Source organism: Gadus morhua, chromosome 18, assembly GCF_902167405.1.
Source record: "Gadus morhua chromosome 18, gadMor3.0, whole genome shotgun sequence".
Classification (NCBI taxonomy): domain Eukaryota; kingdom Metazoa; phylum Chordata; class Actinopteri; order Gadiformes; family Gadidae; genus Gadus; species Gadus morhua.
Window position 1 is genome coordinate 10884723 of NC_044065.1, and position 72089 is coordinate 10956811.

Consider the following 72089-nt stretch of genomic DNA (forward strand, 5'->3'; position numbering starts at 1 on the left):
CTCTCGTATTTAACTTGTTCTGCAGCTTTACGGACGATGCAGACTGTACCGCACACACCCAGCGACTATCGAGGGGAAGGAGAGACCACGGGAGGCGAAAGAAGAGGAGAAGACAAAGTGAGAGATGAGAGGGACGGGGGGAAGACTAATGGTGATGTGGCAGAGCTGTATGGGACACAAGGCAGCCCTAATGGAACGCTTTCAGTGTTGTTTGGGGAGACCTTCACATCTTGTTGGGGCGCCGTGTCTCTCTGGGTTGGAGTTTTTCCCATCTGCATGCAACATCCTAAGATCCTTCGTAATTGGCCGGGTGACAAACCAGAACTCTCTAGTGTAACACAAGGTGAATTTTAGGAAAATAGGAAAAACAAACTGTTGTCTTAATGGCACCAACAGCCATGTCTAAAGGCTATCAAATGAAATTTGACGGGCCAAAAAAAGAGGCGATCAAGACCAAATCAGCTTTAAGGAGAGAGTTTTGTTGGAGTTGAGGAAATATGGATTTTTTATTTTTTATTTTGATTTGCTTTGACAACATTTTGTTTGTGCGAGTGTGTGTACGTGTGTGTGTGTGTGTTGGGTTTGAGCGTCTTTGCGTCTCTGTGCCTGCAGAAACGTGCATTTCATTGGTACACAAACATAAATGTTTGGTTCAGACCATCATCATCATTACCATATATTCCTGCATATTTCAAGCATACCTACATGTGTGCCATATGTGAGCGTGCGTTTGTGTGTGTGAGCGTGTGTGTGTGCGTGTGTGTGCACATGCACGCCTACACGTGTGCATAAGTGTGTGTATGTCTCCTGTGTGTCTAAGGCCAGGACTAGACAGGAATTCATCCCGTCAGACAGGGGGGCTTATCTTCGGACCGCCTGTCACCTAATGAGATATACGCAGCCTTACATTTTAAATCTGGAAGGCAGGGATCTCTGACTCACAATAACCCATGATTAGTCTCACCCATAACAGTGTTTTAGCTACAGCCGTCTCGCGTTGCTTTTTTGTTGACTCGCAGAAGCGCTCTATAGACTAAATAGACGCTACCCCAAAGCGCTTTGCAGACAGGGGTTTTTATTCTCCCCTGCCATCCCTGCCATTATGCTCTGCATCAATGCCTAGCGGGGAGATCAAATGTTGATTTATTTACCATACCCGGTAGTAGAATGCTTGGAACAACATTGGCTGGTCTCGGAGACGACCGCTCCGTTGATCCGTTACCAAAGGAGTCAAGCGGGTCTACGAATAACGTGAATAATTCCAATGAGCCGTGTCTACACACAGTGACCCCCTAACGCGAGCCCCCTGTACGCGGCCGTAGCCCCGATGGCGAGGAGCCGCGGTCCACATTCCCGGCCTCATCCCCATTAGCTTCTGGGTCCTTTCTGCAGGGAGAGGTCCCCCCCTGTATCCGTCCTGGGTACGCATTCCGCACGCGGCAGCTAAGGTGTCGCCAGTGGCGATAGCACCGGCCCAAAGTGATGGATGAGGTGCCCGTGAGACCCGCAGATTATCAGCTATCGGGACATGATATTAGCAAACGACACAATACGAACCAAGCCCTGTGCTGTGGTGGGGGAGAGGACGGGTCTAAATAAAGCAGGGAAAGCTTGTTTTTAATACGTGTGCTCGCTTACCCTGGATCAGTGGGGTTACTCGGAGAGGAATTCTTTCCAGAGGGAGAAGAAAGGAAGTGGCATACTGTCAACAGTGGTTCATTCTCAGTAAATACATGGTGCCCTAACAAGTCACAAGGGCCTAATGGGCATTTGTTTAAGGAATGTAAGCGTGTGTTTGTGTGATTGTGACCATGCATGTGCATGCATGGGGCTGTGTGCCTGTGTATGTGCTTCTGTATGTCTGTGCGCCTGTGCATGTGTCTTCCTGTGTGTGTCTGTGTGCCTGTGTATGTGTGCCTCTGTGTGTTTTGGGGTGATTCTGTCAGTGTGTGTGTGTGTCTGTGTGTGTGTGTGTGTGTGTGTGTGTGTGTGTGTGTGTGTGTGTGTGTGTGTGTGTGTGTGTGTGTGTGTGTGTGTGTGTGTGTATACACAGGTGTTCTTGCAGCTTGTGTTTTTCCAGCCAATCCGGAGCCGTCGCAGTCCCCCTTCTGTCTATAGCCGTGACAGCAGCAGCAGCAGCAGCGCGGGTGGCTGTGCAGCGGCGGCCTGTGTGTGTGTTTGTGTGTGTGTGTGTGTGTGTGTGTGTGTGTGTGTGTGTGTGTGTGTGTGTGTGTGTGTGTGTGTGTGTGTGTGTGTGTGTGTGTGTGTGTGTGTGTGTGGGAGACGCCGACGGCAGCCATTACTGTTGTTTGAAAAGGTGGAGTGGAACCAGGTTACAGAAGCAGACATGTTGGATCGCTCAGCTCTTGGCTGCTGCTGCCGCCGCCGTCGCCACGGCCGCGGCTCGACAACGTCTTGGTTGATTGTCTTGAGGTGAGGTCATGTTACACCAAACACACAAATACAGAAGTTACGTTCACCCAGGGCCTACCTTCGGTCTAAATATATCTCCGGGGGCAGGGGGGAGGGGGGGGGGGGGGGGGGTTGGGGTGTGACATCATTCATTGCGTCATTGGTAAACCGCGGCGGTGATACAATCAACCTTCTCGGTTCATTAAGTCCTTTGATTAAATCGGTGGCGTCACTGTTCGCGTCATATTTTTAAGTCGTACACCAACATCAGTTCCCCAAACACATATACACATCCACACACACACACGCACATCCCCACACAGAAGCACACATACACACACATACACACACATGCACATCTCCACACACACACACACACACACACACACACACACACGCATATACACACACACACACACACACACACGCGCATATACACACACATCCACACACGCACACGCACACAACGATAAAGCCTCCTTCCAAAGCAGCTCTGACATAAGCTCCAGGATTTCCCAGGTGTCTGGGTGACAGTGACGTCTCCCCCCATCCCCTCCTCCACCCCACTCTAGCTCAACACAGCGGGCCACTTTAGGAGAGGTGCCGGTGGCGCGAATATTCAGCATTACCCGGGGCGGAATTATACATCAACAAAACAAAAATGACCCCCCCCCCCCCTCCCCCTATCCCTTCCCTTTCTAAATAGTGTGGAAAAGCAGGGTAGGCAGCCAGAGACATTTTTGCAAGCAGCTGAATCCAGTTTTTACGTCTGGAAAAACTTAGGGCACCGCAGCAAGGGGACACCGGCGGCGGAGCGTTTAGAGACGCTGGGGCACGTGTGACGCTGGCTAGCGGGCTGGAGGAGGGTGGGGGACGAGTGTACACATATAACGCCCCCCCCTCTCTACACACACACACACACGCCAAAAAAAACAACATTCTTTTCCACAACTGCGTAAAAGACATGCCAACCCACGCCGCCCTGTCTCTCTGTTTCAGACTGGGGTGGTGCTGGGGTGGGGTGAGGGTGGGGATGGGGGGAGGGATGGGGGGAGGGATGGGGGGAGGGATGGGGATTGGGGGTTGGGGGTTGGGGGTTGGGGGTAGGGGGGGCAAGCAGAAGGGTGGGGGAACCACTGGAAAACAACTGGGTGTTTGTTGCGTGTGAGCCGGCAGAGCTGTCAGCTTTGTGTTATTTAAATGTCGTTTAGGGCCTTAAACTGCGTATTTATGCCCCGCTAACCATCGCCTGATGGCAGCCGTCGCCGGTGCGCGGGTCTCTCCGGCGGGGGGATGGGGGGGAGGCTGGGTGAGTCAGACGGGGTGCTGGTGTCAGCAGGAGATAAGCCTTTATTACACAATGTGTGCGTAAGGCCTCCCTGATTGATGTGTATGCATTATTATTGTGCTCCGTCGAGGTAATGTATTCCCAGGTGTCATAAAAGGCCCATTTTAAATTAGTCAACCCGTCAAACCCTGGTGGCAGAGGTGTTGCCTCGCCTATCTGCACATTTAAAATGAGGTTTTAACGTGCGTGGGTGTGTGTGTGTGCGGGTGCATGTTTGTGTATGTGTGTGTGCACGCATTCATGTATATGCGTGTGCATGCGCGTGTATGTGCTTGAGTATGTGCATGTGGTTGTGTGTGTGTGTGTGTGTGTGTGTGTGTGTGTGTGTAAGTCTGTAAATGTGTAAGTGTGTGCAAGTGTGTGCATGTGTATGTGTCTGACGCAACGAAGTGGGCTCTCCCTGCAGTGTGGTCATGGCAGAACAGGATTGTGGGAGGCAGAGGGAGAGCTTGGGACAAGCCGAGCCCATTAAATGATAGCTCCCTCCCGCTCCCTCTGTGGGAAATAAAAAGGCTTCAGTGAGGTCAATTAAAAAAAGCGGACGGCCAAAAATGTTGCTCAGGCCTCCTTTTAGGAATCCCACCTGCACAGCGGGCTGATAGGAGCAGACAGCAGGACAGAAGGGAGGTGGGTAAAAAGGCACGCGGCAAAAAAATAAGACATCCTGGAGATGGGTTCACTCCGAGTCCCTTGGACAGAAACATCAATTTCTCCGTCATCAGGATAATTAGCACTTTGAAGAGCAGTTTCAGCCCAGTCTTCCTCTCACACATATCTGTACGCAGTCCTCCTTCGCGTTACATATACCGGGGGAGTGGACACAACCTTGGCATTCTTTCATCACTGAGCGTTGACTGGCCGCTGGTAAACGTGATAACGTCATATGCTCCTCTGCTCGACTCCATTAACCTCGCTTGGCAGCTCCTCACAGACTGCATGAGTGTGTTCTTTATGTAGACAGTCCAGGTGCATTGTGGTTAAGTCTTTTTTTTATGGTCTGTAGGACACAGTTCACCTGGAAGGGAGGGGAGGAGGACAAGAATTGAAAAAGCAGGTGAGAATGGGCCATGGAGTCCAAGGCGGACCTAATTTGTGAATGGATAAGTTGTGGAAGTCCTTCACATGCTTAACTGCCAAGCCTGGTTGTGGAGTTTAAAGGGGGTCAGTACAGGTCCATACATGAACATGTTTTTATCCATTTTGGCTGTATTGTGCTGTATGTTTTATGTCCACAGCATAGTGGATTATTTTCTGTGTGTGTAGCGAATGTCCCTCTCTAACTTCATGTTTCACAGCCAAGGCGACTTTCTCATGCCATAATGGCTTGAGCGGTCCACCTTCTGGTGCCTTGGCTTGTTATACCTCCATACCGGTTAGCTCCAGTTGTGCAACATTTAGTTTGATTGCCACTATGAAAACCGCAGTGATTACTTTTAAGTGGCTTTGAAAGAATTTACTTTTTTCTTTTTGAATGCCTCTTGCTATGCTAAATGATTGGTCCCAAAGCCATATTAAGATAACTATAGGAGAGGGATTAAATGTTTAGCCTTATTATTGATTTATTCATTGTGATTCAAAGTTGTTGATTATCTCTGGACAGTTTTTTAAGTATACCCCAATCATTTTCAAATGCCCATTATGTTTAGTGTTTTTCCATGGAATTTATATATGTACTTGAATCCACATGTATGTAACCAAAATGTGTGATTAATAAAGTTTTATATTGAAAAGTACTAAAGATAATTTATGATTAATTTAATATCATCTTATTCAAGCTTATTCACACAGAATACAAGTAGAATGATTGTTTTGGATTGATGTGGTTTTAAATACGTTTACGTGTTGTGTAAAACACTGAAATGTCTCAATCCATGTCCAAAGTGTCGAAGAATATTTATGACATAAAGGAATGTAAATGATTCTGATGTTCAGTTTATTCCTCCTCGGTCTCCTGTTGCAACATGTAAATCCTATCTTTGCAGTAGCTAATTGCCTTCCGCTGAGCGTGAATTACAGTAGCTAACCTGTCTTTGAGACCGCCGCACATGGAGTCAGTAGATCTGAGGCTTTGCAAGAATTACCCCTATTTAAAGTATGAGAAGAATGACCGAGAACGTAGCATTATGCGTAGCATAACTGACAGTTTGGTACGATACCAACTATGCTACTGTCTGGAAAGCAATACTTTGGAAACCACACCTGAGTCACAATAAGCACCTTATCTTCCCTCTCAGGTCACCCGAGGAAGGGTTGACCAAGGCAGAAGTGTCCACCGCCATCCTTTGATGATTAACTGTGGCTAACAAGGCATCTTTCACGCTCCAACTCTTAACAAGGAGTCGCTGAAGGCAGAAATTTAATTAGACTTTCAGCGTCCAGTAAAAAAACAAAAACAAAAAACTGTAAGCAAGTGGTTCAGGGCTCCACTTTATCTTTTTCACGAGGCACAGCCAGGCCAAAACGCTGACATTTACAAATAGTATTCATTACATATTTTCCAAGTGACCGAGCCAGATCGTCTGTGATGTAAATATTTTGAGCCTGGGGTGGGGGGAGGTGGAAAAGGGGGCACAAAGCTAGCTAAATTTCCCCCTTAACTTAACATGAACGATGGCATTGGCAGCTTTATCAGCATTATCTTGAGAGTTGAGTTTATCATCAAAATGACAATGAAAGATTACTCCTAAACATAATTTCCTTTTCATCAGTCCTATGCACAGACCGTAATCTGGAAAAGGTAGAGGCAATTCAAAAGCACTGTTCCCTCTCACACACACACACAAACACACACACCACTCCCCTGCCCCCAATGTGTTATTTAATTAGGTGATGCAAATTCCCCTTAATTAGCTTGTTGTAATCAGAACCCAGCCAACACACAACGTTAGACGTCTGTTGGGGTGAGTCTAGGTTGGAGGAGCCGTCAGTTTGTCAAATATCTGCCGTGCACTGAGCGCAAGCTCTGAACCCCGCAAAGCAAACAACTCCCGCGGTGCGTCTCATGCCCTTCAACATGTCCAGCGTTGACTCAATGTAAATATTTCAGACGTCATGGCAAACACACACACCTCAGCTTTCATGACCTCATTGTACCTTTTGGCAGGGAGGTCCCGGTTCAGGTGTTTTCACAGTGAACAGTTTGTAGTCCCGCTAGCGTGTAGAGGTAGTTCATTATGGAGAAGGTAGTGTGTGTGGGTGTGTGTGTATGTGTGTGTGTGTCTTTGTGTCTGCGTGTGTGAGAGTGTGTGTGTGCGTGTGTGTCTGTGTGTGTGTGTGTGTGTGTCTGGGTGAGTGTGTGTGAGTGTGTGTATGTCTAGGGTACAAATATATTGCTATGCTCTCTATGTATGTTGCCATGTACAGCTTGTATTTATGAAATTATGCTTGAATATGTAGGCCTATGTATGTACGTATAAATATATATATAATTAAATATGTGTGTATGTAGGTATTTCATGCATGTGAATTTATGTATACTATGTATATCTGTATACACAGTATCTTTGCATGTTTGTAATTGTATAGCAACCAAATAATTAGCAATTGCCACTGGGACTCCTAAGGACACGCCAACAAGTGAACAATTACATAAATCACCTCTCCATCTTATTAATCTCAACGCTTTTCCAAGTAATGCCGATGATTGCTGCCCGTTGGGAGCTCTAGCTAACAAAGGTCCACGGTAAGGTCAAGCTGTTTCTCACATAGCGACTGAAAGGCTGTGATTGCTTTAACTGATCCTCAGCATCACCATCATGACCAAAGGGGACCCAAGAAAAACAACCCACGTCAACATTTGTGTATCTTTGCCAGATCTCAACATCCCCCCCCGAAAAACGTCAATCCCAGAAGCATTAGTGCCGCCAGTGTCACAGCAGATCCAAACTCCTCAGGTTTGGTTGCTGTGTGTATGCCTGCCTTGGGTGATTAAGCCGCCTGAGGTAAGCGGAAAAAAAATAAAAACACACACGAGCTGTCTTCTTCAGGGATGTGTGAGCAGATCCGTATCAGTGGGAAGTGGCGGATAACACCTCCACATATTGCTTTTTAATGAACTCAGCTGTCCAGCTGCAGCATCCCCTCTAATGGACTCACACGAAACGTATCATTGGGAGCGGTCATTTGGACAACACCGGTGATAATCTACCCCATAACGTCCCGCCGGCCATTGTCCACATTCTGGCCCCGGTCCCAGGCAATGCATTTGAGGGGGGTGGGGTCAAAGGTCAGGATGACATGCTTTCATTTACAAGACTGTCTGTCATCATCATCTGTCTCTTTGGTTCAATTAAAGATACCGATTGGGGGCAGAATCTTTTTTTATCACACGTGTGCACAAGCAGACACACACACACACAGACACACACACACACACACACACACACACACACACACACACACAGAAACACACACACACACAGTGACCTTATAAAAGTACAGTATGTACAGATATTTGGATACTACAGTAATATGTAAATCAAGCCCACTTCTCAATGTGTTTGAAAGGCTTCACGGTTGTGTTTACATTTCACTAGACAGTAGACCTTACATCACCGGGACCTTTGCCTCCTCCTGCCATGTGTATTTAGAGATCGGGTTTTGGGCTCGATTATTCCCCGCTCTAGAGATAACATGGCCGTGACCCATGTGTGTTCTTAACCCTATTGCACTCGCACTCACTCGCCTTCCTTTGAACCACGTCCCACTCGCTGAAACCTAAAAAAAGGAGCCACGCTGATGGAAATGGAGGCACAACACCACCCCCGCCCCCCCTTCCTCCTTGCCAGTAACATCTCCTCCTCTTCTCTCTCTTGCTCTCATCTCTTTCTCTCCCTGTTTCTGGGTCTCTCGGCCGCACATAATCTGCAGCCTCTTGCTGCCTCTTAGAGGAAGGAATGTGGCACCAATTCAAACATGGCTGCCTAGCTCCCATGTGTTTATTTAATTTTTTTTACCATTAGGAGGATTGTTGCGTTGAATCTTCTCCTATAAATTCATTTTCTCACGGGAGGCACGCTGAGCTCGCTCATGAATAATTTGTTCCAGTTTGTGTCTGTTATTTTGTAGCACAGCTAATGGTAACACACGTTATTCAAAGGTCGTATTTGTAAGTTCAGAGCAAAATAGTCAATTTTTAAATATTTATTCTGGCTCCTCCAGGAGTAAATACGGAGTTCAGAAGATCACACCACATGCAAGCCCTCCGCCACATTTTACTTTGTTTTTTCTTTGGTATTGTAGTGGAACGAAACAAGACAAATGAGCCGTGAAGTACCGGAAGAGAATATGATGCCAAGCCCACGGAAGGACGAGCATTCATTATGGGCTCTGTCATTTTCCTCCCATTGCTTACATGTTTTTGGAAAACAACCAATTTAGGGAACACTAAGTTGATTAAGAGGATGATTTATTTGTGTTTCTGTAGTCAACAGAAACCCTTCCTGTTCAGCACAGCTAGAGCTGGTTGACAGGACCGGGGGAAATCACTTCTTCTGTGGACGGTCAACAGCTGTGTATATAGAGCACTTATCTATATTTCCACCCGTAGAAACAGAAAGTCCACGACTGAGTGCAATGCTGCAAAAGCAGATAAAAGCATCTGCTAAATGCCCTAAATGTAAATTTAACATTGGCGAGAATCAGCCAAATGAAGACGTGCAATGAATTCAGAGCTGGTACTGTAGTGGCATGTTCATGCTAAATATTGCATATTTAGGTATTTTTAGGTGGACCTCAATCAACCTGAGAAAAACGTGCCTGAATCAATGCAGGGAATGGAAAACTGCCCTCTACTGAATCTCAGAGCCAACAGAATTTTTTTAGTATTTTCTTTTGTAAATGCCTGATATTGAGTTGGTAAACTGTGAATGTATGAAATATGTTTTAGAAGACAAACGATGGGGTCTGGCAGCTCAACCTGGTGTGGAAAATGAAGGTATTAGTCAAAGTTCACACAATGAACTCGTCATAAAGTGTAGCCATACTGTGTCCACTTGTAAATCGTTTAAAATAGCATCTGTTTCAGACAAAAATGTATCCCAGGGGGCACGGGTTGTAGCAGTTACTTTTTTACAAAAATGTCCACATCGTGCAGAAGACCTTAAAACTTATGAAAGCCATATACTATCCAAAAATCCCAGCTTGTCTGGACACTGAAAAAGATTAGTTTTGTCCAAAATAGCCCCACAATGCAGTTTTATAGCTTTGTATTTCAGGTATAAACCCCCCCTAAAAAGCTAAGCCATATTACTGGCAGTAAAGATGTCTCCTTCAAACTGACAGCAGCTCCCAAACTTCAGTTCATAAACCTGCCTGGAGATTATGTGCACGGTGGAGACAGCATGGAACTACTTGGCCAGCCCGGCAATGAAAACTGTTTCCACACGGACACATTCTCACTGCTGAGAATTTGAGAAATACAGCACAAAAGTATACGCTTTAAACATTCCTTGAGAACAACAGGGAGGGACCATTCAATGGGCTTTTTTTTTCAGTGGTTTGGGCTTGAATCCTGTCGTTTGAATTTCTCAAATATGCAAAGTATAAGACAGACAAAAAAGCCATTGTGGCATAATCAACAGAATTTGTGTGTAATCTTTTTAAGCTTTAACCTTATATAGTGTACAGCCAAGATTGACCAAAAAACTGCGTCAATGGACGAAACCAAAGTGCAGCAATTTGGATAATGGTGAAGATGAAAGGCTGATTTTTTTCTATTACTTGTTTTCAAGACTGCTTGCACATTTTTCTTAAATGACCAACGTCTAGTGTGTAATTACACTAAACTTATTTTTTTTGCTCTTGCAACTTTTTGTCCCCTGCTCGACAAACACCGTCCAACAAGAAAATGCTCCCAAAAATGGCAGCAGCACTCATGGCACCTCACAGAGCGAGATCGCCATGCCCAAAACTCACTCGCTATAGCCACAGTCACCAGCACGTCTTCCATGGCGGTCCGTTCGTACTGCCTGTCCACTTCTGTACCTCCCTGACTGTTGCACCATGTGAAGCTTCACTTTAAAGCTATGCTTGTTTGCCTTTTATTTATTTATGTGTTTATTTAGTGCCCTCTGATATTCATGCCGCTGGATTCAACCAGATTTATTTATTGAATTTATGAAGACATTCCTGTACAACAATTTATGTATTTATATATGTATCCATATATATATAAAGATATACATACACATATATATGTGTGGTTTTATTTAATTATTTATATATATATATATATATATATATATATATATATATACATGTATACTTTTATTATTCAGGGGGGGTGGAGCTGGATCTTCATTGTGAAGCTGTGGAGAAATGTGAGCCCCAGTAAAGCTATGACAGTAATAAGTGTGTGTATGTATGTGTGTGTGTGTGTGTGGGGGGGGGGGGGGGGCTCCGGGGCAGAGATGAGCGAACATCTACTGCCTTTCATTCACCCCCCCCCCCCCCCCCCCCCCCCCCCGAAGATAAGAGAATAAAAGAGATGGAGGGTGTGATTTGTTAAATGTGGTGGCGACCCCGGGGGCATTGTCCCTCAACATGGGGGACATCTGGCGGGGGTGCGGCCACCGATGTCCGGGCTCTGTGTCCTCTTTCTCAGCCGGTGAGCTGTGCAGGATTGAAGCACTGCCCTCACTTTCTCATGCTAATGCCCCAGCAAGGCCTGCAGCAGATGTGAAACATTTGGGGATTGTTCTCGCTCACTTGTAAAGAAGTAATCTGGCCCGTTATCAGTGTGATGCTTCTATTTGTCCGTCCGCGGATCATAAAGAGAGGGAGAGCAGGGTCAACATGGGGCATCTTCCTTGGTGGCCCGAGTCAAACCGTTATTATTAACGTGTGTGTGGTTGGGGGCACGATGTGTGTGTCCACGACTGGGAAATAGTTAGAATTTTCTTAGGGGATTTTTTTCAATTTATTAAGGAGGTAGTGCTAAAAGGTTTAACAATTATATAATGTGTGCGTGTGCGTGTGTGTGTGTGTGTGTGTGTGTGTGTGTGTGTGTGTGTGTGTGTGTGTGTGTGTGTGTGTGTGTGTGTGTTTGTGTTTGTTTCTGGCATTGATCAAATTCAAGTTCTGTGTCATTACTTGTTAAAAAATAATTATTAAAGCCATTAATATGCAGACATTCACACACACAAACACATAAACTTTAGATGATGTTTAAAACACGCACGTACGTAAGTAGACCAGACACACGCACACACACACACACAAACACATACACACACAGTGGATGATGGTTCAAACCCAAATACATGCTTGTATGTGCACACAAGGACACCTTGTGTATATATGTCAAGTTTTAAAACTTTCAGTGAATTCCGTTGGAGTCTTTTAGAGCTTGTGAGAGGATGGTTCTCAGGCCACGCCCCCTGGATTCGTATTGGCTGTTTTAATGTCTAGCTCTCTCTCTCGCCTACCTTTACCAAACGTAAGTGTCATTGGTTGTCGACATAGCAGCGCATAATCTGACAGAAGTTCACAAGCCTGCACACGTGCGCCGGCGACAGAGAGGTGTTTGCCGCGGGGCAAATTAAATATAAAAAATCTTTAGATGAATCAACTGAAGTGATTGACAGCCGTTGTAGATCGATACTATTTGACAGGTAGGGGCGTTGACAGTCAAGCACTACCTTGACATCTGTCCTGCCTGTTTTAGTAGGTTGTTAATTGTCGTCTCTTAAAAAAAGCAAGCTTTGGCGCGAGTGTCATTGCGGAGCAGACACGCGCGTACGTGCGAGGTGAGATCCATTCAGCGTGGATGCAGTCTCGGCAGCACCAGAGCTTCCTAATTTCTTCATGGCAGGAGGACTCCACAATGTCTGCCTAGCATGGCTGGACCTCCTGATAACCCAGCGACCGAGGGACCGTTATGGCTTTTAGCCGCACCTGCAAAGTGGATCCCCTGTCCCGAGGCATCTTTAGGAAGTCAGTGGTCATGTTGTGCTCGCTGCTTACCTCCCTGTTCCTCCTCTACTGTGTCACTGACCGATGCAGCACCCTGCCCGCCACGGTGAAAACCTCCACACAAGTTGGGGGTATATTCTCTGATGAACTGCACGATTTAAGATCGCTGAGGAGAAAAAGACTCCTGCAAAAATGGAACACACTGCCAGAGACGGTGAGTCACATCTCAGCCAAAGGACCATCGCACTTCACTGGCGATGACAACGCGAGTCCGGTGTACTATGGACCTCTAAAGTTGGGTGACGATGGGGAGCCGGTGGAGGCTTTACTCCTGCCGCCTTTGGATGTACTTTCTCCGAGGAGAGTGTCGCCGAGGTTCGCAGGAGCAGGTCAGCTCAGTCCTTTGGGAGAAGGGACCAAGAAACTGCCCCAGGCGCTCATTATAGGTGTCAAGAAAGGAGGCACACGCGCGCTGCTGGAGTTTCTCCGCGTGCACCCGGACATCCGGGCCGTGGGAGCGGAACCGCACTTCTTCGACCGCAACTATGAGAACGGACTCGAGTGGTACAGGTAAAACTGATTTCCCAATTCAACAATGTATTTCATTGATATGCTTATGAGTTGCATGTCGACCATCAAGGCCTAATAGTCCTACCCTAAATTATTCTCTCTCATTTATGAAATAGTAATTGTAAAATGGACCAACATTTAGCAGGCCTGAACTAATAAACACATTTTACAATTGTTTATTTATTTACTTTTTCTTTTTTTTCGTCAGCCAATAAACCTTTTTAGCAATTCATCCAAAATGATGTGCCGGTTGTTGAAGGCTAGTCCTTTAGGCCATATTTCTTTAATTTATTTAATCATAGTCTATTCTCTCTATCCGTCTATTCAACCCATATAAAACAAAGATCCTTCAGTGTATTTAAAAGTTTAAAGTAAGTTTCAATTGTTTCTGAACAATTACAATTTAACAAAATATTGGATGACCTTAGGCCCAAATATGTAATTGATTAAATGAACCCATTGGATCCAAATTAAAATGCAACACACCATCAGCAACTGTCAAGCTAACTTAGTTTTACTATTTGTTTTCTTTTGTTGTTATTCTTTATATCATATATATTTTCTTTCCACCACACAGTTTAGATCATTTACACATTAGGTTTTTTTTACCCTTGATTTCAAGGTTAATGTGCTTGCTCTAAATGTATTTACCGAGGGCCAAGGTCTTTTTCCACAGGTCAAACTTTTAGTGTGAGTAAATCTCTAGTTCCTCTTCAACGTGTATTCACTCTTCCTAGATGTTTTCATCTTCCTCTTGAGTGTGTGTCAACCTTTTATCACAATATCCCGGCAAGAGCCTTCTGATTTGTGATTGATTCTCTGTCACTGTATGCGTCCCTGTGCGCACAAAACTGTTTGTGTGTGTGTGTGTGTGTGTGTGTGTGTGTGTGTGTGTGTGTGTGTGTGTGTGTGTGTGTGTGTGTGTGTGTGTGTGTGTGTGTGTGTGTGTGTCAGTGTGTGTGTGTGTGTGTGTTTGTGTGTGTGTCAGTGTGTGTGTGTGTGTGTGTGCGTGTGTGTGTGTGTGTGTGTGTCAGTGTATGTCTGAATCCTCAAGAGTGTATGTGTGTGTGTGTGTGTGTGTGTGTGTTTGTGTGTATGTGTCACGTTTGTGTACGTGTGTGTTGCTGAGTGTGTGTGTCAGTGGGAGTCTGTCGGTATGTGTGTGCGTGTGTGCACGTATTCCCTTCTCCAAGGGCCTACAGGGAATAATGGCTCCCCTTCTCTCTGCTTCTCTGTCTAATGGGCCATTGCCGACATGGCGGCTCTGTTATTAAGAAGGATTAGGATCATAATGAAAGGTTACCTGAGTGTCTTAGGAGGTATAATTCACCTTTCGATTGAGCTAACACTAACACTGCAGCTTCCTCTTTACTCTTTACCCACGGACACACAACTTTTACTCTCACACTCGGACCCTTTCCACCAAACATACTCTCTCCCCCCCTCTCTCTCTCCCTCTCTCTCTCTCTGCCTCTCTCTCTCTGTGTCTCTGTGTCTCTCTGTCTTCCCACTCACACACCTCCTGCTTTGTGCCCCTCTCAGAGGGAACACTCTCTTTTCCCCATAACTCTTTCACAACCTTCTGTTTACCTATTCATCCATTGTGGGGCTGGGGGAGGCCCGTGTATATCCATGAGGGTCCCATCCATCCCCGGGAGTTGCCAAGATTCTCAGGAATTTGGACCGTGCCTCCAAGGACGGGGCCTCAGCGCGCCGGTTACACTTAATGCTGCCCATTTAAAGCTCTTGAAGGACCCTTGAGTTGAATGAGAGGGGGTAAATAACGGTTAGGGCAGCAGCGCGGGCCCGGGATGAGGGGAAGTGGATCGCCGTTACGGGGGCGTAGGGAAGCGCTCTTGTCGGATTCTGTTCCCCCTCCTATAGGTCGTATGAGAGGGCTCTTATTTCATGCGTGTCTTTTTGTGAGAGCCATGTTCTGTTACAGCCAAGTTTGCCTCAAAGGCCAATGAGTTGTTTTTTTGTCATGGTGAAGGGCCGGTCGTATGACAGCACTCGGCTCATGACAGGGTGGCATTGAAGTGCTTATTTTTTTCGTGGTTATTTGTGATTGATTCAAAATTTGATTTTCTTCTTTTATTTTATTTTTTCTGATTTTCGGCCAATGCTTTCAACCGTGTTTGGTTTCCACCCAACAAACAACAACAATTAAGGTTATTTTGGATAGGAGGGGTCATTTCTTTTTTTCAAAGAAAACACTGTTGGGGGTTGTGTGAAACAAGGCCAATTTTCACTGTGACCAATCACCGTGTCCAATTTGCCGGAAATATGTGATTCTTTTCATTAGCGACTGTGACCACTTAAAATGTAAAAGAGGGAGGGGGGGGACCCCAGCTCTTTGTTTATTGTAATGGCATATATGTGTCCTTACCAGGAATCCCAGAGGCCCATCTTTAAATTGTGGGACATCGTTTTCACACTTCAAACCCGAAACACTAAATTTAAAATGGCAACGTCCACAATCCTCTTTCCCAGAACTATACGTCATTCGTGTGTGGATTCCCAGCAAGGGCCTTAACATTGTTTGCACATCAGAAGCTGTGATGGGAATTATTTATTGCACATTGATTTTTCAGTTGCTATTGTCAGCGTGGCTCTGTCATTTTCAAAACATTCGGTACCTTAAAGCCGTTGGATTTCCATGGTTTGATGTACTTTGGGTCCCTGTTGGCCGGCACACCATTAATGTCTCTGTGGGGATTTATGACTACTTTTTTGGTTTCCAAGTACTGCCAATAGCTGTCTGGAATTCTCTCTTTCACCCCCATCTATTGGCAACGACTTTCTTTATTTTTTATATTGAACTTTCTGGGTGTTCCCAGCCAGTTAAACCGGCACACTGACCTCACCCCGACCAAGTGAAATATACTCAAGCTGAAGTTTTACTTAAAACTTCATACATAAACACTCCTGACTTTTGGGTTTGCCAAATACAATACCTTAATCTTTGTTCAAATATTTTTGGTAGTCCAAGGCCCCCATTTTGTATTCATTGGTCATGTGTGCGTTTGATATAAAAAAAAAGGATAAAAAATCGTCCTGTTCTCCAACAGGAAACCAGCGCCGAAGCGCATTGTTAAGGGCCGGTTGGAGGATCTGTTTGACCGCCTGTCTCGCCGGGGCGTAGTGCAACTGTACCGCACAACGCTGCTGTTGCGGGAAAAAAGGTTATTCGGCGGTAACGTAGGGGAGTCGGGCTACAACACCGTGATGTAAGACGGAGAGATCCCTGCTCGGAGTAGCCAGTATTATGTTTTGGGTGTACTTGGGTTACCTCTAGCCCGAGTTTCACCTGTCTGGACATGGAGGGGGGGGTCCCTGTTTGATTTCCCCAGACTCCTAGGTGGTTTAGGATGAGACCACACCAGATCCATTAAAAAAAACCTGTGACCTGTTAAAATATGTAAAATATACATATATATGTACATCGACACATGCATGTATATTTCAAATATATTTTTACGTGTGTGTATATATATATATATATATATATATATATATATATATACAGTATATAAACATATAGCTTTGTCCAGGTTTGAGTTAATGGCATACGATATGTATATTATATGCCACTAACACATTCCCATAAAAGCGCTTCTTCTGCACGTCCCGTTCCTTGCTAAATTTGAATTCAACTGAAGTCAGATTAATAAAGTTAGGCTCACCACTCTTAAACAAGTGGACTTGCCTTAATCAAACGGATGGTTGTGTTTAGTTGCTAAGACAGAAATGTCTTTCCCCGAAAGCATGAGAATTCAAATGGCATGCAAACACAAAATAAATTGGGGAACTATATTTAATAAAAGGGGTGACGGAGGGGGTAGTGGGGTTCCCTGGTCATGAATCTGGGCTCTGCATAAAAGGGAAATGTGTAATTGCTGTCAAAAGTAGGGCTTTATTAATGAAAGCGCTGACCCATTTGAGAACGGTACAGAGTGCAGCAGTGTTCTGCAGCTCATTCCAGGCTCATGGGTTATACTGTGGCCTGTGTGGGACCCCTTCATTCGCAGATACCCAGAGAACCGATCAAACTACGTCGGTTACTCCGGTGCCATACTCGATCCAGAAGTAAAACGCGTGGAGTAAAAATCACGCATATTGCCCGTGTTTGAATTCCACGCATGCCAATTCGCTCCTCTGTTTTGCCGATTATCATTCTTTCCTACGCAGCGGGTTTCGCCAAATTGGTTTGTTGACATGGTTGTGTTTTATTGAGGAGCCCGGTTCAGGAAAAATAAATTCAGGGGATTGTCAAGTGCTGCTCCTGAAAGTGGTCTGAAATGCCAGTTTTCTGCTTGCCGCCATTCCCTGCTTCCAAGTTGTTCAGATGTTGGCTTCGGGTTTTACTGTCAATTTAGTGGATGGTTGCATTTGAAGTGCTGCCTTGAATGTCTGACAAGTCAAGACACCGGAGGATTTTGGTGTAACTTTGGACAACGTTATAGTAGCCTTAGGAAAAAGGCAGGATGCCCTTTGTGGACAAACATATCAGTTATCTTTTTGGTGCCTTGTGAAATGTCTTTACATTTTAATGTAGAGAAATCATGTTATCACTGGTGTCTACAAAAATGTTTATTTTCTTCTAGTTTTTCTTAAATGGATCTCTGGTTGTATAATGATACAAAGACTCACAATAACATTAGTGTCTTTGTTGTCGGTGTAAAATGTAATTCTATTTTGAACGTTATTTTGTTAAAAGCATCAGACAAGCTTTTCTTTAGAGGGCTTCTTTCATGGTGTCATTGTCCTGGACATAGCTCATGTAAGATCTAAAGAGCAGCTGGAAAACGAGACCATAGTTAACAAAGAAACCCCTTTGACTTGATTTGTGTGTCTGTGCCTGTGTAATTTACTTTTTGTCTTTTTGAACATTTGATCTGTAAGCCCCTCTATTATACCTTGTTATTTGTGTTCATTTTGCTGGCCCACATTGCTAACCTAGCCAAGAATATACTTTCATATATTTATTGCCAGGGGCAATGAGTTAATGGCTTGGCATATAATAATATCACAACATATTCAATATTATACAATATAGCTTTTCCTGCAACTTACTATCTATGTATATATATATATATATATATATATATATATATATATATATATATATACAGTATGTGTTTACATATGTATGTGTTTATATATATATATATATATATATATAGAGCAAGAGAGCGAGAGAGCGCGAGAGAGACAGATAGACAGACAGACAGACAGACAGACAGACAGACAGAGCATAACATAATTCTTAATATATATGTATTATCTTTTTTTCAGTTCAATTTGTCAGCCCAAAGTCCCAAATTCTTATATCAATAACTATTAAGTCACATTTATGCACCGTAGCGAAGCTGTAGGAAATACATCTTTATCCATCCATTAATCTCTCACATTTTTGTTGTTAATCGCTGCAATAAAAGCGCTTCCTCTGCACGTCCCCTTACTTGATTAATCGGAGTCAACCTGAAGTCAGATTAATAAAGTTAGGCTCACCACTCAGCACTGTGCTGGAGCCTTGTGAGAGCAGCGGGGGAACACCTTCAACCAGAGGCAGACAGGGCCTCTCGTGTCACCATCTTTTGATACGGATCAGCGGTTGGGGCAGATCTCCACCCTCCCTCCCCACCCTCCCACCCTCCCTCCCCACCAGGAGTGAGAGGTGAAGTGGAGAGGGGGGAGAGAGGGAGGGAGGGAAGGAGGGAGGGAGGGAGGGAGGGAGGGAGGGAGGGTGGGTGGCGGTCTGAGCGACACCCAGCCCAGGAAGGCAACGTGATCCCCCAGAGAGACCGCAGAAGGCATGAGCCCTCTCTCCCCGAGTCTGCCTTTGGGTTTGTGAAAGTGATTATCGTGGGGCCATAGCTTGTAAAAGCAGGACACGGGGGTCTCTCTGGCCTCCCGCTGAAGGTATGCCATGCGAACACCCCACCTCTTGGTCGACCTTTGCCAATCCCCCCCCCCACCCCCCCCCCCCCCCCCCCCACTACACACACACACACACACACACACACACACACACACACACACACACACACACACACACACACACACACACACACACACACACACACACACACACACACACATTGACATCTCAGTACAACCCTAGCAGCTGACGATACATGGCCCCTGTTCGAAGGAGGTGGATGTGCACAATTTATGTGCGTGTTTGTGTGTGTGTGTGCGTGTTGGGGGGCGGGGGGGAGGGGGGTATCTAACGTTCAGGGCTGTCAACAGCTGCCCTCTGGCATCCTGGGAATTTGCCCCCCCACCAATGGAAGGGTGAGGACAGGGAGCAGGTGCAGGGGGAATGGCCGACACCACCTGGATGCACGCACCCTGGCCACTCACACCTGATACGTTCACCTGAAGGTACCCGAATGTAAGGGATGTTTGTTTTGTGGGCATCCGACCATGGTAGCGTATCAATAGGCCAAAAATCACCCAAAAAAAGTACTTTGATTTGCTTTGAGGTAGAACGGCTAGGCTAGGCTAGGCTAGGCTAGGGTAGCATGCTAATAATCGTGGGCAATCCACGGGCAGGGCTCTGGGAGAATGTGCCACCCTCAGAGTTCACAGCGCCAACAGATGGTACTGCGACGTTTGGCTTCGGTTACACTTGTTTAAAGGATTCTGTTCTGTTTGTTCACTTTGGGTTTTAGTGTACACTAGCCCGCAACCTTTTCGACCTTGGGATATCTCAAGCCTTCTCAGCTTGGCAGCTGCGCCAGCGATTTATTTACATTTTAGTACTTGTTAGCCGTTACGGTTTTTAGTGATTATTCTGGAATCCATGTTTAAATATAATTCGCACACTTAAAATGGCTAGGACTTAATGCTGACAAAATTGTGTGCCAGTGCTTTCCTTTACCGAGCTGAGATTTATCGGAAAAGAAAATCTATTGCAAAGGTCTTTTAATACAAGAGCTAAGGGTTTGACATTTTACAAGATATTACCTTTTTAGCGTGAAACTCAGTGCAGTGTTTTAAGCAAATATGGGGCCAGACAAACTGTGCTGATTTAGCGCCAGGCAGGCAATAGCCATGAATGTCAGGGATGTATATGTTGCTCGAGCTCCATGGAAACATGGCATGTAATGTTTTACTGCCACAGTAATGATCCCTCCAGGCACTCAATGTCTGACTTAATAGGTAATAGAAAATCGTATCATTTTCTGCATCTTCATCGACTATATTTTCCTCTTTTGCATTTTTTGGTCCTTGAGAACTCCAAGTTGATGGAAGTTATGAGTTACCCTTCCCCAAACAAAGACAAATTGTAACCCCCCCATCGTCTGGCACCAGGAAACTGTGTGCACCATCGAGGGGCTTTAGACTAGACGTGCTTCACATCCCACAGTGGAAGCGGACTAAACCAAACCCACAAAACAAGCAAACCGCCAAGAAATCCAAGCGTATCAAGACTTTCAGAGGTTTTGCCAGGACGCCTCAGGCGATTTTCAAAACGCCACGCCAAAATAAGACAAAAATCCGGTGGGGGGAAAAAACGGTGTTATTTTGGCCCAGAAAAGGCCTGGTAAATGATGCATGGAGGCTACGTGTACGCGTATCAGGTCCTCGCCGCGGCGCATTGGCAGGGTGAACCCACGCCTCGGCATGATGGATCTCTATTTCTCATCTCACCGGCAACAGCTTTATCACAGGACAGGGAGCGCTCTCCCCATATTTCCACCGCAGAGAGAGAGAGAGAGAGAGAGAGAGAGAGAGAGAGAGAGAGAGAGAGAGAGAGAGAGAGAGAGAGAGAGAGAGAGAGAGAGAGAGAGAGAGAGAGAGAGAGAGAGAGAGAGAGAGAGAGCATGGGAACTATTGACAAAAACGAAGGAAACCCTTGACTCAGGGGTGTTCTGCTTTCCCGCTATGATAGTCATTTTATTTCCCTGAGATGATTTTGCCGCATACTTTCCCTATTTTATCTGGCTTACACGTTAGTCCGATAATTCAAGTGAAAACATCTTTAAGGGGTATGATCTTTGCCACAAAAAAAAAAGATTTACAACCAAAGGATGTCCATGGTCTGCTATTCCTCAAATCAACACTTCCTTCCCCCAAAATCGTCCCGCATTTTTCTTTCCGTTTTTTTTTTTCATTTCCAGATTTACGGGTGAAAACATGAAATGGTTTAAACTTAGTGTCCCTCTGCCTCGGCGGTGCTGGGAAGGACCTGGGCAGCGGCACACAGAGACGCCACCGTGCCATGTGTGTGTTATCGCCAGCTGCCTGTGTGGTGATAGCGTGGCACCGCTCCGCTCTGTCCTGCTGCCTCACTCAGCCGAGGCTGCTGCCAGTCGGCCTGTTGGCAGGGCCGCTTTGCTCCAGACACTGGGTCCGGGGCCACGGTCGCTGGTGGTGCGATGGACCGACGACAGCCCCGGGCGCAACCCCTTTGGACCAACAGCAGCCTCCGTTTTTTTCTTTACGACGCAGAACAAAGAACCACACTGTATGTGTGCATGTGTGTGTGTGTGTGTGTGTGTGTGTGTGTGTGCATGTGTGAGTGCATTTGTGAGTGTGTGTGTGTGTGAGAGAGAGAGAGAGAGAGAGAGAGAGAGAGAGAGAGAGAGAGAGAGAGAGAGAGAGAGAGAGAGAGAGAGAGAGAGAGAGAGAGAGAGAGAGAGAGAGAGAGAGAGAGAGAGAGAGAGAGAGTGCAGCGGCCCAACACTTTTTGTAGTGCCATGTAAAATCTTTGGTTTGGCAGTTTGCTCGCCAACACATTATTTTCATCAGACGTTTTTTTTTTTTACAACCTTTCTTGCCCCGGAGGCAAAAAGACCCACAAAACATTTGGTTTATTTTGTATGACCCAGCCTGATATGAACAGAGGGTTATAGTAGCTAAGTGAAATAGAACATGTGGGGAATTAGGGTTTGGCAGAGGTGGCACACCTGACCACTAGAAACACTGCCCTGTTTTGAAAGAGGCAAATAATAATAGAGGTGGTTAACGAAGAGCGAGAACCGACAGAAAATGGGGCACTAAGATCCCCTTTTTTTTCTCCAATAGAAGCTCACCAGATCCATTACGTGCAGGCTTGTGTAGAGCTACCTGCCCGTCTAAGTGCCCTAGCAGCTGCTGCACACATTGTCTATTGTGCTCCCAATATGAAACATTGCATCACACAATAAAGCCATTCGCAGGCTCCAATTACAGGATTTCTTAAATGATGAATCAGGAGCCGTCGAAAAATGTGACACCAAACATCCCATTGTCGGTGGCGGAGAGCACTTTCCCCCCCGTAATATTTCATATTGAGCCATTGCAATAGCAGCCCTAGCAGCCTCTCTGTTTTGCACCTTATGATTCCTTCTTTGATTCCCCCTTGAAGGAATGATGGCGGCTGTTTCCACTAACTCCCTACTCCCCCCTCTCTCTCCAAGTGCCATGTGGCATGATTAAAGAGAAGAGCGTGGGAGAAAATGAGTTTGCCACCCCGTACCCGTGTCTTGATAGATGGAGTGCAACAAGCCACACCGCGCCTCTGTTTTTGCATGAAGACGAAGGAGGGTGATGAAGAGGTTTGTGTAAATGCCCGCCCGGCGCCTCGTGATGGATCAACCCCCCTCCCTCCATCGCTGGGTTGGGGAGTGCCGAGAGAAGCCACCCGGTGGTTCCATTCATCTTAACCTGAGCCGCTAGTGATTGCTAATGTAACCAGCCCTGACGGTACATTAGACAGGAGGAGGTGGAGACCTTTAAGCTTCAAACTTTTGCTGTCTCCTTGCTCCTTCCCCCTTGCATTTGGAAGACAGTGTAGGGGGGAGTGACAGACTACACTGTCCGGGGCCCGGGCTTTGCTGTATTTCACCTAGTGGGTGCTGCCCCAGCTTGAATTAAATTTGTGTAGCCGTCCGTGAAACAAAAAGGCGGACTTGGAAGGCGAACAAAGGGCTCTTGCGGGGTGGCTCTCACAGGTGTAGTCTCTTTGTGTTCACCGATTGGAACAGGTGGTTGGGTACTGCTGCTTCCATTGTATTCTGCGGTGTTGGTGTTGTTTCTCTGCCGCGATGGACTTCTGCATCGTGTAGCCACCTTTAGCCACAGGAATCCCTTTGAAACGCCCTGAGTTATTGATCCTATTGATCAGGGCATGGGTACAACACTAATTTGCAGGGGTTGACCAGAACAGACGGCGCAGGCAAGGCTTTTTGTCTTTTTTTATGGGCTTGTGTAATGCGTCCTCTGGAAACCTGACACCTTGAGAACGGACAGTTAAATCTTGTTTGTGGTAAAATCTATTTTTCTCACCCTCCGGTGTCTCGTTCAGTCCCGCCACACCTATGTTCCCTCTGATCAACTCAAATTCTAACGAGGCCCCCGAAGGAATGAGGCAAACATTAGTTCCCATCACTGAGTTTGAGGTGGATCACTGAGCTATTGATTGTCATTACAGAAATATTACCCTTTGACTTCAGCCTTTCTTTTTTGCCTTATAGCATACAGTTATCGGTGGTTGACATGGCTCCTGGCTAGCATTTGGGTTAGCTAAGTTCATTTTTCGTCTTTCACAGTAAGGGCGTAACAGCTTCTTTTTTTTCAAGAAACCAGGCCATTTGAACTGTCAAACAAGTGGTGAAGCGCAGGCTTATTATGTCATTATGCTGTCAGGACAATTGTTTATCCTGACATTCATGTCTCGCAACTAGACATCCTCTCTCTCTCTCTCTCTCTCTCTCTCTCTCTCTCTCTCTCTCTCTCTCTCTCTCTCTCTCTCTCTCTCTCTCTCTCTCTCTCTCTCTCTCTCTCTCTCTCTCTCTTTATCTCTACAGACTTATCCATTATGATCAAGAGAAGGAAGTGGAGCTATTTAACTAACAGAATCCGTCTAGACAAATCTTAAGCAAACTGACATAGTGCTCTCCCAAGATGGCTGCTTTAGCCAGCGCTGCACCGTCTGTTTCTTTGAGGACACACTCAAACAAGCGGGCAGGCGGTGCGTCTCCGTTCATTATTAATCTACACAATTTAGCAGAACTGCATTTATTACCGTGGTGGAGGCATGATTACATCCATTACCAGATATGGTCACTGATTGATTGCTTCATTTGGGGTTCATACAGTTCATATTTATTTTTGCATGTATTTGACGGCATTATGCAAAAATATGCATTGTGACTGAATTATTGGGCTTTAGGTGTGGGTATATTGTTGTGGATTGTAGCTTTAGAGTTGATTATTAATTGATGAATTTTGACAAAAAACGTTTTTATGATGAGGAACATAAAGAGACATCAGTTTTTGAAAAGGCGCTCATGCGTATTGCAGGCTTCACAATAAACAAATATTGTTTTGGTCTGATTCTTTTCATATTTTTAACCACATTCCTCTTTCATATATGGGGTCGCCAAGATTTTAAACACATTGCATTTGCTGTATTGTTTGTGTCTTTGGGTATTTACAAAATCTAGGCATTCCTTCAAATCTCTCTTGCATTGTTTTCCTTCTCCATTGTTTTTCCCAAGCCTTTGTAGGCATTCCAATACAGGGCAACTGTTTTCTGAGACAGTAAACGGACAGGATTGTTTTATTATTGTGGATACACGATAATAGCAAAATGATCATGATAAAAGCGGTGAAGTACGTGTGCTATGTTCCCCTGGGGCTGTGTTTAGTTTGAACAGTCAAGGCTAGGCAGATAAGGAGTTTGAAGGGGAGAAACTACATCTGATCTGAATCTGCCTCTTCCTCTGAAGTTTGAAAAATCATGTTTCCAATATATTTGTTGGTGCCATGGTATCCAAGATAAACTATTTTGCAAACATCCTGAATGGAACTGATTAAAAACTGAATCGGGGCATTGCCCACTATCTGAACGCAGCCAATGTGCTCTGCATTACAATAACGATAATATAAAAACCTTTCGCTGTTGGCAATGAAAATAAACGAAAATGGGGGGAATGTGATGCTATTAAATAATGTTGCAGTAATAAGATGTAATCCATTTGAAACACTTCCTTATCCAAGTCATCGCTCCTGTGGAATAGTTTTGTTACCGTACGGCGTACACACATACTCAACTTGTTTGCGCCTTAATCGTCAAATGAGATACACATTTATTGAGCCTCCTGCGATTGGCCGTCGTTAACGAGTTAGCGCTCATTTCCTGCGCGCTGGGACCCGGGGCAGACTCAGGGCGGCTGTCGCTGGGATTTATAGTCTCTCAAATAGTAGAACAAAATCACTTCCTGTTTCCTGCGCGTGTTGTTTACTGGGCAAACAAAGTGCGCTGCCGTGTGTCGAATCAAGCGTGATTTATTTTCATTTGCTTATCTGCTTAATTGATGTCCCCCAGGCCTGCCTGACTACTCTAATTCCATTACACAAACAATTTAGCGAAGTTTTATTAACATAAATGAGAGTTCAGCCCCTCCTTTCTCCCTCCCTCTTCCTCCCCTAGTTGGTTTCTGTTGTTCCCACATGGGGAGGACATTGCTCATGGGGTCTGTAAGAGTTGAGCCCTTATCCCATGGTCATTAATAACCACTCCTTATCGTCAATATAAACTAACACGGATGGAACTATTCATTATCCGTCCCACTTATCATCTCACACGAAATGGACATATTTCTGTGAGCACGTCATATTCTCATTTTAGATTGATGCCTTTTTTCTAAAGAATGGTTCTAAAGATCAAAGCTTGCATAATGTTATTTTTTCCTTATCGACATTTGACATTAAAATGAAACGTCCTACATTTACAATGTTGCTTTATCTTGTGCTCTGCAAAATATTGTTTTCCAACTCAACAGTGCACATAACATTATCATCAAAGCCTCATACTTCCATTGTGGTACAAAACACATAAAAACCACACTGACAGAAGTGTCTGTCGCTTTGAGCATCAGAACGTTGTGGATCACTTGATGTACAGAGGGTCTTCACGTAAAGACGACATAGGCAAAGGCTACAAAGACTGCCGCACCTAAAACTGTTTCTGGCTGCCTGTCCACTGACAGACAATTATATGTTGCATTTTGTTGTTCCACATCGCCGGACATTGGCCCGGATTTGGAAATCAAACCTTTAAACCATTATTCTGTAGTGCTTCATGCTTAACATGAAAATACACATCAACCTCTCAAGGATACTTTTTACATTTCCCTTGTAATCTCACGGAAAAAGTGAAAAAAAAAATCAAAGTAATTCATAGCCACGCCTAGAAACGGTATCTAAAGATGCTTTCTCTTTTTTCCCTCGGTCTGAACGCTCAGGGTGCTGTACTTAACACTTTAGTGAGCTCTTACTCACTGTAATGAACCAATTGCTGGCTGATTTAGAGGCGGCCCCCTCCCTCCCGTCAGCCCGCCCTCAGTCGGGCTCCATGAGAAGCACTTGTATTGATTATGCCGTTCAGGATCCACCAGAGGCATCGACTTGTTTGCCTGACGCGGTGGCATCTGTTTGTAATTAGGTTCATATCATCGAAGCGTGTGTGTGTGTGTTTGTTTGTGTGGGGGAGAGAGAGAGAGAGAGAGAGAGAGAGAGAGAGAGAGAGAGAGAGAGAGAGAGAGAGAGAGAGAGTGTAGGGGGGTGGTCATGAAAATGTCATCTCAATGGGCAAGACAACGTGTAGGTAACCTTGCATACACGCACAAGGACAAATATACATATATAAAGTATAGGCATACATACATACATACATACATACATACATACATACATACATACATACATACATACATACATTTTATATACACGAATACAGACATACATTATAAGCATGGTATTGCACACAAGAAGAAATACATGACACAAGCATATGCACACAAACACACACACACGCATATGGCACACGAATAGACACACATATGACAAACATAATATTGCATTCATGCAAACCATACGCACGCACACTCACACACACACACACAAACACACACAAACACACAGCGCCTCAGACACATGCATAAACTCAATAGGCAGACCGGTCTCTGACATGCCATTCCTTACATCATATTATTTTCCACTCAGCCCAGCAGCAAGAGTGAATCATTTATTTCAGCGCCTTATTTTCTCTCTCTGTCTCTCTTTCTCCCTCTGTCTCTCTCTCTCTGTCTCTCTCTATCTCTCTCTCTCTCGCGCATTGTCTCACACGCTCTGTGTCTCTCTCTCCCTGACTCTCTCTTTTTGTCTCTCTCGTCTCTCTCTGTCTCTGTCAAACTTGTGTGGGAGAGACGTGTGTGTGTGTGTGTGTGTGTGTGTGTGTGTGTCTCTCTCTCTCTCTCTCTCTCTCTCTCTCTCTCTCTCTCTCTCTCTCTCTCTCTCTCTCTCTCTCTCTCCCACTCTCTCTCTCCCACTCTCTCTCGCCGGTCTCCAACTGTCTTTTAACAGTCTTGGCCCTGACAAGGCGTAAATCCAGCAGGAGGGATTTCCCGAACACAGAAAGCGCTCATTTCTTGGCATGAGATGTCCCCGCTCGTTTGGTCGTGGCTCTGCCCGCGGAGCTCTTGGATGCGCTTTACGAGAAAAGTGCCCTTTTTATAAGCACCCCTTTGTGTCTAGGTGCACGTGCGCGACGTTGACGATGGTGCGAGCGCGCGGAACCGCGGCGTGACGAAACCGCGTGCAAACTCACCCAACATGTGCACAGTACCATATGCATAGTATACATTCATATACTATTTCAGTCCTCTGGGAAGCACAACCCACACGCATACATCCATCCTTTGCCGTACCATTCAACATGTGAGTGAGCAGAGTTTTTTATCAGATATAACAGTGAGCTGTGAGTTACCATACCCTCAAGCATACACACGATGGTCGCAGTGTCATTAGAGCCCAGTGATGTAAATGCAAATATAATTGAACGCGGTTCATGAAACCGTCATTTTCAATTGTCTGGAATTATGAATAGCATTTGTATCTAGTTGGTGCCTCGCCTGCTACTTTGCCCGACAGACGGCTTCCTATCGAATGATTGCCTGACCTCCCCCCCTCTCCGTCTGTGCTTGTGATTCTCTTTAGATTATTTATTTGTTTTGTGATTGTGATGTGATTCCCCTACATTAATCCACGCCCAGGCTTCTGTCCACAAGCATTCTTCATGCATTCAAGCATGGTAGAGATTGACATTGTCTCTCTGTCTCTAACTCTCTAACTCTCTAACTCTCTGTCTTTAACTCTCTCTCTCTCTCTCTCTCTCTCTCTCTCTCTCTCTCTCTCTCTCTCTCTCTCTCTCTCTCTCTCTCTCTCTCTCTGCCTCACTCTCCCTCTCTCTCTCTCTCTCTCTCTCTCTCTCTCTCTCTCTCTCTCTCTCTCTGCCTCACTCTCCCTCCCTCTCTCTGGGGCCCTCCCTCAGTGGTAATCTAATGTATTATTTGGGGAGGGATAGCATCAACGTGAAAAAAATCCTGCAGTGATTTATAACATGAATCGTCAGCCCTAACCCCCTCCCCTGCCTCCATCACCACCCTAAACACCCCATTTGCCATCTCCTTGGCAACAGGCTCAGAAGTCTGCCTGGCCGTGGAATCACCTGCACCTACATGATATTCAGTTATGGCGGCGGTATGGTAATGAGGGGCGGGACGTGTTGAAGATCAGGACGTTACTGGCCGATGTGGGCGAACGTTTGCTAATGTCGCACATAAATATGCCGCGGAGCAAATTAAGGGAGAACAGGGGTTTGAGTGCCATCACATCACTCCTGCCAATCGCTTCTCATCAATCTGTGGCTGTTCCTACGATAATACTTTCCAATCATCTGGTTGGCTGGGATACAGGGTGACATCACAGGTGTCATCATGAATGGAAAGTGGGAAAAGGGGAGCGGCAGGCAAGACGGAGACGAGGCAGGGAGATTTATTATTATGATAACCAAGTTATTGCTTCTGGTTGCAAGATAAAACAATGTAAAAACTGCTTGTCAGATCCGATCGCTTCCATTTTTTAATAGACCGAGGCTGTGCAGCACTTTCGTCATCCCAAGCTGGTTTTTAAATATTCTCTATAAACACACCATCTTCACTTAATAATAATCCTTCATAACACAAAACGATGATGCCACATAAAGACGCCCCACCTTTCCCGTACGACTGGCGTTCATAACCGCTCCTGATTGTCCAACTGACGTTTTTGGAGGACGTCTATTTCCTTTCGTCCTCTAAGCCTGCGGTCCGAAGCCAGCAGCCTGCTGCGTCCCGGGGAGGAGGGCCGGAGCAGAGAGCAGGCAGCCCTGGTGTCCAGACCCTGACAATGAGCCTCTGCCCTGTAATTATCTTCTGTTTGGGAGGCCATCCGTCTTTGGTGCCGGCGAGCTGACAGGCTAAAACATTAGCACGTCGTCAGCAGCAGCAGGAGCCTCTCTCAGTGCTGCCGCAGTGCTCCGTTACACGTCACATGATCGCTCCCTACCCTGCTTATCCCCCCAACTCCCCCACATGGGGGTACACATATTCTGTCAGGAGGGTGGGGGTGGGGGGGGGGGGGGGATCCGTCTGTCTTTCTATCTATGTAGCTATCTCTCCATCTATCCATTTCTTCTACCTATCTATGTTTGTTTGTTAGTCTGTCTGTCTATCTGTCCGTCGCTCTGTCTGTCTACCCGTCTATCTATTTATATCTACCTATCTCTGTCTGTCTGTCTGTTAATCTGTCTATCTGTCCGTATCTCTCCGTCTATCTTTCTGTCTATCTGTCTGTCTGTCTGTCATCTTTGTCCATTCATCGATGTATCATATCCTAAAAATGTTGTTTATCTTTCTCTACACGGTCTATCTATTTGGCTGCCTGCTTATCTATCTATCTATTATCTATGTATTTGTCCATCTTTCTATTATCTGTCTATCCATCCATTCAGCCATCAACCCGTCTATCTGCCACTGGTTCTAGAAAATATATTCTGTGTTTTGGTTTTCAGGTGATTCTTCATTGGGATCATTTAGCACCCTATTTTTCCCCCCTTTCTCATAGACATAGTCGTTACCCATCATGCTCCACCTGAGTGGAACAGCTTAGCGTTGGCGTCAGCAGGCAAAACCGGTGCAGGTAGCATCGCGCGACCGCTAGCTCGTCGAGAGGAGTCACTTTCTTCATACCCTGCTGCCTTCGACAGAGAAACAAACTGCGGGGAGGAAAAATATAAAGTAGAATTTTTTTCCCTCTGCTATTTATCTAATGGTTAATGCAAAGGGGAAATAGCGCCAAATGGAAATGGCGCGTTGGACTGCCCGTGGTTCAACCCGCCCTCCATCCTGCCTTCTTCTCCTCCTCCACATTTTATTGTAATCCTTGGTGAGCATTCAATCATGTTAGTGACTTGTTATAGGCGCCATCGGTTCTCCATAATGTTAGGAATAAATGAAAAGTAAGATCCTATCAAATATACACACTAAAGAGTGTGAGTAAAAGGGGGCAGAATGTATTAAAGCCAGAGTTACTGAGACTGTAATGTACTTGTCCACGTAAAAGAGAGGCGATAAAAAGATGATTTTATTCATGGTATGCACCACACACACACACACATATAAAAACATATACACACAAACATATACACACATACACACACCTACACACACACACACACACACACACACACACACACACACACACACACACACAGACTTTGATACTTGTCCTGTGGCAGGACAGCAGAGGGGGTGCTCTGTCAGGCCCACCATGGGGAAGTGTGTGGGGCTGGGGGGGCTGGGGGGGCTGGGGGGGCTGGGGGGCTTAGCATTGAGATGATGCCAGCTGCTTTATATTCTGCACCCAGCAGGACCTTGAGAGGTAGGGAGGGAGAGAGGGAGGGAGGGAGGGAAGGAAAATAAAGGACATCTTTAAAGAAGGATATGAGACAAACCAATGAAATGTAGAAGGAGAAGGAGCAGAGAAATCAAATAAATGCACGAGAAGGTGAGGGAGAGAGGATGAGGAGGGAGAGGGGCATGCTCGTCCCAGGTATGGAGCGAGTGAGGAAGAGGCATGGAGTCGATGTAATCACTTTGAGACCCTTGACACTGCTCTCCTCCTGAGGCTAGGCTCATGACAACCAGCTCCTCCTCTTGCCTAATCCATCTCTTTCAGTGACTCTGTTTCTCTCTCTCTCTCTCTCTCTCTCTCTCTCTCTCTCTCTCTCTCTCTCTCTCTCTCTCTCTCTCTCTCTCTCTCTCTCTCTCTCTCTCTCTCTCTCTCTCTCTCTCTCTCTCTCTCTCTCTCTCTCTGTGTGTGTGTGTGTGTGTGTGTGTGTGTGTGTGTGTGTGTGTGTGTGTGTGTGTGTGTGTGTGTGTGTGTGTGTGTGTGTGTGTGTGTGTGTGTGTGTGTGTGTGTCTTTGATCTGAAACAGACACCAGAGTTCATCTTCCATTGTCGTCTGTATGTTATCATGTTAACTTTTCTGCCCAGCTGAATTGCAAGTCCCCTGCTGGTCATGACATTGGAAACTTCTTGACTACTCAAACATAGAAACTTATTTTACATGGGAATATAATTTTACAAATAGCTGTTGGTCTGGCAAAACTGATCAAACCCCATGAATCTAGACGGTTAATAATAATAATACATTTATTTTAGCTTTACCCCACATTAACAAGAGCATGAAGCTAGCTATACAGCGATGCAGCCCTTAAGAAATTTTTGGCCAATGACTCTGATTTTATTTTTCTATTCTATACCTCTGTATTATGCATTCTTCACACAAGCTTTCAAGCCCAACTATGGACAGTTTTCACTTCAGTTCTATTTTTGAAAAGCCCCTGGTGGTTTGCATTCAGAGTGCTTCAAAAGCTAAGCTGAAATCAACTTTCGCCTTTTTTAACTTCAAACTGACAAAGTATTTATTTTCTTTCTTTGGTGGGAATGTAATTTGGATGTATTTTTATCACTGTATAGGATTATACTTACCTTCATTTTCGAAGGATTTGTGGATTACTATAGGATGCTTTTTAATGCTCCCGGTAACTCTGCTCTAAAAAACGCTGTTTTATGTCTGGTTAATTGTCAATCTACAGTCATATAGCATTCTTACACCAACATTACACCAACAGACATAAACTAGTGTAAAATTGAACAATCAATATTATTTTAATTTGCCATAGAAACAAGCATTTTCAACACACACATAACTCTCTTTTTTAACATACATTGATATCCTACTTGAAGTTCTTTATGAACTCCTAACACACAATACAAGGCTGTAACGGAGTTAATGTTCACTAGGGCAGAGAACTATTAAAACATATTAATAACGTGTGGAAAGGACTCATTTGGAGCACTATATGGATGACCTGCAACACAATTCAACGCTCTGAAATTGATCCTCAGACCGATCAACCCGTCAAGCCTGAGCTGTTTTGAGATTGAAATCACAAAAGTAAGAGATAAGAGGTAAAAAGCAGAAAACCGACTATAGCAGGGACATTTTTAAATTGGATATTCAAAGCAAAATCAATAATCACCATGAACACTTACATTCCGCACAAAGTGTGTGTGTGCCTGCCTGCATGTGTGTGTCTGTAGTGTGCGGGCTCAAGCAGTTTGGGATTGTCTTTTTTGCCAGCCGGTCGGTTTTTGGATTTGTACTTAAGAAATTCTCTTCCGAGTCTTTGAAACTGTTAGTTATAGACGAGGCTAATCTCTCACCCTGCGTTAGCCCCGATATTTAGGAAGCCGTTTCTGTGTCTTTTTTTCAGAGTTATCCCTTCTTCAGCTCCAGAGAATTGTTGGAAACCATGCTGGCAGAAATTTGGCTTGAATCAGATTTTCTTTTAAGTGACAGTTTACGACGTGGTGAATTCGAGACGATAATGTATGTATAGAATATTTTAGCAGCTCTACAATCACCATGGCACTGGTCCAAAACACACCCCACCCAAGCCCTTCCTGGCAGAACAGCCTCCCCCCACTAAATCATCCATATTACTGCTGACTTTATATCTAACACTTAATATTATAGGCTTATGCGTTTTTTTTATTATATTTTTTCTAAATCAGATTTCAATCCCATATAAGGTGGAACTTAAACATTTTTTTAATACCAGAACCTTGAGAGCCAAGATAAAGAGCCACTTAAGCCTCGGTGAATGTTCTTAATGAAGCCCCCCCCCAACACATTTAAGCTGACGATGAGGAAACACAATACCTTGAAAATGAGCTGGGGGGTATTAAGCCAAGAGTTTTAGGTGTCTTATCTCCCCGAGGCTGTTTAGTCCTCACAGAAAACTGAGTTGGCAGAAAGAAAAATAGCAGAGTTCCAACTGAGCCAAATGCCCAGCCAACTGAAGTGGCATTCCCCACTCATTTCTGCCTGAAACCTCCCCTTTAACCAAGAACAAGTGGGTCAGAGAAATATAAAAAAGTAATGTGTGCAGCCGTGTCTGAGAGCACACTTATGTGCCGAATGTGCACAAAGATCCCAGGTGCTGACACACAGACACACACACACGGACGCATGCACGCATGCACACAGACACATTAGGTTTATTTGCTGAGGTTGTAGTCACCATGGCCTTTGAAAGAATTGAAAATGCAAGACCATGTGGTAGCCTTTTTCTTTATGCGTTACTCTGTCTTTCGATATTTTGACCACTGCCCTCTATATCCCGTTTCATATCCTCTTATCTTCCCGTCCCTTACTCGCTCTACCCTTCTCTCCTTCTCTCCCTCTCCCTTTTTCTCCGCCTGTCATTTTTCACCCCTTCCTCCTCTATCCTTCTCTCTCCTCTCCACCCCCACTCCTCTCCTCTTCATCTCCTCTGCTCTCCTCTTCCTCTCCTCTTCTCTCCGCTCCTCTCCTCTCCTCCCCTCTCCTCTCCTCCCCTTTCCTCTTCATCTCCTCTTCTCTCCTCTTCCTCTCCTCTTCTCTCCACTCCTCTCCTCTCCTCCCCTCTCCTCTCCTCCCCTTTCCTCTCCATCTCCTCTCCTCCCCTCCCCTCTCCTCTCCTCTCCATCTCCACTCCCACTCCTCTCCTCTCGAACTCCTCTCGGCTCCACATCCCTTCTCCGCACTCTCTCATCTGGTATGTGGACATGCCCTGTAAGTAAGGTGACTACAAGTCCAGGGTTAAAGTGGTGTTGGGCTTCCTATGGCAGCTCGCGTGTGTCCCACATCTCTCTCTCTCTCTCTCTCTCTCTCTCTCTCTCTCTCTCTCTCTCTCTCTCTCTCTCTCTCTCTCTCTCTCTCTCTCTCTCTCTCTCTCTCTCTCTCTCTCTCTCTCTCTCTCGACACTGTTAGCGAGGTTGAATAATTCACCAGCAGGTTGCCACAAAGATAAGTCTTATCCCCCCTTATCCCCCCCCCCCCTCCCCCTTATGCAATAACGACTCGGTGCTTCGAGAGAAAAGATAAAAGTCTACTTAAAATACTGCTGATATATTTATAAGAACATACTGCAAAGCTCACTCTATAAATGTTTCACTGAAGTTGCATTATGGTTGTTCTATGGGAAGTGTGTGTGTGTGTGTGTGTGTGTGTGTGTGTGTGTGTGTGTGTGTGTGTGTGTGTGTGTGTGTGTGTGTGTGTGTGTGTGTGTGTGTGTGTGTGTGTGTGTGTGTGTGTGTGAAAGGACATTGGTTAATTTACATTTGAATTGATCACATGTTATTTGTGGCGTTTAAAGAACATGACATTTTTCCGAAAAAGATGAATAAATGAAGAGCATACAATAGTATTAAGGAATTTACAACTTGGAATGTTTATGATTTACAAGTGATGGATACAAATCATGACATGATTCCCTGCAGCAACATGTCGCATCGCAAAACGTAAAACTCAAATTACTTATTTATTTAATGTTGTAAATGTGTTCATGCACTTTGGGTCACGGGTTTATAAAAACCCATCAACACCACATTGTTTAAATATGCTTCACCCTCCTCATTCTCAGGAAGCCTTTTTCTTTCTTTGGTCCGTACTCCCCCTCTCCAAATTGACACTCATTCATAGTTCTTGTCACTCTTGACAGCAACGGCACTGTAAATCTGAGTTATCTCCGCTCTCCCCCTTCCTCTTCTGCCTCCTCCTCCTCCTCTTCCTCCTCCCCCATCCCTGTGAACCACAGGGCTCCTGTCTGGCCCTACTTACTCCTTATCAAACCCTCGTCGTTCCCAAGAGGAAGACCCGGGCTCCGGCCGGCGTCTTTCCATGGGAGTCCTGCGGATGACAGCCTCTTATCTCCTAATTGTGTCCCTTTCCAAATTGCTTCCTATCCCAGAACGGTTCCCATGCATCCCTCCCACCACGGACGCCGCAAATACACACTGGAATAGTGGATTCCCGTTGAGACCCTCAAAACGGTTCCGGCTCCTTGTTTCTGTAAACTCGTCAGCGGCCCAATATCTAGTTTGATGTAAAGTATGGCTTATGTTAGACAGGATTATGAAATCGCCGTTCCTCCTCCACTCAAGCGTTCCGCTGTCCTATATTCCTATATTACAGCATGCCTGTCCTATATGAAAGCATTCCAGCCCGGTTCAAAAGCAGTCTATCGCAGATGATTCTCAACCCTGCCGTCCAAACCTATTGTACGTGATCAAAGCCATAACAACCGACATAGCGTTCATCCACGATTGACTCGCTGTCCAGAGTAGTGGGGTGCGGGTGAGGAGGGGGAATAGTGTTCCAGATGAAGAGCGCGGACCAAAGTAAGTGCCGCTGGATGAGATGGGGGTGTGGGGGGGGGGGGGGGGGGGAGGGACAGCAGGCAAGGCGTAATACACTGGAGGTCTGAGCCGGTGAGGACTTAATGCTGAGGTGGCGGCGGTCGGGGGGGTCACCGGGGGGACACGGGTGCACGTAAGTGAGAGCATATTGCATGACCACTGGAAGCTCTCACCTGCAATCTATGAGCTCCAGCGAACCAGACCTCTCACCAGCGACCGTGTCAGCCTGGAGCGGTTCTCCGCTCCTACTAAGACCTGCTTTTCTACTCCTTTGCACATTAAAGCCGGGGTGATTAAAACGAGGGTAATCTCGGTTCCAGCCGTCCTAAGATGTTATAGCAGAACTTCTGGGGGGAGGAAAACGAAAAAGTGTTACGCCTTGATTCCTGTTTCATTGCGCCAGGATTCTCCTTCAGAGGATTCATCTAGAGTCTGATTTGTGAGACCAAAAGGGATGTGACGTTAAATGTGGAATACATCACACACATATTTTGTCATTCATTAGCACCAAACACAAAAATGTTAGTTCAGGTCATGTATCGCATCCCATAGTGCAATCCATCGCCCCTGGCAATTGCAGCCCGCAGGGCAGTTGTTTGAAGAAAAAAGGTGGAGGTTGTTGTTCCAAGTTGGAGCGACAGGGGCCGTAAACCCCCAGAGGATTAGTCCTTCCCTTTACCATACAGAAGCCATTCCTCTAAATTTCTCTCTCTCTCTCTCTCTCTCTCTCTCTCTCTCTCTCTCTCTCTCTCTCTCTCTCTCTCTCTCTCTCTCTCTCTCCCTCCCCCCCCTTGTCTCTCTCTCTGTGACCTCCGCCCTTGTCCACTGACCTGGAAAATGTCTGCTGAGCCAGGGCCAACGAGAGCCGTGCCGGTCCACGCGTTCCTCTCGCCAGCAGCAGAAACATCGAGTCAATTACAAGATTATTATCTAGTGTCCGCGGCGGGGGAGAACACAGTGGGAGCGTATTTATATCCGGCCCGCCTCCCCACCGGACGGCTTCCAATGAATCAAAGGCTCGCCGGGTGGGGCTGGTGGGGTGGGGAGTGTGCAGGCACCGGTCAGCCCTCATGCCCACTTGCCTCTGAATTTGAACAATTCCCTGTCCGTTGGCAGGCTGTGGCCCTCTGCCAAGCCTCTAGTTAGGCTAACAGGCAGGACGCGGCCTGGGTTGGGAGCCGGTCGCTTGTAAGTCTTTCGGTTTGTTTTCTTTCCTCGTGCCGTAATTCATGTTTCATGGCCCTTCAAATTGGCCATCAGTCCTATGCCATCCCTGTGGAAGGGGAACTTACAGTAGGTTTCCATATAAAAACGTTGAGAGTGAGAGGCACGCGCGCCCGTGCTCCCGGCATGTGACAGGGGAAAGGCCGTGGAATATGAGTTGTTTTTTAGGTTTTTATTTCGAGTCAGAAACGTATGCAGTTGGCAAGCGAGATGCAGTGATGCATCATGGTCTTAAAGTGGTCACTTTATAGGCTGGCACACAAAGGACATATTGAGTCGGTACAGCCACTCCACTGCCATGTCCCTTAGGATGTGTGTGTTTACGGGGAATAGAGTCACTCCTATAAGGCCCTGGCACGCTGGGATAGGACCACGGGAGTGTTGCCCAAGCCCTGATGGATTCGCCATCTCCTGTCGGATACACGTAGATCATCGTCTCATCCGTTGGCTGGTTTCTTTGCTGTGTCATACATTCTCCTGTCACCTTATTTCATTCGTTTTTTCCATTTTATGCAAAATTTAGGGCAAACATTTTATTTTATTTTTATTTTCGTCGTTGATTAAAAAGTAGGTCTAGAGTGTATGTGCTGTGGGTCTTTGGTTACGTACATCTGATTTGAATCTGAGTGCAGTTCCTTCGACTCGAGCCCTGGTGCTCTCTAGTCCTCGCATCTGCTGCCTCCCGAGAGTCATATTTTACCATCCCAGAGACGCCATCAAAGCCGGCCGCTGGGAACCGGCAGTAAATCTTGAGGCACTTGGAAAGACTTTGTCGTCTCTTACATCACCTATTCTGCCGATAAAGTTTAATTTGAGAGCACACCACATGCTGTTTTGCGGGAGAACGGGAAAAAAAACGTTGAATGTTTACAGCGAAAACCTCCCTAGTTTTGCTTCCCCTCGATCCGTTGCCAGGTCCGACCTGGCATTAGCCAATAGGAGAGCTGTACTGCAATGAGGTCACGGTTTAACCCTAGCATCTCATCCCCTCCCTGTAGTGTGCTTGTCTTAAGCATTCAATATTGTTATAAGTATACTTTTTTGTCTTGAAAAGCTATACAAACAGTAGGTTCAATCAATATACAGACAAAACTAATTTTTCTTGCCAATTTTTCTTTCTTTGCGAACGCTGTGTAAATTTAATATCAAAACATCGACCGGGACTAATGCTGCACATGTGCAAAGTACTAAGGGTCATGAAAATATTTTTTGAAAAGTAATTAAAGTTTCCTTTACCAACATCATGGCTCAGTTACTTCCTCAATGTATCCAAACAGTGATAGGTTCATTCTGGCCACCAGGCCCCTCCTACGTAAACACACACACACTCACACGCACACACATACATTCTCTCTCTCTCTCACCGTCGCTCACACAAACACAAACACACACACACACAATTTAACCTCTATTGCAGTTCATAGTGAAAGTGCCTTAGCAACACCAAACCAGTGTGGTGCATTGACACACCACAAGCAAGATGCAGCTTATTAAATATTAATGTTACCTTTAGAAACAAACTCATGTTTCTTTCATGACAAAGAGAAAGCCCACCTTATTTCTTTCATCCTACAGCAGCATCTGCTGTCCTTGCTCTGCATTCCCCCTGTGGTTAGCGTTTGGCATGTCGTCGACAGGCAGCGAGACACGCGAAAGACAGCTACCACCGTCGGTGATCCATCAGCGATCAATGATCTGTCTCCTGACTCCCAGCCTTTTGTTTTAATTGACCAATCGGCTTAGTTTCTCTAATCCAATAATGCACTCTCCTAGTCTCCTACACATGGCCTTGGATTGAATGCAGCTTGACACCACTTGTTTATTTTCTCATGTTCGCAGGTGACCTCATAGGTTTAAAGTACATGGCATTATGTAACTAATAGTGTTAATTCTGCTTGTCCCAGTGAAACAACTGAAATTCACATATTCTTCCACAGTGCATTGAGCATATTGTTTTTGCGGTGTCAAGGAAACATGTGGTCGATAGCCGTGTTTGACTGTAGGTTTTGATGTTAGATTGGTCGAACATTGATTTGGTCAAGGTTTTCCGTGGTTGAAAAAGAATATGTACCCTTGGAACGTAACTAACCAATCAGAATCAAGCGTTCAACAATGACGTGGTCTAATAAGAGAGAAGCGGGTGGCAGTGGACCTTGCCGGAGTCCCTTGGGCTAGAGTTTTCTGAGTGGATGGGGAGGTCAATGATGTATCGACTAGCCAATGTTGCAGGAGGAAGGAAGGGAGTGCGCCTGTGTTGCTCGTTTCCTCCTCATCGAAACACTTCCTTCCTTGCTGTGTCGCCATCCTCGGAGGTGACCTTGTGGTCTACAGTGGGATGGGAACACTTCACAATAAGGGTAAAATAATGAACTATTAAATAGCTTTAGTTAATTAAGTGATAAACCTTAACTAGCAATTATCTAGACAGTTAATGAACGGTTAACCGATGTTCTATGATTTACTAATGGGGTTAATTTTGACTAAGCAATTAATGTATACATTATTTACCAGTTTATTATTAGTTATTATTAGTTTATAATTTTAAATTTTTTTACTAAAAGGGTGAGGGTTAACCTTAACCCTTTTTGTTATTTCTAATCACTGAACTTTGTCTTATTTTATTTAGTAAGGTCTGGCTTAAGGTTAGCCCTAACCCTCACTATTACGTACTAAAATGAACAACATTACCTAAGGTTCCAAACCTATCAATCTGATACTATATGTCTCTTTTTTTGTGTTTTATGTCTCTTTTCAAATTTGTTCTGCAGGACATTGTGTGTTTGTGTCTTTGTTTTCTGTTGAAGTTGATTCGAGCGAGTGTTAGCGCTCTGGGTGAGACCAGCCATTACATGGAGAGTGACAGCTGGTGTAGTTCACTGTGTGTGTGTGTGTGTGTGTGTGTGTGTGTGTGTGTGTGTGTGTGTGTGTGTGTGTGTGTGTGTGTGTGTGTGTGTGTGTGTGTGTGTGTGTGTCTGTGTGTGTTTGTGTGTAAACTCTGGGATCGGCAACATATCTCCATTGTGTCTGTCTCATCCAGCTGTGTGCATGCTAAGCGGAGCATGGTCCTTTACCAGTCTGGATGCAGAAATGCAGAAAAACGGTGGCCCAAACCAAAAAGAAAGGAAGGAAAGATTCCGGTCGTGAGATTTCTTTCGTTTTTGATATATTCTTTAAACTACTCTAAAATTAAGTGTTAAACCCTTTGCCCTACACTTTTGGAAAAAGCAGTTCAAGGCCCTGTAGACCGGGGAGTAGACCGACCCGGAGTCTACCCAGGGAGTAGCCCGGGCCACTTTGTCTCCGCCACTTTGGGCTTCGGAGCGCCTCCAGCCGAGTTGAAGATGAATAATTGAGACTTGCATTCTGTACTTTGATGAATTTTAAACTTTTAGTCTGTAGAGGCTCTAAATGGCAGAGAGACAGAGGGAGAGAGAAAGAGAAGGAGTGATTAATCATTCATCACAAGCTTTTACCCACTTTGGTTCAGGTCACTGTCCTGTGACAGCCGGCACCTGTGATGAGCCATAGAGAGTGAGTGGAGGGAGGTGTCATGGCCGACTGGATTCTCTTGCTTCTTGCTGTTATTCAATGACAAAAATAAAATAAGAACAGGGCCGCCCATATTACGGGATTTTTTTCCGAGGTAAATATTTGAGATGGGATTTATGAGCAAGGGATCAATTCCTGCGTTTTCACGTGTTATTTAGCTTTGTCTTGTAAAAGTAGTTATTTTTTATAGATTTTTGCTAATTCTAGCTTGCCATTATGTACCTGGCACTCGGCAAGATCTGCGGGAGCTATTACAGCACAAATACACAGACTTTCTAAATAATATCCTCAACTATAGTTAGTTAGACAATTTGACATTGTCTATTATGTAAGATAATAGGTGTTCAGCTCATGTGTCTTATGTGTGTTTTACAACCGGCGATGGAGGAATGCCTTGCCACTATGGGCATTGAGACAGATTGAAGAGTGAGAAATCCTCACTTTCAATCCCACCCAGGGGACGTCCTTCCCTCCAAGAGCCCTTGGGCTACATTAAGCACCACTTATGGTGGCATCTGGATGGTCCCCTTATGCCCTCAGCAGAAGACAGAGCAGCAAGACTCTACACACATATGACACACAGGAACACAGTGTTGGCTAATATCTGCTAGAACTTCATGGGGTTTCGGAAATTCCGACACCCAATGCATATCATTAATGTTATTCGTGAACGGATGATACATTTCAGGCAGAGTGATGAGAATTCATTGAGCCTAGATTTTTATATTCAAACGAATCAATGAAACAGTACCCTCATGCTCTCCTCCTCCTCTCCGCAGAGAGCTGATGCCCAAGACCCTGGAGGGCCAGATCACCATGGAGAAGACCCCCAGCTACTTTGTGACCCGAGAGGCCCCGGCCCGGATCTCCGCCATGTCCCGGGACACCAAGCTGATCGTGGTGGTGCGGGACCCCGTCACCAGGGCCATCTCCGACTACACCCAGACCCTGTCCAAGAAGCCCGACATCCCGTCCTTCGAGAGCCTCACCTTCAAGAACAGAACCACGGGCCTCATCGACACCTCGTGGAGCGCCATCCAGATAGGGATCTACGCCAAGCACCTGGACAACTGGCTGCAGTACTTCCCCATGGGCCAGATCCTGTTTGTGAGCGGCGAGCGGCTCATCAGCGACCCGGCCGGGGAGCTGGGCCGCGTACAGGACTTCCTGGGACTCAAGAGGATCATCACGGACAAACACTTTTACTTCAACCAGACCAAGGGCTTCCCCTGTCTGAAGAAGGCCGAGGGCAGCAGTAAGCCACACTGCCTGGGGAAAACCAAAGGACGGACCCACCCCAACATTAACCCTGAGGTGGTGCAGAGGCTACGGGACTTCTACCGGCCCTTCAACATGAAGTTCTACCAGATGACCGGCCGGATATTCGGCTGGGATGACTGACTAAAAAGTGCCTCTTTCTTGGGTTCTCAGTGACACTGAGACCGTTACGGCCCGGCCGAAGCCCCAAGCCGAAGCAATATGTATTTGTGAGAAACAAAATGGGGTGTAATCTGCCCCCTTTTTGACACAAAAAGATATGCAATTTCTTTCCATCCTACGATGTAATGATCCATCATCAGTGCTAACGCAAACATAACATTTGAGTCGGTGTTTTACTAGTTTAAAGGTGCAGGATGATACGTCACTGTAATTTCAAAAGGCAAGTGGTTCAGAGCTGTTATACATGGATTACGGTGTGCGGCTCTCGTCTCTATGAAGTTTTTAGTAATTGCATCGTCTGGGACGCCGAGATTAAAAAGGCCTTACTGTGCGATTAAATGCCATATCTGAAGCATAGCAAGCGGTTTTCGAAATGCGTTTGTTTGATTGTATAATAAAATGAAACATTTATTTTTTAAATGTATTTATAGAAGTTACACGATATTTTGACTAACTCACCGATATATATTACCATGTTATAATTAATGTATTCATACGTTTATTTTTGTTGAATAGCGTCCATTCTATGTATTTTCTTCTGTCCAATATACATTTCTTTCCTGCCCATTATAATATACAAACTCGCTACAAGAAACATTTCCCGCCCTTGCCTCCGTCCAGCCCTCTCCATTTCCACCGCTGTCAGAATTCATCAGTTTGAGCGAGGGTTTTTACCCACAATTCACTTCATTACGTGTAAAGGCACAGATAGTGGTCACAGGGATCCAAGCAACCAGCCGCGCTGCTGCTGCTGCTGTACAGTAAAGACTCCCTGAAGGAGGGTCCTCCCGCCAGACTGGGGGACTCACATTTCTCTCCACGCATGCCTCCTTGTGAACTGAATACACTTGATGTCATTGGGCTTCCTCGGCCCCGAGGCAATGTGTATACAGGGGCTCTGTTCGGAGACCACGAGACGGGGGCCAACAATGGCCGTGTTGTGTTTTCCATTTATATCGGCGAGTGCTGCGTGCCGCCTTCTCCCAAAGCAGATGTCCGTCAAAGAGACTCGAAAAACCATCAGTGTTTTGTTTCGGTTTCTTTGGAGTTCTGAACGTTACTGTTTTTCTGGGGGGTTGCCCTCAGTGTTCACCGTTGTTATTACGTTATTTTTCTTTCCGTTGTTGATTGTTGTCGACCTAATTTAAAAACCTGTTGGAATTTCAATGATAGAAAAATATATATAAAGTATACTGTTATGTAAATGTTGTGCACTTTTTACTTGCGTGTTTCTTTGCCTCGTCTCTGTGATGGCGTAATGGAAAAAATATATATAATTTCATGCTATGGTCATTCCATTCACACAGCGTAACAGGATACTGATCTGCAAAGTAAAGGGAGGGTGGGCATCAAAGGCGCTGACAAGCTCATTCTTCTCGCTTGATCGACTTAATACAGATAAATACACTTGCTACTGTCCTGTCTCTCCTAGGACCCCTTCTCATATTCTAACTGCCTGTCTCTGCTCAACCTCAGTGACATCACATCTTAAAACCGTGCTTTCAGCCTGACAGCTTTATTTTTGGACTCATGAAGAGTTAAAAGGGTGTAAGAAAGTGTAAGTGTAAGAAATTTGGCGTGGTTTTGTTATTCGGCTCATGCACTGGATGCTTCAATATGTTGGGAAAAGTATTGTATTGTATTGTAGTGTGCACTTTTAAATTAATATAGTTTTGATGAGGGCGAGGTTGAACTATAATGCTCAGCAGTGGCACTTTCTTGTCCCTTGGCAGTGTAGCACAGTCCATGTTGGGGTGTTTTGCTATAAATGACGATTGACGCAGTACAAGACAACACTTGAACACTGAGGTAGGTAATGCCACCTAATGTGTGGAGACACAAGCGTGTGGTCAACTAACTTGCTACTATAGAACAATTCATATCTCGAAAGCTTATGGTTCTCTCAATACTATGAAAACTACATATTTGATGTCTTAAGTACTTACTTACTAGCAGCGCCCTGCTCGACTGACAACAACATTGTCTATTTATTCCATTTCCACCAACCCATAAAGACTACTGTTTTTCTCTTCCCAAGTCAGCCCGACTGTCATCAGCTAGCACGCGAGTCGAGGGACGTAGCTCAGGAAACGGCTCGGGGCGCTCTAAGTGACTGGCACCCTTTAGTACGAGGACCAGTAATGAGTATGCGGGACATTTGTTAGACACTGGAGTCAAATAAGCCAGACAAGCGTATCTGTGCAGACAGCTTAGACTTCCAGCGAGTAAGGGAGTCTTGAGAAGGGCCCCCAAGGGACCCCAAATACCCCCCAACCCCCCCCACCCCCCCCGCTCGCGTGGATGAGGATGTTGTGTTTGTTGACAAAGTCCATCAGCGTTGAGCCGTTTGTTTGCTGTTCCTCCCCAAACCCCTCCGCCTACACTCGGTGGAGTTGAATGGAGCGCCGTCAGAGTGACAAACGGGGACGGCTCTTTTGCGTCCGTTCTCCCCGTCTGGGACTCTGAAGGGCAGCGGAACGGCAGAGGGGAGGAAGTGAAACGACAACATCTGCTTTGTTGGAACGGCGAAGACACAGGCACCGCGCTGTCAGACGGCATCGGGCTCGATTCAAAGCGGCGTGGACGCGCAGGGAGCGTGAGCTTGGTCTAACCCGCACACGGTTTGTTTCTATGTTTTCTTTCTTTGCTTTCTGCATGTTTTTTTTTTGCTTTAAGCTGTAGGGAGACAGATGGAGTTTTTTTGAAGTCAGTCATCTCGCTTTCATCATTTTTATAATCTGCTCACAAGCTTACTGGCGAACGCATATGCACACACACACACACACACACACACACACACACACACACACACACACACAAACAGACACACTAACTCACAAACCAAATTGTTTATTTTTCATATTTCATCATTGCTCCAGTTTATGCCCATCCAATCGCATTTACATCCCACAGTGGGCCTTTCACTCTGTGTGTGTGCGTCTGTGTGGGGTGTGGTGTGTGTGGAGGCCCTGTGTGTGTCTTTGCGTGTGTCCGCGTCTGTTTTTGGCGGCGGGGGAGGGGGCATGCGTGCCATGGAATCGAAGTACATAAGGTCCCGGGTGAAGTCACCTGTGTACAATTAAGTCCCCTCCGTGCCACCCAACGGACCCCTGACTCTTCTGAGCCCTGACTAAGCCACCAAGCTCTGCCCTGATCTTGGTCTTCAACCTACACACACACACACACACACACACACACACACACACACACACACACACACCTAGCCACAGTAAGTGTCTCTTCAACGTATCCATGGAGGTGTTTCTGCTTGTGCATGTGTGGCCGCATTGTACACCTGTGAAACACACACAAACAGGTACACCCAAACACATGTATTCCAAGTCACAGGAAAACAACACTCAGAGTGCAGCAGGGCTGGGCGTGAGTTGCTGGGTGTGAGTACGCGGGTGTCTGGGTGGGCGTCGGAGCGTGCGTCCGGCGAGGGGGACATGGCGCGGGGATCAGACCTGTGTTTTCCCTGGATCCCACAGGAGAAGCCCTTAATCCCAGGACCTAGTCTGAGCAAATACACCCAGCAGACACGCTCCACTCCGCCACAATCAACCACACAAGAACCCCAAAGGAATGACTTTAATGTGCAGAATGTCTGTAAGTGTTTAAGAGGTTGTTTTTGAGTTTCAAAGGGTTTCTTTTTCTTTTTTACTTTCTCCAAGTGAATAATCAAATACTAATAATGTTGTATCTTAACAGTAGTCATAAGCTTCTAAACAAATGCCAAACAGCAACATGACTAACTCAAGGTTGGTCAGAAAACAAGCAAATGAAACCCAGGTGATAGGAAATATAATGGTAACCTTGAACCTTGACCTTCATAACATAGAAATGTTATGAAGCCATGAATGGCATCTCCAGCTCTCGTTCTTTCTCTTCCGTTCTTCCATCCAGTCTTCTGATGTAATTCCATTCACACAAGGACATTTCCGTGTGTGGCAGAGCACAGGCATTGCACTCGATCGTAAGAAACACTAGAAACAATGCAACCCTGTTTGTCCGAAGTTAAAATGTGAATTCTCACGAGGCTTTTTTCCCGATCAAATACATTCTTGGCAAAAAAATTATACCCAGGGAGAGAGAGTGCCCACTCTTTGAAATGTCACTTCTGTGTACAACTGGCCACATGTATGATTAGCTATTCACTCTAGGCAACCGGAATCTTCCCAGACGTGTGTGTGAATGTGTATGGGTGTTTATGTGTGTGTGTGTTTCAACTTTTGGGAGTTTTTCAGGCATCCTCTCTGTCAGCGAGAAAGCTCCTTTAAAGCGCTGCCCTTCCTCAAGAGAGGCGATAATTTATCCTGACACACGATGAAAGACATATTCATGTTCAACTCAAACTTTCCGTCTGTGGGATGAAAAGCAGGAGTGCAGTTTTCCAAACAAGAAAGGCCTGGGCTGCCCCTAGGGCCAGGGGGAAGTGGGGAGGCGGGAGGGGGGGACTGGAGCTGGTCTGGCCAGCCAAGGCACGCTCTGGCAGCCGATGGCTCCCACAACGCTGCCTCTCTGGGAGGAAGTGTTGGCCCCTGGTCTGCTGGCCGACCCTGGACTTGCTGGGGGCCCCTGGTCTGGTTGACAGACCCTGGACTTGCTGAGGGACCCTGGACTTGCTGAGGGCCCCGGGTCCGGTTGACAGACCCTGGACTTGCTGAGGGCCCCTGGACATGGTGTGGGCCCCTGGTCTGGTTGACGTCCCCCGTATTGACTGAGGGCCCCTGGACTTGATGAAGGCCCCTGGATTTGCTAAGGGCCCCTTCACTGGCTGAGGGCCCCTAGATTGACTGAGGGTCCCTAGAATGGCTGGGGGCCCCTGGACTTGCTGGGGGTCCCTGGGCTGGTTGAGGGCCCCTTGACTGGCTCAGGTTTTCGACCATCCAGGTCTCGCCCAGTCCACATTCTGTTTCCCTGCAGAGCATTCTGGGCCGCTAGCCTGTTGAAAGCCTCTTCCCAAAAATGTAAAGACGATTGGACCAATCAGTGCTCGAGGAGGGAGTTTCCGTTCATGATGAAGGAGCACCGCCGTCCCCTGAATTTTAAAATAATGGCCGCCCCTGAGGAAAGTGTCTAAATCGATGTTGGTCCCAAAACGGTTTAATCTGAGATAGACTGAATAACAACACACACATACAATGAAACCACACTTTTCCATATTGGAAGAACTTTTTAAACGTTGAAAGTAGCTGAAGTATTGTATTCCCTATGTTTGATCCGGGTACAATTTTTTTTTCTCTCAGTTCGAATCCAAGCCTTAAGAGTCTGCATTTAAAACCAAGCATTTTAATATCCTAGTTGATCTGCAGGTATACCTGACCAAGAAGCCTAACCCTGATCGGCAAAAAAATAAAAAATCAATTATCCCTTTGGCATCTGCTGACACAATGCTAAATTATCACATTTGAGCAACTTCAAAGGAGGAAAGTATGGAAGACCGGAAAAATAGTCAGGAGACAGAGTTAGGGGAAAGAGAAAGGGATGAAAGGGATAAAAGGAGAACAACAACATCTTTATAATGCGATGAAAGATTAGACCGCGCGACCTGAAACAAATATCTTTGAATAAATCATGGTACACTTTTCCTATTCACTGCACAGTTTCTGTTTGCCTTATGAATTAATGAGGAACCTGTCCCTGTTAACCTCCCCTCATTAAAGACACTGGACGTACACGCACTCTAACACACACACAAAAACACACCTACATCCATCTGTCATGCAAGCCACAATTGAAAAGGGGACAAAAGCAAACGCAAAAAAAAGCATTCTTCCAAAAATGAAAAAAAGTCTTCCATTATCGTCACACACAATCCATGACACCACACTCCTTATTTGGTCGCTTGACTCCCAACTGTTAAGTACACACGAAAAAACAATAAAAAGAACACACACACACACACACACACACACACACACACACACACACACGCACACACACACACACACACACACACACACACACACACACACACACACACACACACACACACACACACGCACACAGTGGGACTTGTTTAATAATTGACAGAGCGGGGGGCCGCCGGATCCAGGCCTGTGTGCGAGGGGACGCGGCCGCGCCGGCACGACAGGAGAAGTCAGAACGCACCTCGAGGTGGGGTAATTATTCATCAGCCCGGGGCGGCAGAAACAGCAGGCGGGAGGCGGGCCGGGACACCCTGTCGGTGGAGGGAGAACAGGGGGAGACGGGGCACTGAAAGTAGCCTTAGAGAAGGAGGAGGGGGGGAAAGAAAAGGTCCGAGGACGTGTCGCAGGGCCGAGGTTTATGGCACACACAGAGGCGCACACACAGGCTAAAACACACACACATACACACACACACACACGCACGCACACACACACACTCAGAGGCGCACTCACAGGCTAAAACACACACACATACACACACACACACACACACACACTCAGAGGCGCACTCACAGGCTAAAACACACACACATACACACACACACACGCACACACACATACAGAGAGACACACACAGGCACACATACAGACTTAAACACACACACACACACACACACAAAAGCATACAGACCGACACATACATAGAGACACACAGACACACACACGTACTTGAACACACACACACGCATACAGAGAGACACACACGGGCCCACACACAGACTTGAACACACACACACACACGCATACAGAGAGTCACACACAGGCACACACACAGACTTAAACACATACACACATACACACACTCCCACACACACCCATGTGCACACACAAACTGGACAGACCCCAATGTAATGGTAGGGCAAGACGAAAGGAAAATCTAAAATTGATGCTCACCGACACACTCTTTACGGTGTGTAAAGACTGCAATTCTGAACCACTCCTTGTGTCCATGGTAACACTGACTTACACAAAATGGATTGAACGAGTTTTGGTATTTTTTAACATTGTTTTTTTCAGATCCTGGGGCGGGGGTTAACTCCGAGCACGTCTGGCAACACGGGACATATAGCATGCTGACATGTATGTTTATCCAACGTCACTCCCAGCTCTGGCAGCTCTCCGGCCTCCAGGTCTCTGTGCTGTTACTCATACTCTGTACTTCTGGCTTGACGTCTTTCTTCTCACCCCTTGACAAATGGCGGTCCCATGGGGATCATTAGCGGGGAGAGCCTGAGCTAGCCTAGACTGCTACAAAATGGTAGCCCATGAGGTCATTAACATGTCTATTCTGGCAGGTTGTTTTAAGTTTGTTTACTCCGTTGTGCTTTGGGGGATGACTTGAAGTGATGGATTATTATTTTCTAAACTTCTGACTTGATTGTCTCTCAACACTGTGTGTGTGTGTGTGTGTGTGTGTGTGTGTGTGTGTGTGTGTGTGTGTGTGTGTGTGTGTGTGTGTGTGTGCGTGCGTGCGTGCGTGCGTGCGTGCGTGCGTGCGTGCGTGCGTGCGTGCGTGCGTGCGTGCGTGTGTGTGTGTGTGTTCGGTTTGTCTGTGTGTGTCTGTATGTCTGTGTGTGTGTGTGTGCGTGTGTGTCTGTGTGTGTGTGTGTGTGTGTGTGCCTGTTCGATGTAGAACATCGAGAGCTCTAGTCACTGAGGCCTGTACCTGGTAAGAGGACTATATATTGTACATCTTAACACCACAACACCACAGCTATGCTACAACACTGACTTCTAATCGCCACACTACACACTGTAAGAAAACACCCATCCGATTCCTGATGAACCTTAGAGTGACAAGGCTCAGGATAGCGTAACATGGCTAGGGTGTTCGACACAGAACCAACAGGATCTGGGTTCGAGGTCCAATGTCTAACCTGTCCCAACCCTTGGATCCAAGTATCGGATATATGACCTTTGAAGGGTCCAAGCGCAGGGAAACAGACTTGCAACTTGGCTTGGATTTCCCAAACGTGAGTATCCATGATAATTCAGTTTGATGCGCTCCAACCGAACCTCTCAACAACCATCCAGGGAAGCCGTCTGGTAAGTCAATAAATGTCTGTATACTTACTCAATAAATGTCTGTATACTTACTCAGTAAATCCCACTGTATCTCATCAAATGAAACGATTGACGTTTCATGTGTCGCTTGAGTTCAGCAACGAAACGTCACAGTGTACTGTGATTGGTGGCATTTGTGTGCCAGTATGTGTGTGCGCGTGTGTATGTGTGTGTGTGCGTGCGTGCGTGCGTGTGGGCGTGCGTGCGTGCGTGCGTGCGTGCGTGTGTGCGCGATAGCAGTGGCTGATGTCAGGTAAGTGTTCCAGGTGGATGGCCGTTGCTCGGCTGAGCAGGGGGGAGATAAGGGGTGAGAGGGTGGGAGGGGGGGGGGGGGTGTACTTGGTGTCGGTTTTCAGCTAGCAGCTGGCGAGCGAAGCGGGTCCGAGCTCACCCTTTGGGACTCTTCACCCCCGTATGCCCCCCTTACTACCCCCCCCCCCCCCCCCCCCCACCCCATCCATCCTCCTCCTTCTCTACTCGACCGGGCCTTGTCACCGTCCGTCATCCGATCCGATGTGCCGCCGCAACACACACACACACACACACGCTTGCTCGCTCATGTGCTGGCACACATACACACCCACACCCAGACACACTTACACACAGAGACACACACACACGCAGGGACGAGACGGGCTTCAGGCCCCTACATGACAATGGATCCCTTTTTAATTATCCCATGGCCTGACCTCCTCCCCCCCCCCCCGCGCTCCTCCTCGCTCCATCGCCGACTACAGCGGCGGCTCCCAGAATGCATTTGGCCTCGGTCATGAGAGCGTGAGTGCAGGAAGGCACCGGGCCGTGCACCCGGCGATGCCTTGTGATAATTGATCACGTTGTACAGCAGCCGGGTGGACAATGTACTGACTTAGCCCCCACCCCAACACAGACACACACACACACACGCACACACACACACACACACACACACGCAGGAATGTACACACACACACACACACAGACAAATGCAGGCATGTACACACACACACACACACACACAGGCATGTACACACACACACACACACACACAAACAGGCATACACACACACACACAGGCATAAATGCGCACACACAAACACACACAGCGACCCACCATAGCAGATGAGCCATGTCACTTTGAGACATGATTATCCTACAGCAGTGGGCCTCCGCTGCGACGCAAAGGGCAAAGCTTTTTAAAAGTTGCATAGGGACAGAAGTAGTCACCGGAAGTAAACGGTGATGGTGATCAACAGAATGTTGCCTCACTTACCTCGATAGATAAACATATAACAATGAACCTAACTTCAACTAGCTTCCAAGTTTAAACTGAAAGTGTCACACTGCATTAGTTTGTGAACTCTTCATATCCTATGTACAGAACTCAATGCGGTCGAGCACACACGCAGCCACATCGGCGCACCACAGACACACACACACAAACACACACACACACAACTGCACATGGGCGCACCACAGACACACACACACACACACCCACACACAGACCTCCTGGGGAGTCCAACGCGGTCTGTGTTTACACAACCACCCGCTCTGGCACTACAGAGTAATAGCTTGTCACAATGACGAACACGCAATGAGGTGTTTCTTTCAACAGAGGAAGTCTGGGCTGACCTGTTCTGCCTAAACGCCCTGTTCCCCAACCCCCGACCCCCACCTCCGAGCCCCACCCTCTACCTCCCGATGGAAAGCACCACAGGAACCGCCACCACGTACCCACGTTGCAGTGCAGCGGTCGGAGCCCGATCACTTAACCATGCTTCCCAAGGGGGTTCTTGTCTCACCACGCAACCGGCCCCTTTGAATGTATGTCGCTGTACGCGAGAGAGAGAGGGCGGGACTTCCGGGCATGGTTTCGGAGGCAGGGATATTTTTTTCAGTTCAATGAGTTTAGCGTTGCGAGGCGAGAGATAGCGCTCAATATGGATATCCTCCTTATCTTTGTGGTTGTCCTTCTTGTCATGTTCGTATCTTCTCGCTCAGGGGACTGGGAACTCATAGGAAGGTTTTTCAATTGCGGTAGCCCGGCATAACAGCACAATTCATGACCCTCGCTCAGCCCACCTATCCGCAGTAACCAAACGGCAACACGCCTATCAGGAGCACCAATCGGCATGGAGGAGACAAGGTCCGCCATGCCGTGACCTCCTCACCTCACCGATCTAGTCAGGGAGGTTTGAGTTTAGGTACGCTCCCCCTTACGATGGGCTGCTCTCTCGCTCTGGCCATCCGTTGTACCTTGTAGTGAACCACAGGTTGTTCAGTCTGTGTTGGTGTGAGGCACGTGGCTGGCCCTGACATTGCGGCGGTTCTGGGCTCGGTAACGCCCGCTGTGGGTCTAGCGGTCTGACTCACATAACGTGAGCATTGGGACGCCTCATGTTCGTTTTTTCTTAATCAGAAGATTGACATTGCAAGCATTGCACTGTGTTTTCACTCTCTCGTTATGCACTGTCCCTGAATGTATTCACATGTGGCTACATTGAAAATCAGGGTCAAGTTCCTTGGCCTTGTTTTTGCTGTAAATATCCCCATCCATCAGAGCACAGAGGCGTTTAAGGGCAATAGCAACCTGTCTTGTAAAAGAGGTGCATTCCACTGGTACTGCCTCTTTAAGCTGATTCAATCACTACTCAGTTGTCTGTCCTGACCAGAGCAAGGGAATTACAAAGATATGTGAGGTAAATTAAAATGGCTTTATGGTCGCGGGCTTTTAAAGCGTGGCCTCTTCAGCTCACCAAGGAAATTGAGTTTGCTAGCGAAAAAATGCACTTCTCTCTTAACCCCCTCTGACCGGCCGTCACAGACACACACAAACTTTCCCTTTGAAGGCTAAACAGACAGAAATGAGGGCGGATTGGTTCTTTCGGCGGAGTTATGGCCGCCCTGATCCTATTACCCACCCCACTGAAAAATGTGTCTGCAGGCCCCAGGAGCTTTTAACCTTTCGCTGCACCGAGGGCTTATATTCACGGGGGCAGGCCAGGCCCCTTGTGTGAATGTTGCGTTTAGTAGTCAGCCCTCGCCGTGGCCCCTCAGGAAGACATGAGGGGCGCCGGGGACGTTCCAGCCCCAGAGCCTAAATCTGACAGAGGCTTACTCTATTGGGAGGGATCCTCTCTATCGGGAAATGAACAGCAGCCTGGAATTATTCAGGGACTTCCTGTTGACCCAAACTTGTGCTTCTGACTGCAAAATCGTTTTTTTGCAGTAAAAGGGTTTTAACAACAGCATTTTGTAATAACTAAGCATAAGTGTTTCAGGGGTAATAGAATTATTTTGGAATTGATTCAATCCAAAAGGTTAAGTTCAGTTCTTAAGTTATAATTTGTATGTCCGGCCCAGTCTGGCCTTTACTGGTCTACCAGGTCATCTTACGTTTCTGCAGAAGCGAGTGTTAAACTTTGACCACTTATTGCTTAAGTTGAAGAGGGATGCAATGATGTACTCCGCACACACAGACACCCACACACACTCTAAGCGTGCCATTGCAGTCTAACTGACAAACATGTTTCTCAGTATTTCAGTATTTCAAGGCTTGGTAAGAACATGAACGTGTGTTTCCAAACAAAAATCAAAAAAACAAACGATTCCTTATTGGTTTACATGGCCAGCCACCGCAGACGAGAAGTTGCGTTCGCTTCCAGCGGCCTTTTCCTCTATGCATTTATTAATCGCTGTTGCCTTTGCATCAGACTACTATGTAACTTTTCGTTGGAGGAACCCTCTTTAAGTGGGCCTGGGGAACATATGCTTATACGGCGTGAATGCTGAACAAACAGCGCCCCTGGGTAGGTAACTTTCTCCGAGACAGATGCGTCAGGGACATAATGATGTGCATAGCAGCCACCGACAAAAACAAATAAACAGCTGCTCACTTTGCATCGGTTTTCTTTTTTTGGCGGTGGTAAATGTTTTGTTCTAAATGCACACGATGAGAGAAGGGCTTCTTCGGAAAGTGCTTTGGCGTTTGCCGACTGCTTCGTCTCATGTGGTAGCCTCCACCCACGTGCGGCGAAAGACAACTACAATGCGGTAAACAAACAAGCACCAGACGACAGAAGTTATTTTTCATTTATTTTCACGAAATAAACAGTGACAATGTTCTTCCGACAATCTGGACTGAATTCCGACACCAAACACCGTCTGTGTGATAAACAAATATTTTCCAAGATATGAGGATAATTCCCCACCAGGGTGGACCCCTGGTTGTATTATATCTACTTGTGTGGCAGGTGTTGCTGGAGATGGGGGTCTCCACCTCCCCGCCCCCTCTGGCTAACGTGTTGGCTCAAATACCGCGGAGAAGCTCTGAAAACAGGCATTAAAGCGGGCCCTAATCCCTGCGCCCTCCTAGCAGACGTGGCCCCAGCCGCCAGCGCTCTGAGAGCCGTCCAACCGTTTATGTGAAACCAAAGCACCGCCTCATCAAAGGGATTTTCTATTTTTTTTCATCTATTTTTTTTAAAAGGCATTGAAGGTGAGGCAGAAACGTCAGAGAATTCCCTGCCGTATCCGTCAGGGCGGTTCTTTCCTCCTCATTTTTTCCTTTTTCCAACGAGTGCTGTTTCTGAATTTCCAAAGACTTCTTTCACTGAGGTGGTGGAATTAACACATCAAAATCCACCCCGGCCCAAACAAACAAACACAAACACACACTCACACATACACACACACACACATATTAGATCAATAGTGAGAGGGAGAGGGAGAGAGAGAGAGAGAGAGAGAGAGAGAGAGAGAGAGAGAGAGAGAGAGAGAGGGAAGAGTGATAGAAAGGGAGAGAGAGAGAGAAAGGTAATGGACCAAACAATATAGCACGTACTCCGCCTCTCTTGCCCAGTAGATTATTTAGACAGTGCTATCCTCACACTCTGTAGCCAATGTACTCTGCAATAATACCAGGTTGCCCTGTTTCGCGCACCCATCCAACAGCATCGGATTTCATTCAGAAAAAAGTCAGACCTGGTGCCAATTCCTGTGCCAACGTCAAGGCCAAATCATTTTTGATTGACATTAAGTTATAATGAGCCACCTTAAATTACACTAAATAGATGGAGAGAATAAGCATCATAGGATCAGATGATATCACTTGAATCCTTTTAATTTATTTAAAACCATATATTTTAGCAAGAAATAAAAATCAGATTTGTCCAATAGAGACCTTATAATAACAACAAATTGACATGAACCACTCAACCATCACAAGCACTTATTGAATGTCTCCAACACTACATCATTCATTTTGGGGAAAAAGAGCATTGCTGGTGTCTTTAAGCAGAGACTTGAACTCTGACCCTTTCCCTGTGGGGTCCTGACCCTTCTCGCTGACCCATCAACAAACTAATTTGTCCACTCTGACCCTTAAGTTCTTGCTACTTGTCGTCTGGCCCAGGCTGCATCCGTTATAATAACACTCTCTGGGTAGTCGATAGCAACAGAGAGGAGCATCCCACAACGCTGGCTCATACATTTTCATGCATAACACTCTTTTTTTTCACACCTTCAGTAGCAAAGGTGAATTGAAGTGTTTTCCATTGAGTTGTGATGTGTCTAGAGATTCCACATTCCTTTGTATCTTTGAAAAAATACCTGGCACTGTTACAGTCTACATTTTTCAATGTTTTATATATATGGAGATTTTAAAAGGCAGTATTTTATCCCGCTATAATTTATTATTAAAGGAGCGATTGCTTACCAGCCAACACGGTCAATGTATGCCTAGGAGTGTGATATACATGATATATTTCTCCATATAAGTCACACAATAACAGCCAGAACAACAGAGAGAAGCAATGGCAACTCGGGGAACTTTCAGTGACCCGACATCAAACCCTGAACCCAACATCTGCCGGGGCCTGATTGGTGTTATAAATCCACTTGTGCTCTTTCAAAAGGGCATCTCAGGGATTGTATTACTGTCATGACCGGCGTCTGTCCGAGATCATGTTTTGTTTCAGGGCACGATTCAGTGAGATCAGATGCGCAGAATAGGAGTGTGTGGTGTGTGAAGAAGGAGAGGCTGGATCAGAGATCAGCAGTATGACTGACATGTAGGAGGTGGACGTGGGCAGGGCTGAACTCCCCTGATTGGCATGTGATTTGAGTGACAGGACACTGCAAACCTGTTCAACACAGTTCCTTCGTAGTGTTGGCCCCGCCCCCTCTACAATCATCTGCAGCTTGACTCCAGCTGTGGAAACACTTTGCGCCGGTGCCTGTATGTGTGTGTTTTTGTGTGTGTGTTGCGTGTATGAGACACACACACACACACACACACACACACACATTTGATTCGGCGAAACGCATGACAGGGAACCAGCCCATAAAACAGCAGCGAAGCAGACGAACATGGAACATGGTGGAAGGAGGAGACATGCCTCTTCTACCTCCTCCTGTCCTCCCTGTCCCTTCCGCCTCACCTCCTTTTATCCTCCCAGTACGCGCACTAAATCTACCTGTCCCTCCTCCTCCTCTCCTCCTCTCCTCCACTCCTCCTGTCTTCCTCTTTGTTCTCCGGTCTGGTGTCAGGCTAATAGAAACGTCCCTGCCTGCACATCAGTCTTATCGATTCGGCTCCTCTCTCTCTGCTCCCCCCTCGCCGCGTGCTTTCTCGGCGGTTCCCCCCCCCCCTGTTATCGCCCCCCCCCCCCCCAGCTTCCCCGGTGACAAACGGCCCCTGTGTGGAGGAGATAATTACCTGGCGCAGGTATACTGTTGCTGTTGAAACGGATCTTATTTATAGAAGGGGGGACGGAAGGTCAACGGTTCTTCATCCAGCTCCATTAAGCTGTGAGTGGCTGGCTGGTGTGTGAGTGCGTGGCGCTGTATACCAGAGAGCTGGTTAGGTATTGTCTATATTGGTTTTGAGGGGGTCACACTTGGTCCTTTGACTGGTCTAGGGAGCAGAGGGCGGGGAGGAAGATCCAACGCAGACATGTCTTCTGACATTCACAGGCAATACGCACAATATCGCGTTTTTATATCAACGTGCATATAGGCACACAGGCACCAACGCACACACATGTCAACTCTAACACATTTATACAAACCAGACACACACACAACAAAATGCACAATTACACGTGTTGGTATTCACTCAAATGTGCTCACACTTGATGCATGTGCACACACACACACACATACTCAAATATGTTCACACACACACATACACAACCAAACACAGAGATACTCACACAACCACACACAAACTTGTGTGTGCAGATACCCATCCGTATATTGGCACACATCCCGAAACACACATACACATACATACACACATGGTTGTTGGACATACACTCATACACACACAGACAAACGCTAAGACCACCTTGTGCAGAAGGCTGAGCGCCCGGCACGCAGCGACGCCTTGCAACGCGTCGGCGCTTTAAGGCGGCAAAGGGAGAATGGTGCGGCTGCTTCAACACTGATGGCGCTGGCGGTGCCTCAGAGACCTACCTTCCTCCAAACCTCTCTCTCTCTCTCTCTCTCTCCCCCCCCCCCCCCCCCTCCTCTGTGTTCAAGCGGCATCCACTCTCTTCAAGCGCCACCAACAACAGCATTGATCCGAAGCAGTAAAGGCAGCACTGGGAGACTGTGAGAAACTGTGATAAGAACCCAAAAGAAAACAACACAAAACATGGGGCCGAGAAAAGAGCGGGAAAAAGTTCCACAAAAGGGAACGGGGGGTCGTAAGGCAGGGAGGACCCGCTGATGAATTGTGTGTTTTTATGGCCTCGCCAGAGTCGAGGAGATTATACCCGTTTACATTAAGCAGCCGTTATTTATATTCATACACACTTATACAGAAAGAGATTTAGAGGGGGAGATTTAATTCGGGCAGCGGAAGGGGAGAGGGGTGTGGGGGGGTCTCCAGATGCTACCGCGGACAAACCGTGTGAGCGTTGCAACGGACTACGCATTAGAAGTTAATAATTGTCTCGGCAGCCATCTGGACATAGGGAGAGTTACTGTTGTAGGGTAGAGGAGGAGGAGGAGGAGGAGGAGGAGGAGGCAGGCAGACATAAGAGGGAATTAAAGGGGTCCGACCTCAGGTTTGGTCCGCTGGAGGGGTGAGTGAGGGGAATCGGAGCAGGTTGTGAGGAAGCGACTTGGGACGGGGGACGTAATCCATTTTCGTCGCGGCCGCAGAAATTAATGCTTGAGTCCCCTCTGAGCCAAAAAAGAAAACGAAAAGAAAAGTGAAAACATGAGCGAGCGCTTAAATCAAAACTCGGATGAATTACCACCTAGGCTGGTCCTCAGCGGAGGAGGAGGGAGGGCGGGGGCGGAGTGCTGGTCGGGTTTCGGAGCTCAGAGAAGAGGCGAGGGGTGTGTGGGGGCTTAGGTTTTAACTTTTAAAAACAACTCGGGGTCCCCGTGCGTGGGCCGACATGTGGGAGGGGTGCTGGGGTGGGGGTGGGGGTGGGGGTGGAGGGGGGGGAAATGAGGAACGTGTGTTGAGTATCAGAGTGGTGGCAGGCGACCGGGGGGGTGCTTCAACACGAAGGTGGGATTAGGGCTGTCAATAGAGCGCAGTGTGGCCGATCGTGTCAGAGCTGGAGCCAAAAGGGGGCTTGAAATGAGGCTGCCTTGCAACACACACACACACACACACACACACACACACACACACACACACACACACACACACACACACACACACACACACACACACACACACACACACACACACACACACACACACACAAGAACACACGTATGCAGACACACTGCCTCACTGCCTCTGTGCTGGACGGGTCCAGGATCTGACAAGAACCGACTTCCCTGGCTGGATGATGAGGTGTCTGGGCTGGCGGATACCACCCAGAATGCTGGGAGGAGGTCACTTCCAGGACGTTGATTGGACTAAGGGTTGGCTAAATCAGGCTTACACGACTGAATCAACCGTAGAGAATGTATGGCAAACTTGAATTTTGCTCCCCGTTAAGGGAGCCTCATCAGGGACTGCTTGGAGAGAGATTGGAAAAGTCAAGGGTTAAACCATGGATTATGGGCGACCTAAAAGGAATCCTGGAGAGAGAGAGAGAGAGAGAGAGAGAGAGAGAGAGAGAGAGAGAGAGAGAGAGAGAGAGAGAGAGAGAGAGAGAGGGGGAAGGCACTCGAAACAGAGACAGAGAGTAGCCACTTGACCGGTGGAACAGAAAACCGTTGCAGTTCCCTGGGAGTCAACCTTATACGAGCCACAGACACAGGCAAATCAGATTAAGAAGTCAAATACAAGTAATCTAACCGACCCCTTGATTCAATTACGGCCCTATCCCCTTGGAGACCCCCAGGAACTAGCTTATTAGGATCCCTAATTAATTGAAAATCAAACCTGCCCACCACCACATCTGCGACATGTTATCTTGTTTGTCGAGCCATTGCTCTTCCTGTTTGAAGAGGTTTGTCCAAACAAGCCTAGCATTGCGGGTAATTACATCACCCAGCGGAGTGGAAGGGTCTCTTAGGATGCCCGAGGCCACACAACGACCAGCATCCGACAAAACAGGTGATGTGGAGTGCTTTGCAAGTTTCAGGTTTCACCCGCAGAGGTTTTTCCTCCGGGGAGGATTTCCATGTGGGACGGACACTCTGTTTTGCATGTTAATTGAAACCGTCCACAATTGACTCTTAAAAATATTTTAAAAAAAAATAACCCCAGGAAAAGTTTAACAGTAATGTATTCAGCAACCTCGATCAAGGACACACCCAGGAAAATAAGGTGGTGGCCAAACGGTGCAGTTTCCCGGCCCTGGTTGATAGTATAGATGGTTGAGGCAAATTACTTTACAGTGGGAATTCGGTCACTGTGGTCAGAACCTGGACCTTGCCTCAGTCTCATTGGCTCATGTTTTCTCTATCCTGTCACTCTCTCTCTCTCTCTCTCTTTCTGTCTCCCTCTCTCACAGACACACACATACGCATAGAGAGAAAGAGAGTGAGAGAGCGTGAAGGACAGAGGGAAAGAAAGATTGTGCACAAGAGACTCACAAGATTCCGTTAGGTCCCATCCGCATTGTTTGCGGTCAGGGAAAACGTTGTTTCACTGAGTTTTTCTTACGTTATTTGATGACCGACCACATTACGTCTACCATAGCACAGAAAAAGCCCATTCCCTTCATCCCTCGTGTCCTCTTTATCCTTCATCTCTCCTCCATCAATCCCTCCTCTTTGTTCACACCAAAGTAAGCTCTGAGTATCTGGCCAATGCAGACAGGGATGCCATTCGGATGAAATACTCCCTGTTAAAACTCTCCTCGTTTTTTGGGGTATTTTTCTGTTCGGTTGGAAAAGCCATCCCATTCCTGAGCAAATACTGGGAAGGGTGCTCTGGAGAATGTGGGAGGAGAAGAGAGAGAGGCAGAAAACCGCCACCGCCACATAAATCTCGCCTTCAAGGGAAATATCCTCCCTGCTTGAATCGGGGACTCAGAAGATGTGTTTACTGCTAGCGTTTGAGGGGGGGGGGGGGGGGGGGGGGGGGATGGCCGGTAAGAGAACATGGGAGGCAGGCTCACTGATGTACGATTGAACTACTGTTGAAAGGATCACAAAAGTGCACGGATGATGGGTAGGCCAGGCTGGGAGTTTAGAGGAACCCAAGGAAACCTTCCAGAAGCTCTGCCACAGGCTGCAGTCAGAGCGGTGGCGCTGGGGATCTTAAAGCAAGCTGGGGTGGTGGTGAGGGGGGAGGGGCAGTGGTCGGCGTGTGCAGCCACCTGAAATAAAGCAGTTCTTTATTCATCGGGCTGATGATGGACAGTTCCAGTTTTGTGCCTCCTGTGTAAACATCCACCAACATCTGTTGGTCCTGTCGGCCCGTGACAAGGGCGGGGGGGGGGGGGGAGATATGCCAGGGTTGCGTCACCGGAATGGTGTTCCGGCACACTGTCCACAATGACGCCCTGTTGTCTCAGTCACTCATTTACACTTTACTCTTTCTTTACTCATTACGCTTTGTTTTTCGTCATCAATGAGCAGATAGGGCTTAGGTACCATGCTCTAGGATTCTTGGGGCTTTACATCTTTAAACTCAATACTGATTTCTAATCCTTTTCATCTAGCAGTGCTTCCATGGTTACCCATGATGCTTTGGGGTATTCTTGGTTTCTTGTGGTGATTTTCCCCTGCATCATTGACATTGTTTAGTTACTGGTGGGTGGCAAGAACCGTGACTGTAAATGTTATTTTCTCGAGTGAGCTTCCCTGCTGTGAGTGTGAGAGAGAAGCTGGCGTGCTTGTTAATACAAGCAGTGTTCTACAGTAAACAGAGCATGGTGGAACGCTTTAAATCTCTCTGAGTCTGGGCTCTATCATTTGGTGCCATAAACTTGCCTATCTTATAGAGTCCTTGCTTCCGACATTGTACCGATGCTATTCATATTGGTGCTGAGCTTTCAAGGGGATATGGGGAAAAGCTGAGATGCAAACTTTGAATAAAGAAACTATGAAAATGGAAATCAACTAATTGAATGGTAACAATTCAGCGGTTAATATTTGTACTCCAGGCAGGGTGGTCGTTCAGAGGATCATGCAGATCAGTGACGTTTTCCCCCTTTTATAAACATTGTTCGGGTTTCCTCACAATCTGAGGTCAACTGTTAAAATCTGGACCTGTCTTCTGTCTGTCTGGTGGAATTCCAATAAAAGTCATTGGCGGTTTTATATTGTTTGTCTGTGGGATTGTGTATGTGTGTGAAGCAGTGCGTGTGAGTTTGCGTATGCGTCTGCCTGCGTGTGTCTTCCCAGTGTGCTGTGTTTGGACGCAGTGTGTGGGGAGAGAGGACCCGCTGAGATCTCTTTCAGCAGCAGATGGGAACGTGTAGGTCCATTAGGCGGAGGAGCACGCTCCAGCAGCTCCAGTCAAGACACACCGCACAATCTATTGATTCTCCGCTGAAAAGAAAATTACAATCCAGACAGCTAGTTTACAATTCTTTTGGGGTGCCGCCCGGGAAATAAAAAAATAACAACACATCCTGTTCAGAGGAGATAACTCAATAATGAAACGTATTTTAATTATTAATTTTTTTGTACTATTTCAGAAATATGCGTAGTGAGAAACAGGTGTTTGACGCGGAACACACCCGCCACCTGTTTGTTCAAAAAAATAATGTTTTCTCTATCAATTGAAAGTTGGGCCAGACAACATTAATGAGCGGAAGCATGAATGAATGTTGCAGTGCATTTATGTTGGTCCACCTCCTGCAGAGGGGTTATAGTAGAGTTTCCTGTCAGAAAGAGACTACAGGGTCAGTGTCCCGGGCCAGACTGTGGACCGGTCATGGTGCGTAATGGACCGGAACGGCCAGTGGAATCTGTGTGTTGACTACTACCATGAGGGGGCTATAACGAGGAACAATGTGACCTTTCTGTAGGCACAGGACATAGTAAATAAATACAAAACAACCACGGGGGGAAAACAACATTGCATGCAATGTTATTCTAGAGCTGACAGCATTCCATTACAGTCATCCATAGCACAGTCCAATGAGGCAGGTGGAGCCTTATGACCAGTCAGTCATGACCATGACCAAGCCTGGTCTATAGTTCTAAGGTTTATTCAGTTATTTAATCCCCACAAACCAACGCTTATACTGGTAATACTTCAGACGTCCTTTAAATTGTTGAGGGGTACATTACTCAAAAGGTGGTTACTCTAATGAAGTCAGAGGAAGTAAACACAATACAGTTAGTTGTCAGGTAAGCCACACACGATGGACAACTCACACATGTACACACTTTGGGTTCCGTTCTTTCTCAAACTAGACAAGTGTTTCTTTAGCTATTGAACAAACTTTTTTTGTGTGAAAACCACAGCAGGAAAGCAGTATGTGTTGTGTGTGACTGAGCGAGTGTATGACTATTTGGTTGCCTGTGTGTTCCTGTGCACGCAGGCTTGCCAGTGTGTGAAAAGACTAACTAGCACTCTGAGAGAAGAGAGGTGTGTGTGTGTGTGTGTGTGTGTGTGTGTGTGTGTGTGTGTGTGTGTGTGTGTGTGTGTGTGTGTGGTGTGTGTGTGTGTGTGTGTTTGTGGCTGGGTGGGTAAATGGGGGGGGGATGGCTGGGGGGGTATAGCATGCTGCAGTCTGCAGTGCAAGAGATAATAATGTTGTGTCCACTCCAGACTTCCCACCATGCTCCTAGTGCGAGCGCCAAGCTTATTCACCGCACAGGATGGACTGTGTTATGTGTGTGAGTGATTGTGTGTGTGTGTGTGTGTGTGTGTGTGTGTGTGTGTGTGTGTGTGTGTGTGTGTGTGTGTGTGTGTGTGTGTGTGTGTGTGTGTGTGTGTGTGTGTGTGTGTGTGATGGTCTCTAAAAGACACACCTATAAGAAACATGCATACAATTATTCTTATTGGAATTCACCCGTTTTTGTAATACATATTTACAGTAAGGTATGTTTCTAAATTCAAAAAAGAAAAAATCGAAAATGTGCCATTTAGCTAAAAATGGCACATTTTTAGCTAAATATATTATAAAATGATATGGGTTTAATTAAAACACATATACTGTATAAACATAACCTTATCCACGTGGAATGATTTACTGCAAACTTGAAGGCAATATTTTTATACTTCGAGAGTGTATTAAGGTGTTACACTGTCTGCGTGTTTTTGTGGGTGTATGTACGTGTGGGCGTGTGCCTTTGTGTGTGAGAGTTTGTGATAATGAATAAGCAAGCGTATTTAGGGTATTCAGTGTTATTCCTTCTCGTAAACTTGTAAAACAATTATCACAGGTATTCAGTTAGGTAAAGCTACACCTTCCCACACGACACCAAACCACAAAATGAAAGATCTACAAAACAAGATTTAACTACCACTGCCAGTCAATTCAAATTCAAATTCCATTCAGGCAAATTTAACAAACAATAGCATTATACAGTCACATCCTTGCATCTCACATCATCTCATTTTAATTCCATTACAACTCGACATTAGAAAGAACTAAACGATAACGGCAATGCCTCCTATGCTATAAAACCAATGCAATTTGCTGCTGCGGTGGATGTTGACTGTTTTTTAATGGCGGTTTTGTTCGTCGCTGATTCACTGGTGGGGTTTTATTCGGAGCCCCGTGACGCAACTGTCTGGCCCATGCATATGGATGTGTGTTTGCGTGTGTGTATATGCGTGTGTGCCTGCATGCGTGTGTGTGTGTGTGTGTGTGTGTGTGTGTGTGTGTGTGTGTGTGTGTGTGTGTGTGTGTGTGTGTGTGTGTGTGTGTGTGTGTGTGTGTGTGTGTGTGTGTGTGTGTGTGTGTGTGTGCAGGATTGCCGGACAGCATACCTGTGGTGGCATGTGACATACCTGTGGTGACTCCTATTCGCTGTACGGCTACAGGGTGGTTTAGCCTTGTCGAGACAGAGGAAGAGGTGGGAATCGGGCTGGGCCGCGCTCCGACATGAAGAAGGTGTGACTCTCAGGGCTTCTGGATCAGTGTGTGAAAGTTGGTTTATTGCTGTGCTGAGAGTTTTTTGTTAAAGTTGTAGTGGCAACAGTAGTGGCTATGGCCACTATGGCAAGTTGTCATTGTCGGTAGTCGCCCTAGAAGTAGTAGTATTTTTTTGCAATCTTTTCCTCTGTTGTCAAAATATTCTTAATAATATTATCATAATATAACATCGTAATAGTTCTCATTTTAGATTAGGATGCTTGACCCCCAACCGAAATGTAGCCAACTGGGTTCGATACCCTGTGCCCCTACCTGTAAGAATCCTTGAGTATGAGGCCGAACCCCTACCATCACCACCTTCAAGATAAAAGCCACTGGTAAATTAATGTAATCATAGTAGTCAATAGCTGTAAGCTGTAGTAATGCTAGAAGTTCTAGTAGAAATAGTGGAAGTTGTAGTCAGTAGTAGTGATTTTAGTCGTGGTTGTAGTAGTAAAAGTGGAAGTTGTAGTCAGTAGTAGTGATTTTAGTAGTTGCTGTAGTAGTAACAGTGGAAGTTGTAGTCAGTAGTAGTGATTTTAGTAGTGGGTGTAGTAGTAAAAGTGGATATTTGTAGCCACAATAGCGGTTAGCAGCAGCAGTATTAAATGTTGCGGAGGAGGGTTACGGGAAGACTTGGAGGAGCATACCAACAAACGGAGGGAGGAGCACGACCCAAACACATCAGTCTTCATCGCTGTCACGCCGAGCCCCGCCAGCAGCCCAACAGTGGAAACACAACAAGCCACAAGATGATGATGAATGCAGTCAAAGAGGAAGTGATGCTAACACTGCGTGCGTGTGTGCGCCACGACTCTGGTTTGTTTTTGTTTGAGAGAGAACACGTTCTCGGAATGTCACGCATTAGATTCAATTACGGGACAACCGCCACACCCTAGGCTGTCAAATTAGCCGCTGCGTTTTGTTATTTCATCCAACCGCTTTGTGGTGTTTTCTTTATTCATTAATTATGGTTTGAGCGTTTGACAGTACATTTTTACTTGTTGGTCTGAATGTGTTTAAAATGTATGATGCTATTTATCAAATTAAACCAGAGCTGTGTGTATTTAAGTATGTGTGTGTGTGCGTGCGTGCGTGCGTGCGTGCGTGCGTGCGTGCGTGCGTGCGTGTGTGAGGGTGTTGGCTAAGCTCAGGAGGTAGAGTGGATTTAATTGTAACCTGAAGATTGCTAGTTCGATCCCTGTCAAGGTGTCCCTGAGCAAGGCACCTAACCCTAACTGCTCCCGACAAGCTTGCCCTCGCCTTTCATGGTTGCCTCAGTGTGAATGTCTGTATTAACCGTTGCAAGCAAGCTGCAGCTAAATGTAAAAATATATATATTTGACGGCTTCAGCTTCATGAAGAAGGAGAAGTAGTGTGAAAACCCCAAAAAAAACAATGTTGTCTTGCAGGACCTTACGTATGCTGCCGTTGCCATGACCACATGCCCTCGCCTGACCTGCTCTGTCCTGTTAATGATGGGGCGTTAACCGGCTTTTCAAAGCGTGCCCAAGGTGATCATCAAGTCCACAGGCACCCGCCACTCTCTCAAGGCTAATATCAGTGTCTCCGGGGTGTAGCGGCAGATAACCATCATTATCCTCCCTCTAAAAGCCTCCCTGACGGCCCCCTGAGCGGAGCTTCAGCTGTCTCTAAAGCCTGTTGTTTTCGCCTCAGCCCTTTACTGTTGGCACAACATTTTCATTACATTGCAGCTGTGAGCCCTCTAATGACCCGCTCTGCTTAAGACTAAACATGAGGTCAACCAGGATGCTCCATGGACAACACATTGAACAGGCTACGGGGGTTCAGAGAACTCTGCCGTTACCCACCTACCCAACCCCAGCCCTTCGGGAACCTCAACCAAACGTCCCCAGAAGGGCAAGTCCAAGCCCAAGGCAGGGAAAAGAGCAACGATTTTAATGGAGCAAAAATGAAATAGGACTCGCTTGAAATAAGACTCGAGTCTATTTTGAACGCGAAAAATTCATTCAGCTTTTCGATTCCTTTATTCACTCACGGAGCTCTACCGGCGCCAGAACCGGCAGCATGTAACCGTCTCCGCTAAGCTGTTTTCACATTAGAGCGCTGTAAAACAACGGATAAAATGAACCCTGAGAGTCGCTTGATGACTCTGGAGTCGCCCCAAACACCACTTAGGCTAACTGCCGGGGAACCACGTCCCGTCAGAAGGCAGAGCACAAACAGGCCATTAAAAGATCACCAGGCCTGCTTCTAGATGTCTGCTGTTCACACACAAGGCACGAGGAAGAGATCAGGTTGTTTTGGCTGTGGTATGAAGACAGGAGTGTAAGGAAGGCTAATGGTTTGGCAGCTGAATTCAGGTATGAATTCAGCAGTTACAATAGGGACACTCAGTAAGGATGCATGAATTAACCATTAATTAACTTTAGTTAATGCAGTAGTACATTATTGGCATAGGAACACTATTAGTAATCATGAACACCATTAGTAAATTGCTATTTACTAGACATATTGGTTAACTGTTTATTAAGTGTTTGTTAATGCTTATGCATTAACTAGTGTCAATTAAAGGCTTATGAACCTAACCTTATCTTAAAGTGTTAGGGTTAGCTGTCCTTTTTTGTTTATACGGTTAAGAAAGTGCTTTCAAGAATACCTTCAACTTGAAATACCTTTAATCTTAAATGTCAAAAGAAAGTTGATTGGGGATCAAAGACTTTCCTCCCTATTGCTTTCATCAGGGGTTGATAAAAAACTACAATTCAACGCGCCAAACCCCAAATCATCCTTTTCAAAATACACACAGATTACTTCAACCATTAATCTACTGTACTTTTCCACGCTAACATTATAATAAATGACACCCAAAATGGCCCCCGATTTACGCAGTAATCCCCAGTTTCCTGACATCTTGATAAACACTCCTCCTGTGTCTGTCCACAACTCATTGACGTTGCCTCTGTCTTTGTTGCTCCAGCTGTCCTGCTCGTCGTCTGTGGTGGGACGGGAGGATTCTCTCTCTCGCTGTCTTCCAGTCACCCTCTCTCCAATGCCGTCAATAGTATTTCCTCCTCTGCCGGATCCCCCCCCATTGGCTTCCCGGGCTAGGCGGACGCCAGCTCTGTGGTCGTGAGTTCAGCGCAGACGCGCGCTGGCTGATGGTACGCCCGGGTGTGATCGTGCGGTGCGCCTCAGCGTTTTTTGGGTTATCCACCAACAAAACGTTCTAACTGAATGACGAATGGTCCCGGGGGGCCCCTTTCCCCGATTGGGGATTGGAGACTCACATAAGGGGGCCCACAATGCTTCTGAGTCTGATCAAGCTGTTGACACAGAGAAAAAGGCCAGGGATTAGGCGTAGGGCCAGATGGAGACGCATTGAGACCCAGTCGTTATGGATTAAATAACGACGGACTGACATACAGACATTTCTTATATAATTCATATAACATTCGTCAAATTCTCAGAGGCCTGCAGCATTTCTCACTGTGTGGATTCTGGGACAGTTTTGTGTTCTTTGGGTCGGACGCGTTGTGTCTGGTGGGACGGTTGATCGATTGCAAGACGCGGCCCACAACACCCTTCTGTTGGGGATTCAAACTCATCTCCCTGCCTGATGTACTACTGCTGTCAACCCCCTAACAAATGTGTAAGGGAAATGTTGATGATGAGAGAGGAAGGAGAGCGACGGGGATGTAAAACATTTCAGTTGTAGGGGAGAGATTTGTGTGGCGGAAAAAGGATTCCAAGGACTGTGGTCTAGGGTTTGTGCAGGTGGTGGTTAGCATCAGCTGGTCCGTCTGTTTTTCCTATTGTCCAGGCTACAGCTTTGGCAACTAAAGGACTCCATATCCCAGCCTGAATACGCAATAGCAAGGAATAAGTACCCTAACAGTGTATTGGGAAGACCCAAGAAGACAAATATAACGAAAAGAAATAAAGGCTAGTGTTGTGCGTTGCTCACACAACATCACCCCTCAGTGTGAAAGTGGTCATCACCCCTCTGGAGGGAGCAGAGCAGCAGGGCTCCAGTACTGCCTTTCATTGAGTTCCTGAACGGAGCTCCTCTTCCTTGCCTTCTAAAGGTAGCTCCCCGGTGATGTGCTATCTCTCCCTTCCCTGACACAGATAAGAACGCTCCATTGGCATCATGGAGAGATAACAAAATACCTATGGGCACCTGTCCCTGAAAGTCAATGAATCCCCCCCCCCTCCCCAGTGTTGTTAAGGTATCAGCGTCAGATAGCCGTATGCCCGATGCTCTGGCTACCTCTCATCCATGGCCACACAATTAGTCCACTTATCAGCATAAAGGTCCTCCTCGGCCCATTGGCCCTAAGGCAGCAGATGTTCCACTGGCCTGTTCACGGAAACACGCCTGATCCGAGATGATTGGCTATAATTGTGGGCTGTAAGCTGATAGTGGGGGGGGGGGGGGTAGGCAGGCTCCTTGATATGTCAGTCCCAATGATGTCTATGCATGCATTCATTCAGCGTCGGGGGCCCTCCCTCGCCAGCGCACAGGGAGAGATAATGGAGGGCCCAGTGGCAGAATTGTATCACACGCACCTGGAGGATACTGGGGGATACCCCCCGCCCCACACACCCACCTCCCAGTCAGACGTGTGAAGGCCCGACATTCACTCCAAAGTCTATTTTGCAGGGGAATGCTTTACAGCTGGAGTCTTTGTGACATTTGATACAGGTTTGCTTTTGTTTTGCATGCAGCACACACACTGATGAACAACCACACTCTCACACTCTCATATACACAAGTGTGTACATGCACATACACACACACACACACACACACACACACACACACAGTGTTTTTTTTTTTTTTACGCTTTCTTTTAGATCTAGGGAAATGCTTCTACTTTGTGTGCATTACACTATGCCCTGTCACCCCTCCCCCCCAGCCCCCCAAGTCACCCCCAACCCAAACGACAGGAGAGGTAATTAGTCATTAACGAGCTCCAGGTCGATGCAATTAACATATAGGCTTGAGAGCACCCTGCTCGATAGGGCAGGGTGCACTTCACAACCTGCACTTCACTGCAAACCCAAAAGGGTGCATGTGTGTTCATGTGTGCGTGTGTGGGTGTGTGTTTTTGTGTGTGTGCATCTGTGTGTGTGTCTGTCTGTCTGTGTTTGTGTCTGTGAGAGAGAGAGAGAGAGAGAGAGAGAGAGAGAGAGAGAGAGAGAGAGAGAGAGAGAGAGAGAGAGAGAAAGAGAGAGAGAGAGAGGGAGAGGGAGAGAAAGAGGGGGAGAGAGAGAGAGAGAGAGAGAGAGAGAGAGAGAGAGAGAGAGGGAGAGAAAAAAGAGAGAGAGAAGGAGAGAGAGAGAGAGAGAGAGAGAGAGAGAGAGAGAGAGAGAGAGAGAGAGAGAGAGAGAGAGAGGAGAGAGAGAGAGAGAGGGGGAGAGAGAGAGAGAGAGAGAGAGAGAGAGAGAGAGAGAGAGAGAGAGAGAGAGAGAGAGAGAGAGAGGGGGAGAGACAGGGTGTGTGTGAGTCGGTCCGTGTTTGTGCATCAGTCTGTCATTTGTTAAATTCATTAAAAAAAACATTTTGTCCTCCAAAATGACCTGGGTGTGACACATGTACACAGAAGAAAAGGAAGGACAGAGAAAGAGAGAGAGAGAAAGAGAGAGAGCGTGAAAGAGCAAGAGACATAAGAGGAGAGTGAGGGCCCGGGAGGAAGAGGACCGGGTGCTGTAGGCTCCTAATTGTCTACTGCAGCATGTAATGACAAGCTTGCTGCACATCAATCTTTCATTATTAAGAGCTATTTCTGGTGTGCTGCGTTGGCCACATCACATCCATCCTTAGGTCAGTGTTGAACGAGGAGACACACTGGTGTTTTCCCCTAATGCAGGAAGGATGAGGCGACCCCGGATTACAGTAAACTGATTTAGCGTTTGAATATTATGAAGATCTCATCGTTTTCAACAGGGCAGTGGCCTCCGTCTAAGCTGTCTACTGCAGACGGTGTAGTTTTACCGGCAGAAAAAGCCGAATGGAGCTCATTCATATTCCTTAGATTAAAACTCATGTGAGACTGCCTATAGGCTATAATATTGATATCAGACCATCTAAAATCATCAAATTGAATAGTATTTCTATCAGTACTACTACATTTTTGCTGGTAAATATAAAACATCATGGAAGTGTATGGCTTTTACTTTTAAAAGACTTTGGAAGCTGACAAGTAGAAGATTTAAAGGCCAAAAACTATTTCAGTTCAAATCTCATTGTCGCTGCAACTTCTGATGTATGTCTGCAGCGCTCAACTTCTGATGTATGTCTACAGCGCTCAACGCAGCCTTAGAAAACACTGCCCCCTATCGTCCAGAACAATAGTGCAACACATTCAGCCAAACATAAACCTTGAACAACTCGCCTAAACTAACTATCTAAATATGATAGATGAGACGAGCAGAGTTATGTATAAGTAAAACTTTTAATTAGAAACCATTGCTTTAATTTGTATGTATTGTGCTGCCCTATTCATCAGTTCAGTGGAACAGTGGAACTGCCATGAATGGCTGAGAATGAATGGGCTGGGCACGGTGCCAAGACAGGTCGGTTGTGGAGATAAGGAAAGAGGAGCACAGAGAATTTTGGAGTGGGAGAGAGAGAGAGCATGAGAGAGAGACCAAGGCAGGAAGGGAGCGAGTGTCACAGAACCCGACAGAGAGAAGTAGATGGTTATGTCTGAGTGGATTAAATTCTCTTCTATCTTCTTCAATTCAAAATGTTGGCTGCCATGGCTGGTGGGAAATCAGCTGAAAACAAACAACATCATGGAACATAGAAGATACGATACTTAACGCCTGAGTAAATACTGAGACACACATGACAGAACACAACACATGTAATGACAAGTTATGTTTTAATTTAGTTTAAGTCCCAAGGTTTATTTTAGGTTGATCAGTCTGGACCCCATTGCAGAGACACATTTGAAAATCCATCCAAGACAGCAGAGTTTTGACTGAAAAACGAACCCATGACAAAATTGCAAGACACAGCAGGGCTGGAATAGAACAAATGGAAATGTTAACATACCTGATTTCCTTCAAAAGCAACGGTGACGTCTCGATTCATCCTCAAGATATGCGTATTAATCATAATATGTATTTCTTTGCATGGGCTGAGTGGATGAGTTTTGCTTATCTGCAAATGCTCTTCTGCTTACGGTAAAGGGTGCATATAAATGGGTGTACTGACATTATGCATTCATTCATACTTCTGTGCGAACGGATCCATAACCAAAGGTCTTAGAGATATTATCCTCTTTGTTCTTCTTCGGGTCCATTTCCTGTAATCCGTGTCCTGACATTTTACTACAATGTTATTTAGCAGATGTTTTTAATCCTACGTGAATCAAGTCAGATACATGGCATTAAGGAGCAGGCAGAGTGGTTAGCCAGCTGGCTCTAGCATACCAACAGGTAAGCTACGGAGACCTCATAAAACGGGCTAAATATAGTCTCTTAGTGCCGCGTTGTTCCAGCATCAGCACAGCTTCAGTCTGCAGTTTGAGTGTTGACTCATAACATCACTCAGCCTTCATCAGCATC

At 46.3% G+C, this 72089-nt stretch overlaps 1 protein-coding gene across 1 annotated transcript; it reads left to right on the forward strand.

Moving 5' to 3' along the window:
* The first annotated feature begins 12219 nt into the window (after positions 1-12219).
* On the forward strand, positions 12220-43290 carry si:ch211-216b21.2 (heparan sulfate glucosamine 3-O-sulfotransferase 3A1). The gene is made up of 2 exons (XM_030340792.1): positions 12220-13243; positions 41425-43290. The coding sequence occupies exons 1-2, from the start codon at positions 12639-12641 to the stop codon at positions 42044-42046; spliced, it is 1227 nt and encodes a 408-aa protein (XP_030196652.1). The 5' UTR covers positions 12220-12638; the 3' UTR covers positions 42047-43290.
* Positions 43291-72089: the final 28799 nt, after the last annotated feature.

Coding starts and splice junctions, on each gene's coding strand:
- si:ch211-216b21.2 (XM_030340792.1), top strand. CDS start 12,639: ATGGCTTTTAGCCGCACCTGCAAAGTGGATCCCCTGTCCCGAGGCATC. Junction 13,244..41,424: donor AACGGACTCGAGTGGTACAG/GTAAAACTGATT, acceptor TCCTCTCCGCAG/AGAGCTGATGCCCAAGACCC.